General features: G+C 30.9%; 2 protein-coding genes and 1 long non-coding RNA gene across 5 annotated transcripts; all 3 read right to left on the bottom strand.

Annotated features, from left to right (window-relative positions):
- Positions 1-11,432: 11,432 nt before the first annotated feature.
- On the bottom strand, positions 11,433-13,103 carry LOC123202499. Its single transcript, XR_006498977.1, has 3 exons — positions 12,644-13,103; positions 12,469-12,561; positions 11,433-12,371 (listed from the first exon to the last, which is right to left on the bottom strand). It is a non-coding gene; the product is annotated as an uncharacterized LOC123202499 (long non-coding RNA).
- Positions 13,104-13,537: 434 nt separating this feature from the next.
- Positions 13,538-29,349, bottom strand: LOC123202193 (protein RRNAD1). Of its 3 annotated transcripts, XM_044618022.1 has the most exons (13): positions 29,255-29,347; positions 23,064-23,353; positions 22,880-22,963; positions 21,972-22,046; positions 21,675-21,755; positions 20,574-20,713; positions 19,831-20,076; positions 18,282-18,456; positions 16,821-16,904; positions 15,778-15,973; positions 14,954-15,159; positions 14,571-14,790; positions 13,538-13,889 (listed from the first exon to the last, which is right to left on the bottom strand). In XM_044618022.1, exons 2-12 carry the CDS (start codon positions 23,289-23,291, stop codon positions 14,608-14,610), a joined length of 1,698 nt encoding a protein of 565 aa, XP_044473957.1. In that variant the 5' UTR covers positions 23,292-23,353; positions 29,255-29,347; the 3' UTR covers positions 13,538-13,889; positions 14,571-14,607. The 3 variants fall into 3 exon arrangements, with proteins under 3 accessions (XP_044473957.1, XP_044473958.1, XP_044473959.1); XM_044618023.1 differs by lacking the exon at positions 21,675-21,755; XM_044618024.1 differs by lacking the exons at positions 13,538-13,889; positions 14,571-14,790; positions 14,954-15,159 and having other exon boundaries at positions 15,795-15,962; positions 29,255-29,349.
- Positions 24,704-25,778, bottom strand: LOC123201666 (uncharacterized protein At2g29880-like). The gene is made up of 2 exons (XM_044617255.1): positions 25,404-25,778; positions 24,704-25,315 (listed from the first exon to the last, which is right to left on the bottom strand). The coding sequence occupies exons 1-2, from the start codon at positions 25,776-25,778 to the stop codon at positions 24,704-24,706; spliced, it is 987 nt and encodes a 328-aa protein (XP_044473190.1).
- Positions 29,350-57,729: the final 28,380 nt, after the last annotated feature.

Here is a 57,729-nt window from a genome sequence, read left to right as displayed (position 1 = left end):
GATGTCTGTTACAATATGATATAAATAGAAGAGTAAAAAAAAAAAATAATAAGATACAAGTTTTTTAATATGGTTTGGTCTAATGGTCGAAATTTCTAGATCCACAATGATATGCACCTCATATAGGGTGAAAACGATGAGTGATTTTTAAACTAATGCGTCTATAGATAACATTTAGTTTCAAATGTGTTTGTTTATACGTATCTGCTTAGATCTATTTCTCAAAGTGTGTTTCTTCTGGGCAATCCTTTACATTTATAGGACTCATGATGAGAAATTACATCTAAATTAGAATAATCTAAGGATTTTTAATTCAAACATGATTTTAAGGATTTATTTTTATTCTAATTGAACTAAAAAGGAATATATATAATGTTACGATTATTTCAATTGGGAGGATGGAGATAGCTTTTCTTGGTTGATACAAAAAAGAGATAGGAAAATTCCTGTAGAAGATTCTAAATAGATTTCCTGCTAAGCAGAGGTCTTATCATTGTTTTGAGTTAAAATGTCCACCCATATCCCTTGTCATTTATTAAATAGGAATAGCTTATTAAGTGCTAGTATGACATTTGGTTATTGGTCATATTTGTTTAGGTAAGAGCCTTCGAAGACACACTTTTTGGAGAGAAATTTTACGGGCTAGAAAATACCATATAACAATTATCTCCCAATTCTTGAAGTGTGAAGATGACTTCAAGAACTTTGGTTGTTATCCTTCTTGTATGGATTGCAATGACGTGGAGATTACTAAATCTTTATGATAAAAACATGTTAGTCAACATCATAATGACCTTGTACAATTCTAGCCACGTATCAATCTTGATATTCCACTTTCCCATTAAATATGATTTGTCATGCACAATTTGCACCACATGATGGTCAATATGTGTCGAGGGAGTTGCATTTAATGACTAGGATTACATGTTTGCTTTCTTCTTTTGGACATGAAATTATAAAGAGGTTGGCTCAAACCTCTTACAGTTCACAAAATTTTTCTTTGTCATTTTGTAGATCTTTTAAGAGTTTTCCTTTCTCGTTGATCAAAGAAATATCATCACCAACCTATGAGACAATGAGTTACTCAACTGCATGAGTCTTTAATTGTGTATATCCTGATGTGTTCTATTGTCTTTGAGCAGTTAAGAGTTAAGGTGATCTTTTAGGTATGGTGGAAAAAGTTTTGGGTCCTCTTTAGAGGGAGAGAAAGTGATCTATGAGTCTTATTATGACTTTTCAAATCAATCAATAGAAGGTGCATGTGTTCTTGTTGTTATAGCTAAAGTTGGATTCAAAGTGAGTTTGTTTGAACTTGAAACAAACTTTACTTAAACGAGCCTAAAACAAGTCTAAAGGAAATGAACATGAACTCAAACATGAACGGGATTGAAAAACAAAAAATGAATATCAGCCTAAACTCGAATAGAGTCACGTTCTATTGTTTTTGTGCAGGTGAGAGTTAAAGTCTCTTTTAGGTACGGTGAAATAAGTTTTAAGTCCTCTTTGGAGGGAGAGAAAGTGATCTATGAGTTTTATTGTGGCTTTTCAAATCAATCAATAGGAGGCGCACGTGCTCTTGTTGTTCTAACTAAGATTAGATTCGAAGCAAGTTTGTTTGAACACGAAACAAGCTTTACTCAAATAAGCTTAAAACTGATCTAGAGGAAATGAACATTAACTCAAACATAAATGGGATTGAAAAACAAAAAATGAATATGAGTCTGAGTCCGAACCCAAACAAAGTCATGCTCAACGTGCAAGCTGAGCATGCGTTGAACATAACTCACTTAAAAACTATTCATAACTAAACCATATTGCTTATGACACGTTTAGTTAAGACTTAAAAAGTAAATTAAAAGGCGAAGGGAAATCCTTTCTTCCTTGAAAATCCCTCTTTCCTTGGAAATTGTTTTTGTGTTGTTCAATAAAGTTTATTAAACAAACCAATAAATATTGAAATTATTGAACAAACCAATAAACTTGCACCATCTCAAATTTGACTTGCAAACCAATAAAGCAGGTTGTTATCCTTTCTCCCTTGGAAATCCCTATTAAACATTGAACATTATTTTCTCCATTTTTCAACATTGGAAATTATTTATTGAACAAACCAATGAAACATTGAAAATTATTTTCTTCGTTTTTCAATAAACCAATAAACCTACTATTAGAATATGCCCTAAAAACCAATCACTTTGTTAGTTTCAAGGGTCGTATATCTTGCATATACATTATTAATAAAAAAAGAGTTTTGTCATACTTCACATGTTTTTTGCGTCACTTTTATATCTATGTTATAGTTGTCTATTACATTCATATTAGCTACATGCATATGACATGTGAAAGGTTCCGATGAGTTTTAATAAACGTCATCAAATCATTCCTTGCATAGGCAATCTATTTGGGCAATAGTATTGTATAATGGGTGTGTGCTATATCACCACAGTATATCAATGGATGATATTAGACATGGTGGATATACACATAGGTAAACAATATAACCGTTTGATGATTAGAGAATTGATCAAAATTTATTATATTATATTGTTTATCAAATGTGACTGTTGAACGATAATCACATAGGCATTAATATATAGTCAATGATACATCATAAATCATACTAGTGTATATATCCTTTGACTTGAGATATCATAATTATGCTTCGTTTCAGAACGTATGATTTATACGGTGTATACCACGAGGCTAATCATGTCTCGTTCAGAAGCCGTTTTGATCATATGTTGCTTGAGCTAGAGGATAGGTGATGATCATATAGAGATCCGTCAGCTCGACTGCTCTCGAGTTCTTATACAAATATCAAGAAACATGAAAATCTAAGACACTGCCTAATATAGATAAAGACCACATGAAGAGAGTTTCAATGTGGCACGTTATGATGTACTACTTGATATTCGAAAAGATTAAATATTGAATTTTGACATTTCATGAATCTAAATTTAATCAGGATGTAACGACGGAGAGATTTGACTATATGGTAAGTGTGAGTAAAAAAAGTTCATTTTGACATTATGTGAAGCTTGTACTTCATTATGATGAGGGGTCAAGGGACATTGCTAGATAACACCACATGATCAGTGGGAGCTTTGTTTTGTAGCGAAAAACGAAGCATATCGGTTAACGACAAATTTGGGTTATATAGTGATATAATGAAACGTATCGTCTGATATGGGACCCACGACTACGTCACTATAAACCTTGAAGGTTACACCCATATTTAAAGGAAGAAAATGGTGTTATGAAGCTAAAAATTTTTATCCATGGTTGCCTAACACTTTCCGAGGATAAAAATTGTGCTTTTCAAATAAGATTCGAAAAATGGGTGAACTTGTCATTTTGCACCTTTTAAATTGTTTAGAAAGTTGCATGAATAATTTTAGGCACAAATTATTCAACATTTGTCAAATTATGATTTACTCTTAATTATCAACCAATGAGAATTAAACACATGATTTAACTTGATAAATATCAAGTTTTAGTTTAATAAATGAGAGAAAAATGTAGAAAATAATATACATTTTTCTTCTTCTTCTTCTTCTTCTTCTTCTTCTTCTTCTTTTGCTGGGAAAGCTTCCATTTTTCTTCCTTTTTTCTTCCTTGAAGGGTGCAAGTCAAGAGATCACTTATTTTAGTGATTCAAGTTTCCTAACTTTAAATCAAATTATAAGATACAAGGTAGTTTATATGTTTTTTTGTTTTATTTCTTGAAACAACATGTAAATTTTATATTACAATTATTACATATGATGTGAACATAATCTAAAAATTATAATTTTCTTGCCAAAATCCTACACTTACGCCATCTGAAAATTGACCTACAAACCAATAAAGTAGGTTGCAATCCCTTCTTCCATGGAAATCCCTAATAAACATTGGAAGTTATATTCTTCGTTCATTGTAATCTATTTCAATTTCTTCTCTTCAAAAGTCTCCAACGTTTCAAACTTCAGTTCCTCCTCTAGCGTTTCTCTAGCAAGTTTCTTCTCTTTGATACTTTCTAATTTCTCCATTGTAGTTTCTTCTCTTTGAAAGTATCTGTTGTTTCAAACTTCAGTTCCTTCTCTTGTGTTTCTCTAGTAAGTTTCTCTATCATTTCTCCAACAACCTTTAACTGTTCAACAATGTCAACACGAACTTGAGTATTATGCAAGCTGATCACAAACTCTAGAGCCACAAAGTGAGCCAAATACAAACAAGTATTTTTCATGGTTTAGTAAGCCCAAGTCAAGCTAGAAGCTCACCTGTATGTAAACAAGTTAAGCCCTATTCGGGCTCGGTTTGGCTCGTATCCACCCCTAATTGTAACAAATGATATTATGCATCTCTCATATGTGCACAGAGGTGATCTTGTGTCATGATGTATTTCCTAATGTAAGTGCATTGGACGCATTTCCATAAGCTAATTGTATTGATAGGCAAACTTAAAGCTCAAGTCTTGCCTCATGTCATGACTTATACTCTATCCAAAGAGCAGTGTATGATGGAAACTTACATTTTTTGTACCAAAGTTAGGCTAAAGGTGAAGATCTTATTAAGGGGAACTCTCAAGGTATGTCTTAAGAGTTTGACATTCCTTTGCTACCTTTCTTTTTCCAATGGAGGTGATATTACAATATATATATATATATATGCTTATTTTTTTATATAATTGGGGGATTATCTCTTTTATGATTTGGTCTAACCAAATTGTTTGTAGTGGTAGCTTCCAAGCAATGTTTTTACCATTAGATGAAAAGAGGATTCAATGCTTGTAAGTAGGTCATGGATTTGTAGTCAAAACTAATGATCATAGGAAAAAAGGCTTGTATGAGCGAGGTTAGAGTTGCTACATATGGAAATCCATTTTGGTTGGCCTAAAAAGGGTTTCAAATAGAATCTTGAGACGTTAAAAGCGTGAGCTCATGAAGTCTTGCCTTATTGACTTGGTAGAGGGATCTTGGGTTTGAGATTAAAATATGGCTCGAAAATTAAGGAAAAGTGTAAGAACAAATGAATTCTACTTGATCCTTACTTCATGGCATATCAGCTTTTTACTAAGAGAAACAACACATGATTTGACGAAGATGATTGCTACTTTGTACTTCATTTATATTTGTACACTAAATGAATGAAGGAACTTTTTTAATCTTACTTGAATGCATTGTGTTTTGTAATTGGAAATGAATACAATTAAACAAAATAATGTCGTTATTATTTTAATTGCATCTTTGTCTTATTGTCTCCACACTTATAAGGATCTTCATATACACTCTTATGCAATAAACTAACAAATACAAGAGAGATAAATGTTATATTAGGTTCTCTAAAGCCAAAAAATTGAGTCAATATATTGGTAATTGTATCATGTTTGTATGAATAAAACTAAAATTTATTCATCAATTTTTTTTTTTAACTTTACATAATTATATGAATGCCTTTGAGATGATAAAATTGTGACAAAAAGATCAACTCATATCGCTAATTGTAGGAACCCTATGATTCACATTTCGTAGTAATTTTAGAAATATTCATAGTACTAGTACTACTCTAACCTTGGACACATATAATAAAGTTGGAATATCATAGTGTTAAATGATTCTACCAAAATGCAATGTCACATATAATTCAATTATGACTATTATAATGTTGAATTTCCTTAAGCTCAGTGAGCTCAAGCCGAAGGTTGAGCTCGACTAGCAAAAATAAAGTTGAATCCAAGCTATACCATGTTCAAGCTTGGTTCAACTCGAATCCATCCTAATAAATAGGAGTGTCAATCACACATATTTTATTTTTAGGGTAAATTGTAAATTTTTATAATTTTTAGGGATGATAATGAAAACTTTTAGGGGTTTTTTTGGAAATAATTAAAAAAGTTTGGGGTGTTTTTAAAATTTTCAAATTTTAATATGCTCTTTAATAGTTTAAAAAATTATAATTATACCTCCAAAGAAATAAATAGAATGCAAGAAATTAAAAACGTAAATGTCACATTAAAGTTATTAAGATTATAAATATATTTTGATAATGTATAAAGTGAATATGATAATTTTCTAAACATGATAGAGGAAATCAACGTTTTAAGAATCAAATTAGAACATGAACTATTTTGTGAGCCAATTCTGGCCAAACTGGTCAAGTCATTTTGACCGGATGGTCCAATCGAATTTTTAGACTTCATGTATAAATTACATATGATATTATAAATAGTCTGAAATAAGCTGTCAAAACACATAATAAAAGTATTATGATTTGTCTTTATTTCAATAAAAATATTTATGTTTTTTCAATAATGTTAAAACTTAAAAGATTAGTAATGTCTTTATTGAATAAACTATATAAAACTGTTTATTACATTGTTACACATAATATGTAAATCATTACACATAAAAATAAAATCATACATAAGAAAGTCTAGAAAAGTTGTGGTGGAGTTTTCAGCATAGAAAATCATTACACATAATATGCAAATCATTACATAATGTGATTTGTTGTCAGACTTTTCATGGGAAGTCACAACTGTAGTGAAGTTTTCAGTCAAAGAAGTCAATTACTGAGTGCAAAAGATCATAACTTCGATAGAAGAAGTCAAACATTCTTAACTCACCGTCGTTGACTCACTTTCGTCAAAGTCTAGGGATTATGGTGGTTAGGGTGTTGCTACATTTGTTAGGGTTAGGATAGGGTAGAGAAATGAACAAAGGATTTTGGGGATTTTTTTTTAAATTTTGATTTATATGAACTAGGCATTAGGTGAACTGAAAGAAACCGTGAACTGGCTATGAAATGTCGGTCCACCTGTAATCCAATTCTATGAATTAACCATCTAACTACCGATTCACGGTTTAGTCAATTGGTTTGGTTTGGTTATGCATACCATGGAGGAAATGTCTATTGCCCCTAATAAGTTTTTAAAAATAATAGTTCCACCCCCACTTATACTCCATGTTATAATATTTAGATAAAATGACATAAATATCCTTTGATTGTTAAAATTAATAATTGACTTTCATAAATGGTGGTAAATTTATTTTTCAAACTTAAAGGATGAAAATAGATTATTTCATTGAACCTTGGGTGGGAAATCGTCATTTGGCATTAAGATAATGATATAAAATGGAATCTTTTGAAAAGCTCCTTGAATCTTCTATGTTCATCTATCAAAGTGGGACTGGTTCAACTTTCAAGTTAATTTAATCAACAGACAATTCAAACTTAACATAAATAGTATATGAAAGTGAAAGGGTTCATATCTAAACAACATAAATTGAAGTTTTTGTAATTTTGTTATTTCAACTTACACAAGTTTAAATGATCTTTCTTTTCTATGAAAGCAATATATGTCCAATTAAATTATCTAAAACAAGAACAAATATGACTAAAATATAACAACTGGTTCAACGATGAACACTTGTCACATGTTTTTGGGGTTGCCTCAATGATAAAATTCTTGCCTAGGCAACCTAGGGTTTCCAGTTCCAACACTTCTCTGAATCTAATTGACATACATTAAGAATTATCATAAAAATCTCATTAATAAGCATGCTAAAATCAAGAAAGAACTCGAATTTATTAAAAATGAAAAAAAATTAGCATCAAATGGGTTAAAAAAGCTTAGAAGTGAAAACGATGTATTACTTGAAAAAGTGACTAACTCAAATAAAATTTTTAAAAAATTCAAGATAGGCACAAGAAGATTAGATGAAATGTTTGCATATCAAAGATATGTATTAAATAAGAAAGGTCTAGGGTATAATGAAAATAATCCTTTTATAAAATCATATATGTCATTAAAGAATGATAATTCATTACATTTAAAATACAAATTTTGTGCTTTTATTGGTCATAATATTGGAAAGTGTCCAATTAAAAATGACAAACTATTCAAGATAAAAAATGTTTGGATTTCTAAAGGAATATTAAAAACTAACCTTGATAGACCCAAAACTATTTAGGTATCAAAGAAAACTTAAATTTCTTTGTAGGTGTATCTTATAACATTGGAATCAAATATTGCAAAATAAATAGCTATGCAAGACACATTTTCAAGTAATGAAGATAAGAGCACCAAGGTATTTTGAAAATTATAATTTCTTCAAGATGAGAGCTTAGGATGTCAAGTTATTATATAAACTTTTCCCTTAATTCGATAACCTATGAGTTTGATTGTTGGTTGGGTAGTTGTTTGAATATATATTCTTTAATATATTTTTGGTTGAATGCTCATTTATATGATGATAATAATATTTGAATGATACATTTGAATTGATTGAGTGAATTCATGTGTATCTTGATAAATATGTGATGATATAGATATATTTTTCAATTAATATCTATGTAACATTTGATATAAGTTTGAGCATTTAAATGTGTTTAATGCTTGTTACAAAATCGAGTTAAATCAATGCAAACTTGTGTTCAAAATTATTTATGACTTGTTTACATAAAATCTCCTTGAAGTGATAAAGATATCCAAGATTTATATCTTGAAGTGTTTTGATTTGATGTATGATTATTTCTCTCACTGCATAATTTTAACTTCAAAATTCTTGAAAAATTATGTGTTTTTTTACATAAATGTCTATTCATTATTTTTTATTTTTGTCAGTTATTTTATGTAAAATGCTAATAGTTTCTCAAATTTAAGTTTTTATACATTATGACTCTTTGAGGAACATGTTTTTTTTATAGTACTCAAACTTATTCTTATGTTGGTTATCATGTTTAGTTAAGTACCATATTTAAATTTATTGATAATGATTGATTAAATAGTTTTTGTAATCATAATTTTAAACATTGAGTTGTGATGAATTGATTATAGATATATTTTTGGATATGTGTCATTTGAATATTGCATGTTTGATGAATAGATATAAGGGTAGATGAATAATATCTCCTCTTGATTCCTTCTTGATCAATTGATTTTAATGCCTTTTGTTCATGTTGGTTATCTTGAAATCAAATTAGTGAACTTGATGTGATATTTGTGGATTGAAATTGAGGTGAATGCTTGAGATTAAATTGATGGTGCTTGGAAAGAGGTTTGGTTGATTGAATGAATTATATTAGAGTGTATTTTTTTTTTTTTTTAAAAAAAGGGATTTATCAAAAATATAGGGAACAATATGCCAAAATTATTTCAAAATCTTACCAAATGAACTTGCTTTAACACCAAAACTTGGTAATTATGTTTGTTAAGATGTATTATAGTAAGGGGAACATATAGTCATTAACTAAGGGGGAGAGATTGGTTTGTTTTAAATGATAATGAATTATTGTTAAGTTAAAAATAAGTTTGTTTTTTTATGAAATGAGTTTGGATTTTGAATTTTTTTTTTTTAAAATGGTTTATGAAATGAAATGGTTAATGGAATGGTTTTATGATTTTCTTTTTCTCTAAATGGTTAATGAAAAGGGTAAATGAAATGGATTAATTGTGATTCATTTTCTTAAATTTGGAATTCAAATGAATCTTGATTTTAAACTTATTATTACTTTTTGATTAATACCAAAAAGGGGGAGAAGTGGTTTGAATATTTGCATTTTTCAAGCTTAAGCAATATGTGCAAATTTATGATTATGTTAGAGAGAGTATTTTTAATAGCATTTTTTTATTCAAACTTGGTTTTTGTCATCAATTAAAAAGGGGGAGATTGTTAAATCCCTAGGCGTTTTGATGATACTAAAAACACAAGTTTGAATATCTAATATTGTTTAAGGAATGTGTGAAAAACATTATCAAGTGGACACAAATTAAAAAATGCATAAACAGAACATACACACCCGTGTGTCATGACTACACGCCTGTGTATTAAGCCAAAACACAAGGAAAAGTGGTTGTGTATCCTTCCTGTGCAGTTTTGGGCAAAGTCAACATGGTCAAACAAAATATATGCCCATGTGCCTTAAAACACATGCCCGTGTACTAAGGATGCTTGTCACTCTGTCTGTTTCTTGCCCATCCTTTCATGTTTGAAATACTTTGCAATTTTGAAGCTCTAAGAAAAGAGGCTTGTCTTGGAAATAAGGACACTCGTCCCTCAAACGGCTCATTTAAAAAATTTGACCGTTGGGAGCTTTGACTGAAGATTGACAAAATTGGAAAATTGAAGGACAAATGCCCTATGTGTCTTGCAAACTTTTGTAGAAATTGTTGATTTTGATGTTCAATGGATCTATTCTCCCAACTAGCGGTCATATGAACTATTTCAGCTATCTCAGACTATAAATTGAAGACTTTTTAATGGGAAATAGGTTAGAGATCACACATGTAAAATTCTATACTCATTTTCTTCTCTAATTTCTCTTCAAAGGTTACAACTCATTTATTTGAGAGAAACATTTGTACTCATTCTCTGGTATCAACCTTGTAAAAACATTCACAAATATTATTTTTTATATTCAAAAACTTGGGTGAAATCTTGAATAACTATTGTAGTGGGCAAAATCATACATAACTATTGAGTTGGGCGTAATTTCAAATCAACTAGTTTACATAAGTGAAATCCCAAATAACTATTGTAAAGAGGGGATTCTTTACTAGTAGAACTTCAAACGGGTTGTTTGAAGAAGTGGACGTAGGAAGCTTAGAAAAAAAACTTTGAACTACTATAAATTTTGAGTATTATTTTTCCCTATTTTTTTTACTTTATGTTTTATGTCTGTGTTATATGTTTTGACAATTGGTTGAATATTGTTGATGTTTAATTACTTGAGTTTGTTGGTTGTTGGATTTGTTTAAATATCTTGTTAAATTTATTTGTTTGATTGTGATTGATTATAAATATGCTTAAAAGATTTTATTTGGCTAAAAGTTTTTAGATAATCCTATTCAACCTCCTCTAGAATTATTAGTCATTTAAGGTTTTTCAATAGTGTTGAATGATTATGATAAAAGGTAGTGTCACATATAATACAGTTAGGACTACCATAATGTTAAATTCCCACGAGCTCAGTGAGCTCAAGCCGAAGTTTGAGCTCGCCTAGTAAAAATCAAGTTGAATCCAAGCCGTATCATATTCAAGCTTGGTTCGGTTTGAATCCAATTCTAATAGATAGAAGTGTCAATCACACATATCTTATTTTTAGGATAAATTGAAAATTTTTATAATTTTAGGGATGATAATAAAAAATTTAGGGGATGACAATAAAAAATTTAGGGGTTTTTTAGAAATTATAAAAAAAGTTTTGGATGGTTTTAAAATTATGAAATTTTATTAGCTCCTTAATAGTTTCAAAAATTATATTATGCCCTCTAAAGAAAAGAATAGAATGTAACAAATTAACAATGTAAATGCTATATTAAAATTTTTAGGATTATAATATATTTTGATAATATATAGGGTGAATATAATAATTTTCTAAACATGATAGAGGAAATCTCTACTGTCCCTAATAAGTTTTGAAAAATGATACTTACACCTCCACTAACACTCCATGTTTTGAAATTATGACAAAATAACATAAATATCCTTTAATCATTCAAACTAATAATTGACCTTCACATACAGTGGAAAATTGATTTTCAAACTCAAAGGGTGAGAATATATTATTCCATTAAACTTTGGATGCGAAATAGTCATGTTGCCTTTAGATAATGATATAATATGGAATTTTTTTAAAAGCTCTTTGAATCTCCTATTTTCATCTATCAAAGTGGGATTGATTCAACTTTCAAGTTAATTTAATCAATAGGCAATTCAAACTTAACATAAACAGTATATGAAAGTGAAAGAGTTCATATCTAAACAATATAAATTGAAGTTTTTGTAATTTTATTATCTCAAAATGACTTTCTTTTTTTCTGAAAGCGATATGTGTCCAGTTAAATGATTTGAAACAAAAGCAAATATGACTAAACAATCACGATTGGTTCAAAGATAGACACTTGTCACATGTTTCTGGGGTTGCCTCAATTATGAAATTCTTGCCAACGCAGCCTAGGGTTTTCAATTCCAACACTTCTCTGAATCTAATCTGACCATTGCTAAAAACAAGCAAACCCCATATTTTTTTAAAGAAATGTAAACTAATTCAACCATTGAAATTCTTAATCATTCTACTTTACCGCATAAATTAGTAATCTAAAAATAACTGAATAACACAAAGAAAGAAAACTTATATGTCCTTCTCACTCCAGCGTGCGCATACAGACTTCATACAGAGACCGTTTGGTGAGACATGCATATTGCAGAAGAACAAACAGTCAAAGGAGTCATTCAGGAACCCTAATTGGAGCTATCAAATAATTCCCACCACTTAAATTAGCAAATATCAAATCTGAGGCTATTCAAGGTGTTACACATCAACAAATAGGAAGATTCCTTCGTCTTTGTGTGAATATCTCGTTTAGCATGGCATAGTTTAATTCTTATCTAAAAGATTATCAAAGGAAAAAGATTAGATTATGAATGCAGCCAAACAAACCATTGTACATGTATTCTTTTTGCTGTCCATGGTGAAAAGACTCACCTCAAACTTCAGCACCTGAACTTAAAATAGCTTGGCCATGTGCAAAAAAAGTAAGGTTGTCGAATAGCAAGCCGTCTGTTAGCTGTAAATAGACTACAACAATCATAAAAAAACACTTTGTATTATTTTCTACATATTTCTCAGTATTGTTTTGACAACAAGGAGACGACAGCACCTCTTCAAGACATCAGAATCCGTATAGCTTGTCTATCATAAGGGGACTGATAACTTTGAAGCCATGGATACTCAGCTCATGCCCAGAAAAAAATAAAACAAAATTATATGAACGTCACTCTAAGTGCCAGCATTGAAGCTGTAACGATCAAATTATCTCCCGCAGTAAATCTTCCATAGAAACCATTGTTCAATCACATTAACAATACAAAGATATACAGAATTCATGGATATAGACATTAATCAGAACAAAATGAAAAATAAAACAGTACTACGAGCAGGTTGAGCCAGTACATTTTGGAGGCAGTGTTATATTGAATTTTGTTTTAAAGCCAGTGAAAAATTATAGGATGTTTGATTAAAAGTGCCTCTTTTACTTAATAGTTTTATTATTTCCTTTTCTTGTTTTTGCTTTCTACATGAACAGATTTCCTGTCGTTTCAATCTGTTTTATAAATTCTTCCTCTTAATAATAATATTGTGGATGAAACCTTTGTTTTAGATTTAGGGGCTAAACCATGTATAGAAAATACATTGTAGGGACTTTGTTCCACAGATTATTTTGGAGGAATCTAAAATAGTTCAAACTATAAATTCACATCAGACCGATTAAAATTTTTTGTTTAATTTGGCTTGTGTTGGAAAAATAATAATAATAATAATTTGATTTGAGTTGTAATTTAATCAATTTTCAAACCGAACTAAACGTAGAACCATTTTTTAATATATATATATATATATATATATATATACGTCTACCTTTTTTATTTTTTCCAGGTGAAACATTTATTAAAGATATAAAGGCTGTTCAACAATATGTATTTTTTTTTAAGTTCGACCCATACACGCCCCTATGATGACCATTAACTCATCCTAAAACTTTGAATAGTCCCTGTGACAGAAATATAACTATTTTCTTTCTCATAAAAATGTTCAAGCAAGTTGCTACAGTAAAACATATTACATAATGCAATTACAATAACACTCACTATGTCCATCACTGCTGAACCTGAAAAATCCACAAGATATATTCATAATGTCAAAGAAAAATCCTTTTGATTTGCATTTCATTTGGAGATCTTACAACCGCCCAACAACAAACCCTGTATAGAGCTTACAAATATAAACATTCCTGATTAATATAGTAAGGTTTTCAGGTTTACGGCTAACAATTCTTGCTTGCCAAAAGCAGTTCTATGCATGCGGGATGAATAAAACTCAATTCCCTCATCAGGACATCCTTTGATCTGCAACGATACAACATAAACCACTATTAAATGTAAATCATTGTATTTTTGTTCCCTTCCTGGCTAGGAGAAATTTATGCACTAATCTACTAAGGTTTAGCTCAAAAATTATGAATTCAAACAATTATTTGTATCCTTTCTGTTCTACATGACTCATCCCAAAGCATTAACAATGTCTACCACAATGTACTGCTTTTATCAATGTCCGCAGCGGTGTAGTTGCTCTTATGAAATATAGGAATCGTGTCTATAATTCATATGCAATTACACAGGTAAATAGACAGGTATCAAATATAATTACATCTACGGGATAAGAACACAGATCAGTACCAAAACTTGATCACTATTTTTAGACCTTTTTCTTTGTTTTCCCTCTTGGCTAAGTCCATTTAAACTGATATATTTAGCTTGTCATAACTGTGTGGATGAACTTCCCATATAAACAAATGGTAGACTGAAAAAAAGTTTGTCAGATAAAACATGCAGGAAGAGGAGGATATAAATTTTGTTTAGTGGATTATAACTTTGTAAACATCCAAAAGCAGTGCAATATCTAGCACAAGTATGTTTACAAGTGGTAAACATCTGCATGGAAATATAACACAAACACACACCGATACAAACAGAAAGAGAAACATACACTCAGACACACAAGGAGAAAGAGAGAAAGACAACCATTACCATTTATCAGGCTACATTGTAAGACCCATGCCAACAATTATTTCTTTTTAGCAATTACGGCCACATTCCTTGGAGATAATACAGGATCAAATATAGGTAACATGACTGCTTCCAGATGACTGCCTTGTTCCTGGAGGAACAATAATCTGTCCAACAGAATATATGTTTCTAAAAGAGGCCCCAAAGCAGCTCGTAGAGACCAATAAGGTCCTATAATGTCCTGTACATAGTAGGTTTATCAATCAGGACCTAGCTCATCCGTATAGACATGCAGTGAATGCTTTTGCCTCAAGTCTAGTAAGTTGTATAAAGGAAAAAGAAGTAGAGATAAATCTTGTAAAACACTCTAAATGCAATAGTAAGCAGGATAAAAAATAGCTTACAGCAAAGGGCTCAACTTCATCCCATATCTGACAAAGACTTTGGCTGTCCACAGGTTTGAGACCGAGGCGACATAATCCAGACAAGCAAAATTTCTCAAAGAGTAAATATTTATCAGTACAAACAGCAGTTTCTTGTCTCATACTCTTGTATGAAGAGTTTCCATGAGATACAGCAGCCTTGTCCAAAATTGAGGCTGATTTGTCATCTGCAGAACATCTCTTGTAAGTTAAGTTTTCGTATCTCTATAACATGTTTTGTCATCAAACCGGGAGGAAATTTTGATGATTTGATCCAAAGAATAAACTCCACAAGAAAATAGTTGTAACAGAAGTAAAAAACTTGACTTGTGTGGAATAAATTGAATATCCATTTATTTTAATGAATTATTTGACAATATTATAATTGGAAAATAAAATAATTAGCTTAAACAATATTCTAGGTACACACGGAAGAAAATTCTAAGAAATTGAGGGTTATTCAACCATTGCATGAATAATTAAAATTTAAATTTCAAGTCAAATAAATTATATAGAATTGGGTTAAGCGAAATCAATATACCTTAGTGCTTATTGGTTTTTCTTGCTATGATTTGATTTTCTGAAATTAAATTAATTAGTTTTGTTTTCTTTAGATTTAATTTAAATTATCACATTTTTTAATTGTTTAAACAACAATAAGGTAAACATAATTTTGGTAATTAGTATTAAATCATAGTGGGAAAGATATCTTATTCACTACTTTATTATTTGAACGATTTCGTATAGTTGTGAATTTCCTATCACCAATTTCGACAGCTTTTAAAATGAAATAAGTTCATTGTTACCTGCTTTAGGTTGTCCGATCTCCACAGTTGTGCGTGTGATGTCAAAGTGTTTCTGATTAAAAGATGGACGTGAGCTTTGTTCACATTGTAAGCAGGACTCCAAGATCCTCCTTTGTTGTTGACGGCGCAATGCCTTGCCTTGTCGTCCAACTGAAGGACTTGTTTTAATTACTTCTGTATAAGATCTAGAAAGGACCTTCAGAAGAAAGTTAATCACAATATAGAAGTCAAAATAAATTTAAAAAATATTTCTTCCAAATCTTCAAACTGAATTAGAATTGTACAATCTCCATTAAAATGTGGGAATGCACAAATAGGAGTCAAAAAATTACAGCATAGAACCTCAAATCCTTTGGTTTCATACAATGTTTTTAAACCCAGTCAAAGGGCTTGTCTGCAAGTCAAAATCTGTTGGACCTATGATGTTGGCATAATATAATTAAAATTTTTAAAATGGGTTTTAGCTATGTGACGGATGTCATGCTGATTGTTGGACCGGTCTGACCTAACTATCGAACTAGGGTGTAACACTATTCACCAAGTTCAAGCCTAGGTTAATGTTTTAGTCATAACCCAAACCAGATTTGGAGCTAATTCCTAGTCAGACCAGCCAGGTTTTAAAACAATGGTTTCATACAAATGAAGGTATGTCACAAGCCTTCTAACTACTGAGGTTACTCGTATGAAAAGCTTGGGAAGAATCAAAGTATCAAATAAAAATATAATAAAGATTAAGAGAGCACAGAAATCCCCTAAGTTCCTTTCCTTCGGTCATCCCAGAAGATGAAAAAGAACAATAAAATGACAGAATTGGAAACAAGATTGAATCATCTGACATATCGAAACCATCCAGAAACATGGCACACACTCCATACACAAAGGGTTAAAGGATGCAAAGCAATATTGAGACTAACTTGCAAAGCAAAATCGAGATCAACTTGCAAAGCAATATGGAACTAATAAATATGAAAAAGAACAAATTCAAAGTGTTTCAAAGCTAAATAACAGAGACAATAATAAAACAAGATTGGAACACCACATACCATTTGAAAAGCAGCACGAAAAGCATGCAACTCAAAATTATGAACACCTGCATCTCTATGTAGACTTCCCCATCTCTCTGCACTCTAAACAAAGTAAAGCATGTCACCGAATTCATTCTAACGTCACTAAAACAAAAAAGCCTGTTCAAAGCACATGCAGAAAATTTGTCCAACTAAAGGCTAAAGTATAACAGTCAGACATATCCCAGAGAAAACTATCAACTAGAGATCTCAGGATTTCAAATATGTAAAATAAATCTTTCATATGGATCTACAACGTGACTCAAGCTGATCACATCAATCCTTTGAACAATAGAGATCACCTTTGTCATTGTACAAAGGAAATAAAACACTTTTTTCTTGTTTATAAGAGATTTTCAGTTCATGATCCTATGGAAAAAATTGGCTGACCAAACCACCTAAACATCCCAGCCAGTATGACAATTTTTGCAAGCATTTCTTGTTGTGCCCATGCATATACATTTTCATCCTATTTGCATGGTTTGACAATGCAACTTAAAGCTTCATTTGAAATCTTTATTTATTTCTCAATTATTTATGTTATGGACTTCTTATAACAATAAATTAGAATATTAATATAAAGAGCACAACATATTATGTGTGATTTACATTTCTTCAATCTTGAAGAAATATATAGCAAAATGTTTCTGCAATATGGTGCAGACTCCAAAAAATGCTTGAGATTTTTGTCTCTAGAATGAAGATAAAGAAGCAAATGCATCAAAGTTAGAATCTATTAGAATCTAATATTAGATTATTAATAATAAAATATTAATATGAAAATCATTAAAAGATTTGGACAGGGAGGCATAACAAGGTGCACCAAACTATTTGTTTCTCCTAATGACATATTTAAACATTAAAATAACTTTATACTCATTATCTGTGTGTCATCAGATCAATCGTACTGCCAAAGAGCAACATGTTGGTTCTTTTAACATCTGGGATTCCACATGAGAGTCTTTTATACAGTTATCAAAGAAAAATGAAAAGGCGTGAAGAAGCAATACATGATAAAGAAAGATGTTAAATCCTGTTAATTTCTTTCAGCTATAAAATGTTTAAATGGTAGAAATTGAGAGATCAGAAAGTTAGTAGGATCAACCGTCTTCAGTTTTCCATTTTACCATTACATATGGAGTCAAAAGATTTTAGTCAGGCCAAAAAGTGCCGTTTTATCCCAAGTCTGGGTGTTAGTGCTATAAGCCAAAAATGGTTCTGCAATGATCTGTGGGGAAGCCATAGTGTAGCATGCCCCATGATATTGCAATACCTCATGATAGTTATACCTTGGTGATTATTAGCCAAAGTCAACATGATTTATTTTCTTTGTTATAACCGGTAATGACACAAATCCTAATAAATGAAAAAGCCCAACACATGTTAACTGTCATAATGGCACTTCTGAAATGAAACAAGAAAAGCAAGAGATGCATGTACCTGACAAGCAAGATCACGTGAATTTTTTCCAAGAGGAAAGTTAGCAGATTTAACACCACAACTCATCGGAAAACCACAAAGAGAACCAGCAATGTCAAATCCTTCTTCAGTTAATAAATTGTAACAGCAGCCAATGCTAACCACTGCTTTGACTTCTTTGCACTCCACAAAGGTCCTGGTCCAATAAATAAATATGGCAAATGAAATATAAATTAATTAAAGCCTATTAAACAAGAGATATAATAGTAACAATACATTACCAGAAATTTTTTTATATTAGAATAAAACTGTCTAGCAATAAAAATCCAGAAAGAAAATCTGTTGCACCACAACATAAATTTACTGTCTTACTTGTAAAAGAGCAAGAAGAAACATAGACATGAATAATGCAGAGTGCAACAGCTTACATACCAAAGCAACATGTCCTGTCAGATTGATCATTGAAAGATGGAATTATATGATAAATATTTATTTACCTTGTCACTCTCTTTTTTTTACATTATTAACAATTACTTTTAATTTTCCCTCAACTTTTTTTGCCCCACTAATAGCAATCATTTGAACTCAAGATGTTTATAGATTCACAAGAATTAGATTATTTCAAACAGAAATGTATACGAGAATTTCAAAAGATTGGATTCCTCTATATGGATGCAACTTTAGCTAGTTCCCCTGTTTCACTTTATATCATCACACATGCTGTCACACTACCATAGAGGTGTACTACAGGTACTTCCATCAATTTACTCAACATTATGGTAGACTGACTGTCCTCGTGTACAAACTTGTATGATGATGTTTTACACAGAAAATAAACTAATATGTGATCAAAATTAGGTGTAAATCTCTTCAAATCGCAAACCTGGTCTAATTTTATTTCATAACTATGAACAACATTGAAAGATGAAGAAGCAGGGATTATATCCCAAACCTTCAACGTTCACACTATTTGCATTTTCTAATTTCAAACATCTCATACTTGCAGTAAACTTAAGAGGTAGAGAATCTATATTACTTTAATTTTTGTTCATCAAAAGCAAGTTGAGTGCTATGCTTGTTTAAAATTTTACAATTTACAACCACAATTCATACCTCTTCCAAGTAAGTATTGACATTGATATTAATTAAAGTGTCCTTGAAATCTTTCTTCTTCATTTCAGGAATTTCTATTTCATCATACAACAAAAATTACAATGCAATTAATATGAGAATCACTGGCTAATTAGTTTTCAATAACTAGCCAACTTTTCATTTTAATTATCCTGTTTATTTTTATTTATTTATTTTTTAATATACATAAAGCAGACATAAGTTATTACTTTAAAGTCATGAAATCAAAATGCACAAACCTTAAATTTTATATAAAAAGATTGGATTTACTTGTACTCATTTGTAGATTGGAAAGCTCATTAAGTAACAAATTATTAAATTACAGCATACATAGCATATCATGTATAATCATGTGTAAATAAGTGCTAGCTACGGACTTGAAAGGATCTTCATTCCACCCTTAATTTGGAAAAATATAAGCTCCATATAGAACACTCACTTGAGCATTGTTACTGATAGATCTCCACAAGCATGAAGCCCAGCAAGAACCAATGAAGTTTCACTTTCTGTATTGCCTAAAGTTTGTAGTTTTCTTTCATCAAGTTTTTTATTATCTTGCACGGTTAGCTTTGGCTGCTCAACATCATCCTTAGGTAGCGACATGTTGGTTAAAGCTCTCAGCATGTCAATAGACATTACCTGGCATGTAATTGTCTTGGGCATATTCAGACTCCTGTTTTCTGATCTAAGTAAAAAGATAATTACAAATGGTCAATGTGTAAGGCAAGAAATGGAAGTTAAAAAGCAAAATTTGTTTCAATTATGCTAATGCCAAGCGGTTGACAAACCATTTAACTTCTAATAAGATCAAAAGGCGTCACTATGGAATATGAGATGATCAAGCAGTGTCAAAAACTTAATGAGCAAAACCTGGGCAGCCTATTAATATTTTCATGAATGATCAAAACTACTGAGATACATGGTAAAGATGAGGGAAAAAAAAAGGCTTCTATCACGTTTTCTTAGAATATGTATAGCAACCAAATACACCATGTCAAATGATCAAATGAATATAGAAGCAATTATGCAAGTTATCATTGCATACATTTTCAAATAGAACCTATCAAATAAAACTACAGCTACAAAACATGAGAAAGATGCTCAGACATTATGTTAGTGATATCAAGGTATTAAAGGTTTATGTATAAGAACCAAAAGGGAAAATTTTGATCCCATAAGTACCCAAACTTCCGTATCTGAGCTGAATAATGCTTTTTTATTCGTTCTGCACGTGCATTTGTAACCTTTCCATGATGAGAACAGGCATCTATTGCAACTACAGAATGTTGGAACTGAAAAGATAGAACTTGTGCAAGATAGCCCTACAAATCCAATTCAATCATAAGTTAAGAACCGCAAAAGAAACAAAAAAGAAAAAAAAAAAACTATCATGTTCCAGACAAAATCTATGGTATAAGATATACAATTTTGGGAAGTGGATTTCATTATCAAACTTACAGTTCCTAAATTGAATAAACAAACATCTAACTTCGGTAAATAACATAAACAAAATTGATGAATTTGAGTTTTAAAAAGTTGGATTTCCTAGCTGCACAAACTTTGTTGGAGGGGTTAACAAATCTTTCCTAAGACTAATAGTGCGGGCAAAATTTAAGAATTTCTATATTTTATTAACAGAATATGACAAGTGTCCACCGTCCAGTATGAAAATAAGCCCAACCATCTATTGTCATTTACACCTAAAAAAGAGAACTTTGACAAAGATTGGACAACGTAGACTGAGGACTTCCATCAAAAGTATTTGTTTATATCACAGGGTATAACACTCTTGATAAAGTGGTAGCTCTAACAGAAATAGTGGAACAACTTAAGGATCATGACCAGATATAGTAAGCGTCACTGAAAGAGAATTCTAGCAATGCTAGGAAAATGAAAATAAATCAAAAGCTGAGACCCCGTTATACCAGTAATAATGCTTATTTTTTAGGCACTAGATAGGGAGTAAATATTAGTCAGAAGTGTGGCAAGTCTTGTATTTTGCATCATTATTCTAGTAATTAGCCCCCTTCTTCTCTCTCTCTAGAGAACTCAACTTTTTTGTTGACAAGGGTGGTTCACCACATCACAAAAGTACTGACACCCCATTTTTTCTCCAAATAATTAACACTACAATAAAAAAAATAATAATAAATGACTCCCAGCAACCAATAGCTGTCACAGACTCACAGCTACATTCAAAATTTATCAGATATTCAGTCAAGCAATCTCAATTTTCCAATCGCTTACATAGAAATAAAAGAGCAGAAAACAAAGAGGGCACACCTGGCCAGCACCAACATCAACTATAGTATTGGCACTAATGCTATTTGCTACCAAATTAACCACAGCAGAAAGAACTTCCACCTGATCCCATCATTTACAAATTACAATTCAGACATTAAAGCTAGTGAAAACCAAAAACACAATAGAAAACCGGGACACTCCAAGAGAAACATATATCATCTTATAACAGTGTGGCAAACATCAACATGGATTAATCACTGTTTACAGGCAGAGGAGAAAAGAAATGACATAAAACAATAAAGAATATAAACCACGGATTGAATTTGCATGACATACTTCATGTTTTTTCTTCAGATTCATGCCTTGTGCAAGAACACTGCTAAGTGAAGTCACTTGCCATCCCGGTAATACCTGCAACAAGCCAAGTTGTTGATACGCTGAGAGGTCAAAAGGGATCAGACAAGAAGATTGAATTCAGCTCCAGCTGGAAAGTTGTAAATCAAAGAAGCTTCAACTGTGTCATTTCCCAATGACGTTTCAATAAAATTAAGAATAGATCAACAAATCATTAGGAAGGCTAAAACCATGGTAATGATCAGGTAACGCTACTAAGGTAGTTGCCAAAACAAGAATAACAACATTTACACACCACACATTGCAGGCAATCATAGGACATTGTTCAATAATTCTTATTTTGTTATCAAATTGACTTTGAACACTACACATCACAAACATAACATATTTATCACTAAAAACTCCTCTCCTCCTAGTAATGTTACAAATCTAGCATTTCATGTACCATAGTAATCTCCTATTAACAAATATAGGATTCAGACTATTTCTATACAACAGCAGTTCTAACCTTACACCACGAACTTCTCACACGTATTGCATTACAATTGTATCATTGGGCTCACACTTTTAACATTGAGCATAAATTTAAAAAAAAAGCACACTTCTTAAATTAAATAATGAAACTTGCTGTATAATCGTAAATTCCATAGCTTCTGAAAAAAATGATGTAAGAAAATTTAAGAAAACGCCTTGCATCGAAATAATTTTGAAAACAGCTCTGTGCATAGAAGTCCAAGAACCAGTGTAAAATCAGAAAAATAAAAAATTGTTTCTTCTTTTATCATAGTTTTTTATCTCCGAAAACAGTTTTTACATATTATATCAAACACATTCTCGAATATTTAAATTGAGACATAAATCAAAAATCAAACGGAGCAAAAAATTCATACCTTGTATAAGTCCGCTTGCTCTCTAGGAAGCAAGAGAGACTTCAAAGTAAGAACAAACTCTTTAAGTGAATCAGGCCAGTGGTCCTATAAATTAGACATAATTAAAATAATTTAAACTCAAAACAAAACGCAAATACAAAGCAATGAGAATTGAGATGGCTAATTGTGTGAGGAGAAAACAAACTTGGACGACCCCGGAGGGAATGAGAAGAAGATTTTCGATAGGTTCATTGCGAAGACTGTCAATCCAATCTTTATCAACGGCTTCCCAGAGTTTGTCGGTGAAGAAATTGACGACGTGAGCGCTTATTAAGAAGGTGAAAGGTTTTAAGAAATCCACAATCGCTTTGATCCATTGGAAAGTCTCGGCAGCAGTCTCGCAGGAGTACTTGCACTGCCCAGCCATTTGCATGATAAGCTTTGAAGCTCTGTTCGTTTACAAATTTGCTACTATAATTCTCTTCAAGCCTTTTAAGGCTTTGGTTTTGACAATGTTTTATTATTAAAAAAGAAATATTACTATTAAGATAAATTATTTAAAAAATTATTGGATATAAATTATGATTATGTTTAATTATAATATTATTTATAAATTATTATTATGTTTGGTTAATAGTAATAAATGAATACCAAATATATAATTGACCTAAATACCCTTAAAAAGATTACTGCGTATAAACTGTGTTTGGTTAGATTAACTTTTGTAATGTTTAAAAATATTTTTTTTGGTGTATATACTCAAACATTTCTCATATTAATACATATATTTTTTTTTAATTAAATTAAATCTCACAGGTCTCCAAATATTATACAAAATAAATAACTGCATTTTGTAACTGCATCACAACCTGCATATCACAATTATATATAACTGAAATTCTAAATAATAAGAATTTTTCTTGCGTTTTATAAATAGATTTTCAAATAATATATATAACGACATATCACAATTAAAATCACAATTATATAATGAAATCTTAAGATAAACTTGAAATTTGAATGAATTATGAAACCTTGCTAACAAAACCAGACATCACAAAATTGAAATTGAAGCAACAATTTATATAATAAAATCTTATGGTAAACACAAACTGAAATTTTATGAAACACAAAGTTTACAAATTTGTAATGTGTCCAAACTGAAATCTATCCATCCTATATAATAAATCTATTCATCCAAGAAATACATGAAACCACCATGTAATGTGTTCCAAACTGAAATCTTACTAACAATATGAAAACCAAAAGAATTAGACATTTTTCATATAGATGTCTTACTTACCAATAAAACCACTAATCACAAATTGAAATTATATTAAACACAAAGTTTACAATGATCCAAAACCAAGAACATATAAATTAGTTTACAAGTCACTCCCTAACAAACATTACTAACTAACATCAACACAATAAAAGAAAGTATTACAATTAACAAATAAAAAATTAGCAATGTAAGGAAATTTCATGCATTAAACCATATCCCATTAAGCTATAAATATAGATATCTTTCATACATACCATTCCAGAAATTACAAATATCATGTAATTCCTTGGAGGAGGGCTAGAAACATTGCAAAATACACATATCATGTAATTCCTTAAAGGAAGAGCTAGAAATTTTACTGTCATTACTAATACATTACATAAGGCATACTAGCCCTCCTAATATAGATATAAAGTGGAATTACATATCCTAAACCCATTTTGCCTTAATCAAAAAGCACAGCAAAAGATCATGGGTATTACCTAACCTTACACAACACAGTTTTAGCTATTTATATGTCAAAAACTATCATGATATTTGTCTCCTTAGAGATGATTGTTTTATGGATCAAAAGAAGGACAATACACATTACATTCAGCTAGTTGCTTAATGACATAATCCTTCCTGAAATCCATAGGCAGTTCAAAGAAAAAATCAATCTTGTGCTCCTTCTTAATAATATGCTCTCCAACATTAAGCAACTCTTGCCTACTAAAACCATCCAATTCTAACAAAGCATTAAATAAATTCATTCTTCTATTTTTTCCTTCAACCTCTTTTTTGAAATAAGTGGTAATTTCATGTATTTCTTGTTGGATAGTTTTATATGATTTCCCAAACTTACTAATTTCTTCAACCAATCTTGAGAAGCCTTCATCATTTCTTTTCCTCTTCTTGCTATTTGCAGTTTTCTGATTTATTCCCTCATTCACTGTTTGCTTTTTTGATCCAGTTGCATCTTCTTTGTCTTGATCATTATAATCACTATCAAGGCCAATATCAACTTCTATTATATCCTCATTGTTATCCAAATTCTCAGTATCAAGTTCTTCCACAGCATCAGTTGCTGTTTCAGCCCTTGCACCAGCTGCCCTATCTTTTCCCAACACTATGACTAACGAGTCATAGTGTGGGAAAGGTTTGTGCCTTAAACCCTTTGCATTAGGATGACTCTACAAAAAATTAAACAACCAAAATTTAAAATTAGTCATAATAGAAATATGAAAATATATATTTCAAATAAAAAATATTCAGTCTTACCCTAACCCAATCATCAAACACATCTTTTGAAGCGGTAACACATTTCTCTTCATCATTCCATCCAAAGCCACTTCCATTCTTAATCATCTCATTTATGGCATTGTATTGTCTTTTCAATAATTTAACTCTAGATTCAATGTGAGGTGTAACTTTCAATCCACTAGATGGAAGTCTTTCCCCCATCATCTTCTCCAATTGTACTAGATACCCAACTCTGAAAGTCTCATTGTCTGCCTTCCAATGTGGGCTCTCTTTCAAAATGATGAGACATTCAATTAATATTGCATCCTCTTGCTTAGTCCACTGCCTTTTAAGCCCAACACCTTTACTTTTTTCCCTCCCTCTTGTCCTTTTCTTTGGATCATACAAGGTCATACTTCTTTCCTTATTGCTAGGTTATGTTGCTGACAAATCCATTTTCTAATACATTTTGAAAGCCAATAAATTATGCAAAAACATAATTATCAACAAATTATGTAGACATGATGGTATGAAATATAAAAAATAGAATAATCCCCAATTACAATTCTACATAAAAAACATCCATAATTAAAAGAAAAAAATTCATGAATAAAGACATCCAATAAAATATATTCATTCTCTAATACACTTTGAAAGTCAATAAGTTATGTAAAAAGTATAATCATCAACAAATTATATAAGCATGATAGTATGAAATATAAAAAATTGAAATTAAAGACCTATATAAAAATATTCATAATTAAAAGTCAAATAATTCATTAATAGAGACATCCAACAAAACATATCTATAAAAGGAACATTTTGTTAAGAATGATTTATAATATATAAACATCATAGTTAACTATGAAATTTTCATTGATAAATTTTTATGCATGTCGCGCTCTCATCCATTCGTTGAACATTTCTTGAGCAAGATTATCTCTCCATGCATTCCAATGATCACTTGGTTCCACATGTCTGATTACTTCAACTTCATCACTGTCTTCCTCTCGATTATTGACCATGTCACCAAGCTCACTTTCAATAGGGTCGATAGGCATCTCAATCCTAATCTAATTATACAGAAGACAACAAGTAGAAATGATTCGACATTGTATTTTCACTGGGTAAAAAGATTGTTCCCTCAAAATAGCCCATCTAGCTTTTAGTATTCCGAAACATCTCTCAATGCAATTTCTTGCTTGAGAGTGTTTCATATTAAAAAACTCCTCTGGTGTATTGGGTTGGTAACTTTGCCTTCAATCATTCAAATGGTATCTTTGCCCTCTATATGGTGTCAAAAAACCTTCCCCATTGGTGTATCCCGCATCACACAAATAGTAAAATCCTATAATAAAAATTAAAATATCAATTCAAAATATTTATCTAATATGTTACCCTAATATAACATCTAATAACTCGATCATGGGGTTTTTACCTTAGGGGACCCTTAAGCCATCTCTCTTATTAATGGCATCTCTGAGAACTTTACCGTTTGCAGTTGAACCTTCCCACCCTAGTAAGACATAAATGAATTGCATGTTGGATGTGCAAACACCGAGGACATTGGTTGCAATTTCATTTTTCCTTGTACGATACCTAGGTTTATCGACTGAGTCAACATGCACTTTTATATATGTTCCATCTAATGCACCCAAACAATTCTAGCAATAAGGGAAAAATAAATACTAAATAAGTACTCTAAATGATATAGTAACCTAAAAAAATGTACTTTTGTGTTTTATGTAATAAATATGTACCTTGAACCATTTCCATCTTTCATCTGTTGAATTCTCTATTATTGGCTCAGGCTTTTTAAGTAAAATGGCATGTAGTCTCAACACAGCATGCAATACTGCATGAAATTTTCTACTTATTGTCTCACCAGACCTAACTATTTGTCGTTTAAGCACTCTATTTTTGATATGGTGTGAAATGATATGCAAAAAACTACAGACCATTTCTTCTACAGAAGTATGTCTAGTTGATTGTAACCCTCCATGATTTTTAAGTAACTCACATAACTTAAAAAATTATCTCCTCTCTATTCTACAATTCTGAACACATTGTATATCAATATCAAAAATCATTTTCTGTAAATTTAGTGTCCTGATGTTATGTCTGTGACATGATTCACCAACATATGATATGGAACGCCTAGTTATATTCCTATGTTCAGCTAGCATGGCCACAACAACAAACACAAGCTTAATGAACATGGATTCCATCATATGCAATTGCAAAAGCAAAATAGTGACCAAACGTTGCCTATGTCGGAGAGGTAAACGAGCTATAACTGTTAAACATAAGCAATAAAAAAACAGCTATTCAATTAGTCATTTAACACATGAAAATGGAAATTGAGAATAAACACAATAATGCAAATAAAAAAAACAAAGACAATAAAAATGAGAAGTCCTCAACAATAAATAAACAATTATCATTAGTGCATGTCCACAATTACAAAAATTATTAATTGATTTACTCTAATACATTAATAACATAATCAAATGCATAATTTGATGATGGGGCAGAGCAATAAACATATTATTAACCAATTTTGTCATTAAATTATATAAACTTTCAATTTGTTAATTCCTAATGAAATTAGAAAAAGAAAAGAAAAGAAAAGAAGAAGCCAAAAAAGGTTGCTCTCTTCTAAAAAAATGGAAGGAAAACCAAAGGCACAAAGGAAATCTATTAATAATCATGCATGAAAATCAACACTGTTATCATTGCAATATCATATTTTTATTTTCCAAGTAAAGTATATTAAAAAGAAAAAAAGACCAATAAATTTGAAGGCACCAATTCTGGAACATTTATAATCATGCATGAAAATCATCACCAAAAGGCACCAATTTTTTTTCTAAAAGGCTGGACATTTTGCAGCTGAAAGGGGCAAGGACAACAAGGCAACAAGGTTGGAACCATTTCCAGCAGGAAGAAAAATCAGAAAGCACCAATTTTGGAACTTTTATATAGTGACAGCTACACAATAGGCTGAACACGGCTTTATATGGCACCAAAATGTAGAAGGCAGAGGAGCAATTGCAATTCCCAAGCTCCAAAGCATAGTAGTTTCTGGGCAGGGGCATTCTATTGGGACAAATTTGTTGAAATCTAGTAGCAAATCTTTACATATGCCTATTCTTAATTTTGACAATATATTTTCAGGTTCTTGGGATGATGTTTTCAAGGTTCAGGTGAGAAAATATTGGAATAAATTCTAAGGATTTTTTTATCCTCAACAAGTGGCAACTTAAAGGAGTTCGGAAAATCTTCTTAAAGCAAGAGATCAAGGGTTTCTATACGAAAGCACAAAAGTTCAAATTCAAAAGCAAAGAAAAAGGAGATTAAAAACAAATTTACAATACATTAAAGAAGATGATAAGAGAGAGGAATTACCAAAATTGTTGCTACAACTTGAAGGGAGATGATTTGTTGAGTAGAAATCCTAGCTATGGAGAAGGCAAACACCACTAGTTGTCAAACACAATGAAACGGACTTGCATTAGGGTTTGTGAGGCTTTATATAAAGGTAGTTTAGTGTAAATTGAAGGGTAATTTTGTCCCAAATAAAAAAGTTTTCAGGTCAAATTTGGTACTTGACATATATGTAATTTTAATTGATAAGAAGGGCATTTATGTCCTAAAATTATTATAAGTGAGGGTAAAATGGTAAGAAAAAATATATTACCTTGATAATCTTAAAATACCTAAGGTTGAGATGATAATCAAATTATCGCTTATATTACCTACCACGTTAGCTTAGTAATAAAACATTACTGGAATCTTTTATTACCTTCGTAACCAAACAAAGTAATCTGAAAAAATAAAAGATAGATTACTAAAGTAATGTTTGATTCCGGTAACCAAACGCCCCCTTAGGGTTTTAACGTTCTCTGCTCAAAGTGAGAAATTAACAACACCCAAGTACTTTGTAAGCGACAAATTATGCAGTATGTGACCAATTCAGATATAAATGATAAGGCAAAAGACTATTTCTCACCCAATGATTGAGGTAAACCGAACTTTTTTTTTAAAAATTAATTATCAAAAATTTAAATATTTATTTATTTATTAAATTTTATTGTTATTATCAAAAATAAAATTATCGATTAAAAATTTTATTTAAACTCATATTTTAAATTACCCTAAAGTTTTAAAATGTGTATTTTTACCTCTTACCTTCATATTTTCCTGATTTACAAACTGACATTTTCCTCCCCAAGTCTAATTTTAAACTCTTATTTTTCTCTCATTACAACCGCCCCAATTTTCTAAAACATTTCAGTTTCATCGCTTCTTTGTCCCTCAGTTTACAGATTTGATCTCTGACGACCATCTGTCATCTCCAATCGTTGGCTCTCTCCTTCTTCCTTTCAGCCACTCATCTCGCCCCTCTAGTCATCTTCGTTGGAGATAAAGACGACTGGTCTTCCTCTAACAAAGAGTCATCCAACAAGTCTTCATCTTTGTCAAAACAACCGAAATGAGAAGAGAGAGCAATTGGCAAGGAAGGAGATAGGAAGACTGGGGTGTAACTGATGACTGGTGGTAGTGAATTTTCGTCAAAGGGAAGGAGAAAGGAAGACTGGGGTGTAACAAAAATTTTTTAAAAATCTGGGAGGACGGTTGTAATGGGAAAAAAAGATAAGAGCTTAAATTCCTAGATTTGGTGGAAAAGTCTGTTTTTAAACTTGGAAAATATGAGGTTAGAGGGCAAAAATAAACATCTTAAAACTTTAAGATAATCCTAAAATATGAGTTTAAATAAAAATTTTAAATAAGTATTTTACTTATAACAATAACAGTAAAATTTAACAGATAGATGGATATTTAAATTTTTGATAATTAGTGGATAAGAAGTTGGGTTTGCATCAAACCTTGGATAGGAAATGTCATTTGGCCAAATGATAATTTTAACTATGTGTTAAAGATTTTGAATAAATATGCATTACCATTGTTATCTAAATATTCATGCACATAATAATACTTTATTAAAAGGCTAAAGGACTTGTTCCCACCTAAGTTTTGATATTTTTCTAAATTCCCACTATTTAACTATTAAAAACTTAAAAGCCCACTCATCAAGGGTTGATTTTAACATTTCCTGATAGTTTTTAGTTGAAATAACTATTGTACCTTGTATCCGATGAAATGAATAAAATACATCCAAAGAAATGACTTTATTATTTTCCTTAAGAATTGTTAATTGATGGTTATATTGTCAGATGTCAATCAAGCATCTGTATTTTATCAAACACTTTGTGGGCAACCAAAAAAAAAAAGAAAAAACCTAACTCAATCTCTTCCTTGTTACAACTTAAAACCAAACAAACAAGAGAGCTTAAACAAATCCAACCAAAGCTTTTTCTTTGTTATATTTCAAAACCATAAGCCCAAAACCATCAAAGGATTGATGAAAAGCATATGTGCACAACAATTATCACAAGCCAAGTTATGCAGAATCCCCCTAGAATTAAGTATGAGAATCTTTTTGAGGTTTTGGCACAAAAACTCCTTTGGAATTGATTCAAAGAATCTTATCAAGGATTTCGATTTGGGTAGTTGCCCACGAAGCATATAATTTGTACTAGCAAATTATGTCATGAAAATCAACTGAAGAGGAAAGAACATTATGTGGGTAGACAAAAAGGAGAGTATTATATCCTTTTGTTCTTATAATTAAGAATACCTTCTACCACATGTCAGTTTTACATGGTAGTAACATTAAAAATTCCTTTCACACAGATTCAAAACATAAAGATTAATACAATTCATGACATGAGAAACAATGGGAGAGGATTTGTGACATCCCCTTCTAGAAGTACTACCCACAAAGGAGAAATGTAACGAATTAATATCCGGAGCATTTATATATATTTTTTTAAATACTTTAACATAGATGCATCACTAAAAATGTTTAGAAATTATTCTAAGAAAACTGAAAATCTGGAAGCGAACAAAAGATGTATATACTCATATGAAAACTCATCTGAAAGCATCTGAGAACGTGGAGTAATCATTTACAACTGTACCATAATCTCAAAAAGTCAAAAATCAACGAGAACATGTGTCTATATGCATGTAATATAAGCCAAAGATAACATGCTCCAATCGGATCTACCTACGCTGACCTGACTTTGCCTCGCAGCTACCTCGATCACCTGCACCTGCAATCATGACAGAAAAGGAAGTGAGAGATAAGAACACTTAGCAAGGGGAAAGAATCAAGTAAACTATTCCTTTTCCTGTTCTAACTCACTTTCGGGACTCAACCTCACATCCTAACCTCTATAAGAGATGGAGGGGGTAATCTAGTTCATTCTTTACTATTTGGGTTATGTTTTATCCCATCTGGTATCTATTTGATATTTTATGGAAGCTAACTATAGGGATTTGGTACTTTTTTAAGCCCAAGCTCTCTTTCTTTCTTTCATTACACCATTTATGAATCTAAATTGAGCTCTACTACGAGCGGACCCTACTAGGGGTCTATGTCCTACTATGGACGTGTCCTACTGCGGACGTGCCCTACTGCGGACATGCCCTACTATAGATGTGCCCTACTATGGGCGGTGTAATGTAAAGTGCCCCTTCATAGTTTATAGCATGCATACGGGTCTTATATCTTACTAATTTTGCTTCTATCTAAATTTATTCATAACTCACCAGACATTACTCTTGAGACGATCCCTGAATCTTAAGCCCTAAATTCATTTTCTTGCTTTTCTTTCTTTTTCTTTTCTTATTTTCTTTTTCTCTCCTGTCTTTCCTTTCCTTTCCTTTCTTTTCCTTTCCAAAACTGTGAAATATTGTTCACAACCCTGTTCATTTGACAGGGTAGCCTTCTTTTTCATACAATTTCATAATCTGAACGATTTCTCATTCATACACGTTGTATATTGTTGAAAAGAGTATTCAAAAAGCTTTCCAACAAGCTATAATAGTACTCATAATTCATTAGATAAGGTAGTCAAAAAGTGAGATAAAATCAGTGGCAAAAACTGCCTCCTCTGTTTATTTGGTAAAGCAGTCTTTGTGGTTCATATAATATTTAACTGTCCAAATGATCCCCAATTCATACAAGTTATATATCACTGAAACGATAATTCAAAGATCTTTCCAACAAGATATAATAGCACTCATAAATCCTTAGATAAGACAGTCAAAACGTGAGATGAAATAAGTGGCAAAACTGCCTCCTCTGTTTATTTGGTAAAGCAGTCTTTTTGGTTCATACAATATTTAACAGTCCAAATGATCTCTAATTCATACAAGTTATATATTATTGAAAAGAGTATTCAAAGAGCTTTCCAACAAGATATAATATCACTCATAATTCATCAAGTAAGGCAGCCAAAACGAGAGACGAATTCAGTGGCAAAACTGTAAATATTATGCAACTTTCTGCCATGAACAAAATCACACACATAAACATCCCAAATGGCAAAACAATATTTCTCAACTTCAAAATCAGCATGTATAACATAGATCCCAGGAACCAAAAGCTTAAATCATGCAACATATCAAAGATGATACCTCTTACCTTGTTTCAAGTCAAATCTTTGCAAGTTGGCTTCCTTCTCTTTGTTTTACTTCTTTTATTACCAAAATCACCTTAAATCAACACCAAAACATACTAACATATTCATATAACATACATCCAATATATATATACATAGGTAAAGAGAAAAGGAAGAGATATTTTGGTTACCAAAGCTCCCAAAATGTTTCTTCTAATTTTCCTTCCTTATTAATCTTCCAAAAGCCTTCCAAATCACCAACTTTTCTTCAGAAAAACCAGCAAAAGCAAGAGGAAAGCTGCCTCCTTATGGAAGAGACGGGAGAATGATGGAAAAAAGGGTATGAGTTGCCTTTTTTGACTTTTCTCTCTATATATCTAAGTTTTATCTCATTTTTTTGTTTTCTTTCTTTCTTTTTTTTTTTTTTGTATATATATATATATATATATATATATATATATATCTAAAAAAACACACATACATGTTAATATATATATCTATATTTAAAATTGGAAATATCTACAAACAAGGTCAAAAGATGTAATTACCCCTGGAACATACCTGAGGGTATTACAACTCTTCCCCCCGCACAAGAATTTCGTCCTCGGAATTCATAAAAACAACCCTGGATACTTCTCCTTCATGGTTTGCTCCATTTCCCAAGTAGCCTCCTCTATCTTCTAGTTTCTCCATAAGACTTTTACTAAAGGAATCTATCGATTCCTTAGTTGCTTAATTCTTCTGTCAAGTATCTGAATCAGTCTTTCTTCATAACTAAGGTCTTCTGAGAACTTAATATCATCTATATTCATGACTTGGGAATGATCACTAAGGCATTTCCTCAACGATGAGACACGAAATACATCATAAATCTAGTCCATACTCGCTGGTAAGGCCAATCTATAAGCCACTTTACCAACTCTCTCAATTATCTCATATGGGCCAATAAATCTGGGAGCTAGCTTTCCCTTCTTTCCGAATCTCATCAAATGCTTGAATGGAGCAACCTTTACAAATACAAATTCATCTACATTAAATTCCAAGTCTCGACACCAATGATCTACATAGCTTTTCTGTCGATCCTAGGCTTGTTTTATTCTCTGTCTGATCAGTTGGACATCATCAATCATTTTCTAGGTCAATTCGGGCCCAAGGGATCTGGATAACACATCTTTCTCTCTTATCTCATCCCAGTGAAGAGGAGAATGACACCTCCTAACATATAAGGCCTCATAAAGTGTCATCAAAATAGTCGTCTGGTAGTTATTATTATAAGCAAACTCCACTAAAGGTAACATTTCTACCCATGTAGCTTTATGATCCAGGCAATAAGCTCTCAACATGTCCTCTAAAATTTGATTAACCCTCTCCGTCTGTCTATCTATCTGAGGATGATAGGTTGTACTAAATGCCAAATTAGTACCCAAAGATCTTTGGAGACTCTTCCAAAAAGTTGATACAAATCTTGTATCACGATCAGATACTATGGTCCTAGGTACACCATGTAATCTAATAATCTCCCCAACATATAATCTCCCCAGCTGATCTGTGGTAGTAAAATCTTTGATGGGCAGGAAATGAGCTGACTTGGTTAATCTATCGACAATCACCCAGATAGCATTGCATCCATTCTGAACTCTAGGGAGTCCACTGATGAAGTCCATGGAGATATGTTCCCATTTCCATTCTGGAATAGGCAGAGGCTGAAGCAACCCTGAAGTTATCTGGTGTTCGGCCTTAATTTGCTGACACGTGAGACATCTAGTAACAAACTCACCTATATCCCTTTTCATGCCTGACCACCAAAAATATCTTTTTAAATCCTGATACATCTTTACACCCTCAAAGTGGGCAGTGTAAAGAGAACTATGAGCCTCTGTAAGAATTCTCTGTCTCAATTCTATTATCTGGGGAACATACACTCGATCTCTAAATCTGAGAACTTTATTTGATACCTGAAACTCTATCTCGAGACCCTCTTGCACTTTCTGAATTTTCTGTTGACACCACTCATCTCTTGTCTGAGCTTCTCGAATCTCATTTATGAGAGGGTTGAATCTCTAACCTGACGAGGGCCCCAATCATAAGCTCAATCTGCTCTCGGTTCATCTCTCTCTGAATTTCTCTCTAGACTGTCAATTGTGATATCATCACGTTTCTACTGAGGGCGTCTGTAACCACATTAGCCTTACTTGGATGGTATTTAATATCATAGTCATAGTCTTTTACTAACTCGAGTCATCGCCTCTGTCTCATATTTAACTCTTTATGAGTGAAGAAATATCTGAGGCTCTTATGATCAGTATAAATAGGGAGAAGGACTATTTCCCACCCAACTTTAGATGCGTTTTCAAAATGCCACCCATGACAGATAAAAATCCACTTTTCCCACCCATGGCCAAACTGCCGTCCAATTTTTCAGTTAGGGACAGGGGCAAAATCGTCATTTACTATTTAAAACTTTAAAACTTTAAAATTTTACCGTTTCCCCCCTTCAGGTTTTAAAAACTAATAACTAACCCATCTTCAAAGTTTGAAAAATTTAGATTTCACCCCTAGGGTTTGCTTCCTTCATCGGTCACCACCGACGGTCGACGTAAGCGACTGATCTCATGTCTCTGACTACAAAGGATGACGAAGGATGACCCTTCGTCACCCAGATCTGGATCACGAAGCATCATCCAGATCTGGAAGAACAAACGAAGGATGACGCTTCATCATCCTTTGTCGTAGCCTCTAGACCACGTAACGAGCGATGAAGGACTGCGAAGAGTCATCCTTCGTCGTCTGGGTGGAGCGACGAAGAGAGACCTCTTCGTCGCACGATGGTGCGACGAAAAGATCTCTGTCTCTTCGTCGCACCGTGCGACAAGGAGATGAAAATCTCTTCATCGCACCACCGTCATCGCACTAGGAGAAGAAGGAGGTCGATGACGACACCGGAGATGACTTCAAGAGATGAAGTTGAAGAATGGGAGTGAAACTGCTAGTTTTGAAAGTTATGGGGGGCGACTACATTTTGAAAAATATGGAAACCCTAGGTTTGGGGGTGAAAATGTTAGTTCTCAAAATTTAAAAACTTTAGGTAAGGTGAAATGTTAGTTTCTAAAACCTAAGAGGGGTGAATGGTAAAGCCCTTATATCAATTTTGGGATGAATTTTATAGACTAAATTCAGAGGTATTTTTGTCATTTCATCTAACAAGGGTAAAATGGATGGATATTTTACCCTTATGCAAATAGAAAACATCCATATTAACAGCTCATGGGTGGGAAAAGTGGATTTTCATCTGTCGTGGGTGGTATTTTGAAAACGCATCTAAAGTTGGGTGGGAAATAGTCCTTCTCCCATATAAATATTACATCTTACCCCATACAAATAGTGTCTCCAGATTTTCAAAGCAAAAACCACCGCTGCTAACTCTAAATCATGAGTAAGGTATTGGGTTTTGAATTCTTTCAACTGTCTTGAGGCATATGTTATCACCTTGCCTCGCTGAATCAATACTGCTCCTAAACCACCGTGTGAGGCATCAATGTATAAATCATACTCAACTCCCTCTTCTGGAAGTGTTAACACCAAAGCAATAGTCAATCTTCTTTTCAATTCTTGGAAGCTTGTCTCACAAGCATCTAACCACTGAAATGGCGTTGCTTTCTTTATGAAGGTTGTAAGAGGTCTAGTTAATCTGGCAAATCCCTCTACAAACCCGGTAATACCTCGCCAAACCCAAGAAACTACAAACCTCTTTAACTGTCTTTAGTCTCTGCCACTCGACTATAGCCTCAATCTTACTGGGATCCACGGATATACCCTCTGCTGAAATCACATGCCCCAAAAAGGTAACTTTATCTAGCCAAAATTCACATTTCAAGAATTTGGCATATAATTGTTTCTCTCTCAACCTTTGGAGGGTAAATCTTAAGTGTTGTTCATGCTCCTCTCGACTACAAGAATACACTAAGATATCATCAATGAACACCACAATAAATTTATCTAGACAGTCGTGGAATACCCTGTTCATCAAATCCATAAATACCGCAGAGGCATTTGTCAATCCGAACGATATCACTATAAACTCAAAATGAACATACCTCATTCGAAAAGTTATCTTGGGTATATCCTTCTCTGCCACTCTCTTCTGGTGATAACTAGATCTCAAATCTATCTTGGAGAAGACCACAGATCCCTTCAACTGATCAAATAAACCATCAATCTTGGGTAATGGGTACTTATTCTTAATTGTGACTTTATTTAACTCTCTGTAATCAATGCACATCCTCATGGACCCATCTTTCTTTTTCACAAATAGGATGGGAGCTCTCCAAGGAGAATGGCTCGGTCTGATAAAACCATGATCTGATAAAACCATGATCTAATAACTCTTAAAGTTGTTTCTTCAATTCTTGTAACTCGACAGGGCCCATTCGATAGGGTGCTCTTGAAATAGGTATTGTGTTAGGTGCCAACTCTATACTAAACTCAATCTCTCGCTCGAGAGCTAATCCCGATAGCTTACTTGGAAACATATCTGGAAACTTACATACCACTGGCGTCTTATCAATAGTTGGGTCTGACTCAACCTGACTCACTACATAAGCTAAATATTTTGTACACCCCTTTTTCAATATTTTACTAGCTTTTAACATACTGATCATCAAACTCTGGATATGATCCTCACCGAACTCGAATTGATCTCTAGAGTCTAGGTTAAATCTCACTTTCTTCTTTTTACAATAAATCTCAACTCTGTATCTCCCCAAAAAGTCATCCCTAAAATCATGTCAAAATCTGGCATTTCGAACACAATCAGGTCCATCAGTAACTGTCGACCCTAAATCATAATACTCTGTCCTAGCAGCATCATCTCACTAATGACTGACCCCCTATCAGGTAACTCAATCATAATTCTCTAGGCTATTCTAACGGGTTACAACTTTAACCTCTCAAGCAAACTCTTGGCTACAAAACAATCAGTAGCCCCACAATCAACTAAAACATAAATAGGAGTATCAAGATAGAGAATCTGACCCGTGACTACTGATAGGTTAGCCTCTGCTAGTTTCTGGGTGATCGTATAAACTCTAGTTGTGGCCCCTCCTATAGGTTGCTACTGCTCTACTCTCACTGGGGCAACTATACAAAAACGAGCAATATGTCCAAGCTGACGACATCTGAAACAAACTACCTGGCCTGTCAAACACTCTCATCTACGTTGCTTCCTACATTTATGGCAAGCTGATATCTCAAGTCCTTTTTGTTTCTTTCCACTCTTCCAGTTCTTTTTCATACCTCTGAACTGGAGAGGTCGTTTACCCTTCCTGTCTCGGTCTGGATGAGGGTCTCTTTGTGTTGAAACTAAACCACTACTCATCAGAGGAACTGGCATGACAGTAGGAGGTGTAACCTTTTTTGCCCTGTAGTCTGACCAAACCCTCTTCTCACAAAAACCTCTGCCCTCAAAGCTCTATCAAGGACCTTTGCATAAGTCCTGGGTGGTTGTGCCCCTATCATAACATCTTGGGCTATCTCTGGATCTAACCCATACACGAACTTCTGCATATGCCCTATTTCTGTGTTAGCTATCTCGGGGGCGTACTGGGATAATTGATTAAACTTCGTGTAATATTCTTTTATAGAATCTGTCTCTTGCACTAAATTAATAAACGTTTAGGCCCTAATACAAGTAACATCAGCGCCCTTGTACTCTGCCTCAAATCGACGCCTAAACTTGGACCATGTCATCTCTGAGACATTAACCGTCTCCCTGACTAAGTTCCACCACATTCTTACCCCTGACTTGAAAAGATAGGTGGCATATCTCACTCTCTCTTGATCGGTCATGTCAAACAGGGTCATTGCACTCTCTACTGATTCCAACCACTCTTCAGCTGCTATTGGGTCTTTTGCACCATCAATTTTTTTAGGCTGATGCATACTAGGGAGGTTGAAAATAGGATACAACTGAGTCGTCACTAGGGCTGCTGTAGATGCTGAAGTAACCTCTCTCATATCATGTCCCTGGGTTGGTGGCATATGCGCCGTCTCACTTCCCTGTGTAGGAGCACCTCTATGCTCTCTCATAATCTCTTTGAAAATCTCTCGCACATCATGTGCACTGAGTGCCCCCTGGGGTACCTGAGGGGCTGCTCTTTCACTCTGGCTCCTCTGAGAGGGATCTACTGGTGTTTGACTCATAGGTCCTGAAAATGAACACATTAGTTTCATCTTTGTGTTACTTTGGATTACTCTATTTTGTTTTAGAAAACAACTTTTGGGATCCCAAAATCATGCTCTGATACCAACTTGTGACATCCCCCTCTAGAAGTACTACCCACCAAAGGAGAAATGTAACGAATTAATATTCGAAGCGTCTATATTTTTTTTTAAATACTTTAACATAGATGCATCACTAAAAGTGTTTAGAAATTATTCTAAGAAAACTGAAAATCTGGAAGTGAACAAAAGATGTATATACTCATATGAAAACTCATCTGAAAGCATTTGAGAACGTGGAGTAATCATATACAACTGTACCATAATCTCAAAAAGTCAAAAATCAACGAGAACATGCGCCTATATGCATGTAATATAAACCAAAGATAACCTGCTCCAACCGGATCTGCCTACGCTGACTTGACCCTGTCTTGTAGCTATCTCGATCACTTGTACCTACAATCATGACAGAAAATGAAGTGAGAGATAAGAACACTCAGTAAGGGGAAAGAATCAAGTAAACTATTCCCTTTCCTGTTCTAACTCACTCTCGGGACTTAACATCACATCCTAACCTCTATAAGAGATGGAGGGGGTAATCTAATTCATTATTTACTATTTAAGTCATACTTTGTCCTATCTGATGTCTATTTGATACTTTTTGGAGGTTAACTATAGGGATTTGGCACTTTTCTAAGCCTGAGCTCTCTTTCTTTCTTTCATTACACCATTTCTGAATTTGAATTGAGCTCTACTACGAGTAGACCCTACTAGGGGTCTATGTCCCATTATAAACGTGTTCTACTGTGGACGTGCCCTATTGTGGCCGGTGTAGTGTAAAGTGCCCCCTCATAGTTTATAGCATGCATGCGGATCTTATATCTTACTAATTTTGCTTCTATCTAAATTTATTCATAACTCACTAGACATTACTCTTAGGACGACCCCTGAATCTTAAGCCCCAAATTCTTTTTCTTACTTTTCTTTCTTTTTCTTTTCTTCTTTTCTTTTTCTCTCCTTTCTTTCCTTTCCTTTCCTTTCCTTTCTTTTCTTTCTTTTCCTTTCCAAAACTGTGAAATATTGTTCACATCCCTATTCATTTGACAGGGCAGCCTTCTTTTTCATACAAATTCACAGTCCAAATAGTTTCTAATTCATACAAGTTATATATCATTGAAAAGAGTATTCAAAGAGCTTTCCAAAAAGCTATAATAGCACTCATAATTCATTAGATAAGGCAGTCAAAAAGTGAGATAAAATCAGTGGCAAAAATTGCCTCCTCTGTTTATTTAGTAAAGCAGTCCTTATGGTTCATACAATATTTACCTATCCAAATGATTCTCAATTCATACAAGCTATATAGCACTGAAAAGAGAATTCAAAGAGTTTTCCAACAAGATATAATAGCACTCATAAATCCTTAGATAAGATAGTCAAAATGTGAGATGAAATCAATGGCAAAACTGTCTCCTCTGTTTATTTGGTAAAGCAATCCTTTTGGTTCATATAATATTTAACAGTCCAAATGATCTCTAACTCATACAAGCTATATATTATTAAAATAGGATTCAAAGAGCTTTCCAATAAGATATAATAGTACTCATAATTCATCAGGTAAGGCAGCTAAAACGAGGGACGAATTCAGTGGCAAAACTGTAAATATTATGCAACTTTCTACCATGAACAAAATCACACACATAGACGTCCCAAATGGCAAAACAACATTTCTCAACTTCAAAATCAGCATGTATAACATAGATCCAAGGAATCAAAAGCCTAAATCATGCAACATATCAAAGATGATACCCCTTACCTTGTTTCAAGCCAAATCTTTAGAAGTTGACTTCCTTCTCTTTGTTTTACTTCTTTTATCACCAAAATCACCTTAAATCAACACCAAAACATACTAACATATTCATATAACATGCATCCAATATATATATACATAGGTAAATGGAAAAGGAAGAGATATTTTGGTTACCAAAGCTCCCAAAGTGTTTCCTCTTATTTTCCTTCCTTATTAATCTTCCAAAAGCCTTCCAAATCACCAACTTTTCTTCAAAAAAACCAGTAAAAGCAAGAGGAAAGCTACCTCCTTATGGAAGAGATAGGAGAATGATGGAAAAAATGGTACGAGTTGCTTTTTTTGACTTTTCTCTATATATATCTAAGTTTTATCTCATTTTTTTGTTTTCTTTCTTTCTTTCTTTCTTTCTTTCTTTTTTTCTTTATATATATATATATATATATATATATATATATATATATACATATATCTAAAAACACACACATACATGTTAATATATATATCTATATTTAAAAATTGGAAATATCTCCAAACAAGGTCAAAAGATGTAATTACCCCTGGAACATACCTGAGGATATTACAGGATTAAGCTTTTAGGATCTACAATACATCTTTCTAAAATATGTAATTGACTGTTTGTTATAAGATCTAGAGAGAAAGAGAGAAGAAGCATTCAATAACAGATTTTACTAAAATACCCTTTTTATTAACTGAAAAGGTTAAAGTTAACCATTAATGAGTGGATTTTGGGTTTTTAATAGTTCAAGGTTGAGAATTTGGGAAAACATCAAAGCTTGGGTGGGAATAGGTCCTTTGGCCTTATTAAGACAGTGTGATTTATACCTATGGTACAAAGTATGGCATAACAATATTAACCATCTAAGTTGGGTAGACCCCGAGGGGGTCAAGGACGGTCACTTGACCCACCTTAGATTTAAAAAATATGAATTACCTCTCATAGGTATAAAAATAATATTTAATACTCTTTTAGACTTAAAATATTACTAGTTTATTATATTTAAAATATCAAAATAATCTCTAAAATTTTTATTAACCCTTTTTAGTTTTAACCCGTATATTTTAATTTACATTCAATTTTGACCCTCTATATTATATCTTTGGGTTCACCACTACACCCAAGGATTTTCATTTTGACACTTTCTCACCCTTTAAATTTTAAAATAATATTTTCTCATTTGTTAGATTTTAAAATGATATTTGCTTATTCTTTTAAGTTTTGAAACAACATTTTCGCGATATTGAACTAATTATATTAATAAAAATGGTCAACTGATTAACTTTAATGATTAGATCATTTAAAAGATAAGATGACCATAATAGGAAAGTTGAATAATTAATTTCCTTGAATTACATACTACAAATCAAACAACTCAAAAAAAAAAAAATCACTCTAAGTCAATCCAAGTACGTTGATTATCTTCTTAAATGATTCAAAATGCATGAGACAAAGGCACAACCTACTGTAATAGGCATTTCACTAAAATTAAATGTAAATGAGAGAGCTAAAAGAGTATATACTAAGCATGATAGAAGCATCATTGTATTTGAGAAAATATAGACCGAACATTATGTTTAGTGTTTGTATTTATTCATGTTTTCCATCAAATCCAAATGAATCACATCTAAATGCAGTAAAAAGAATTTTAAACTTCAACCATAGGTTTATGGTATCTTGAAGGTTCATCTCTTAGTCTCATAAATGTATTATTAATAATAAAACACACTAATGGTACATATCAATTTCTAGGAAATAAGTTAGTATTATGGTTTTTGAATAAACAAAACTTAATCACAATATCTACTATAAAAGTTGAATATATTTTTATATTTAATTATTATGCACAATTTTTATAAATAAAATAAGAACTTGAAGACTAAGGTTTTTAAAAATGAATAACATTCCAATTTATTATGATAATACTAGTTAAATTCAATTGTCGAAGACTCTTGTGCTTCACTTTTGGACAAAACATATAGATATTCGACATCATTTCCTATGTGATCACGTTAGCAAAAATGATGTTATCTATGAATTGTTAATACAAATCATCAACTTGTTGACATTTTTATCAAGCCTCTTGATAAAAATAAATTTTATCAACTAGTGGATATTGTTACATATGAGATGACTTTCCACCAAATGTGAAAGTAATAGATAATGGGACGTTTGTGATTAAATGTGTTGATTTATTAGACACAAATTTATTTCATTAGAAACAAAATCAATTAATGTGTTGTGTGAACACATTTAAGGTAATTGGGAGTTGGTCATTTTTTTGGGCTATAATGGTGGCGTAAAAATGTTATACAAACCCCCTCCGTTATTTGTATTTTGGATATTATTCTCATAACATTCTCTCGTTCAATTAAACCATTATCATTCTTCTAATTACTTTTCCAGATTTTTGTTTTTGTTTCTTTAATCCTCCTTCCTTTTATTTTGGTTTCTATATCTTTAATTCTCTTCTTCTATTTGCAATTATCATTATTATTAATTACATTTATCACACATGATCAGTACAATCAACTCAAGTATATTTTAATATTAATTATCTTTCAATTATGTTGTTGTTTTGTTTATAATTGCAAATACGGATATTTTAGTTATGATATTGTCATATTTACAAAATACAAACTATAGATGTTTTAATTTATGTTATTCTTTTATTTAATTTTTCATTTATATCTAAAGTTTGCAAAATCATGAATCTGGACCCGAAGTCCTGAATATCATTTGTAACATGAAGTTACAAAATCATAAATATGAATATAAACTCCTAAATATCATTGGAATATCCATTTATATTATAATAATGATATCCAATTTGTAACCTGAAGTTTATAAAATTATGAGAATATATATACGGGACTAAAGTCCAAAGTTTCATTAAAATATTTATTATAACTATATCTCATTTGCAACCTAAAGTTTTCATAGGTGATAAAAAGAATTAAATTGAAGTCTGAAATATTATTTAAGTTTTACATATTATAAGATTATGAATATTAATCATAAAATCAGAAGTTTTGTGAATATGAGATAAATATGAACTTGAAGTTCTATCATAATTTTTCTTAATCATATCACTAATTTTTATTACTTTCATCAACCTGCAGTTGGTCAAAATAAAAAACCTCATAAAACTTCAATATGTAGCCCTTTGATTAGATAGAGAAAATTAGACCGAATGAGCCCTAGACATAGTTCTCTATTTAGAATCTATGAGCCTTGGAGAAACAATAAAGAAGAAAATAATGCATCCAACAAGATAAATCCAAGGCTATTATTTTCCTTCGTCATCACATTCACGAAGGGTTACGAGTAGAGTACATGGATATTATGGATTCACTAAAGTTATGGAGAAACCTAAAAGAAAGATTCGATCATCATATATCAATAACATTGTCAATAGCCCAATATGAATGAACTCATTTACGCTTACAAAATTTTAAGTCTGTAAGTGAATATAACTCTATCATGTTCAGAATAGTTTCCCAAATGAGATTATGTGAGAAAAAAATAACCGAAGAAAATATGTTAGAGAAAATTTTCTCCACATTTCATCCCTCAAATATGTTCTTACAACAGCAATATAGGGAAAGAAATTTTAAAAAATATTCTGAATTAACATTTTGCTTGTTAACGGTTGAGCAAAACAATGAATTGTTATTGAGAACCATCAGACACGCCTCACCAGTACTGTGTTATTTCCTTAAGTGAATGCAACAACCAATAGTAGTTATCGTAGGCACAGACAAGGTCCTAAATGAAATAAGTTTCAATCCAAAGGTGGTCATAATAAAAAATCTTTCCACCATAAGTAGACCAGAGATAAAGTAAAACAAGACAGAGGAAAGATGATCCAGAGTAAACCACAAAATCCTGAAAGTAAATGTTATAGATATGGTTTCAAAGGCCACTGGTTGCATACCTGTCGTATGCCTATACATCTGGTGGATTTATATCAAACATTTATCAAAAATATAGACAAGAATATCGAATCAAATTGTGTTGATAATCCAGATCTTGTTGATCTAAAGAACTTTGATATTTTAGAATTTCTTTAAGATTAAGAAATTGTGTATATTATGTTCTGTAATTAGTACTATGTATTTCTTCCTTTCAAATTTTGTAATAACTAATGTCAATTTTAAAATGAAAGAAAATGGATTTCAAAATTGAAGCATTAACTTCAAAAGCTAGTGATAGAAAAATGTATCTGGTGGATGATGCAACAACACACACAATAATAAAGAAAATAAATTTTTCTTAACCTTATCACTAATTGAGGCTAAAGTAAATACTATATCAGGATTAATAAATTTAATTGAAGACTCCAAAAGAGCCATAATTTTGCTAAAAAATATGACCAAATTAAGCATCAACGATGCATTATATTCAAGTAAATCCATAAAAAAAAATCTACTTAGTTTTAAATATATAAGAAATAATGATTATTATATTGAAACCATGCGTGAAAATAATACAGAATTTATCTGTATAACTAGTAATACCTCTGAAAGAAAGTTTATACTAGAAAAATTGTCTATTTTATTATCTAGATTGTATTATACAATCATAAAGGGAATTGAAATCTACACAGTGTCGAACTAGAAGTTCTCTTATTAAAAAGTTTTTATGCTTTGATATAATAGTCTAGATCACCTAGGATCTACAATGATACGTAGAATTGTTGAAAATTTACATAAACATGTATTAAAGAATCATAAATTTAATTGAAGACTCCAAAAGAGTCATAATGTTGCTAAAAAATATGATCAAATTAAGCATCAACGATGCATTATATTCAAGTAAATCCAGAAAAAAAATCTACTTAGTTTTAAATATATAAGAAATAATGGTTATTATATTGAAACCATAAGTGAAAATAATACAAAATTTATCTGTCTAACAGTAATACCTCTGAAAGAAAGCTTATACTAGAAAAATTGTCTGTTTTATTATCTGGATTGTATTATACAATCATAAAAGGAGTTGAAATCTACACAATATCAAACTAGAAGTTCTCTTATTAAAAAGTTTTTATGTTTTGACATAATAGTCTAGGTCACCTAGGATCTACAATGATACATAGAATTGTTGAAAATTTACACAAACTTGTATTAAAGAATTATAAGATTTTATTGTCTAGTAAAAAATTTTGTACCATTTCTACATAAGGCAAATTGATAATCAGACTATCTCCTTTTAAAATTGGAGTTGAATCTTTATTATTCCTACAAAGGATTCAAAGGGATGTATGTAGGCCCATTCATCCACCAAGTAGGTTATTTTGTTATTTTATGGTCCTAATTGATGCATCTACACGATAGTCTCATGTTTGTTTATTGTTAATTCGAAATATTGTATTTACTAAACTGTTAACACAAATTATCAAATTAAAGACATATTTTGTAGATTATTCGATCAAGTCAATACAACTAGATTATGTTGATGAATTTACATCCAAGACATTTGATGATTATTGCATGTCTACAGAAATTGAAGTTGAACATCCAATCTCATATGTCCATACTCAAAATGGATTAGTTAAGTGTCTTATCAAACAATTTCAGATAATTGCACGAACTTCATTACTAAGAACTCAATTATCAATTTCTATGTGGGGACATGTTACATTACATGCTGCATGGTTAATTCGCTTATAACTTTTCTCTTATCATCAGTATTTGCCCTTACAATTGGTTCTTGTTCTAACCTAGTATATCTCACTTGAGAATATTTGGTTGTATAGTATATATTCCTATTGCGTCTTTTCAATGCACAAAAATGGGACCCTAATATCATTTGAGAATTTATGTTAGATATAATTCACCATTTATTATCAGATATCTAGAATCATTAACTGGTGATCTTTCTATTACATGATTTTCAAATAGTCACTTTGATTAGACAACATTCTTACCTTTAAGGGAAAAAGAAAACACCTCTTAAAGTTAGGCACGAACTTACTTGGTACGCATTTATCATGTCTTATCTAAATTCTCGCACATCCTAAAATGAAACTAAAGTGCAGATGATAGTATATTTACAAATTATTGCCAACCAAATATTTGATACATTTGTAGGTATGGCAAAATTAATAAGATCACATGTATCAGCTACTAATGCACCAATAAGAATTAATGTGGCTATTGAATAATCCATTAATCTATTGGATCGAATGACACTGTTCCTCAAAAAAGAAATGTAAATAATCAATCAAGATAATCCTAAAATGAATAAAAAATTCACACTCTCTAACTTTTCTCCAGAAGAGGTTATAGTCTCTGAAAAAACTCAAGCCCCTAAAGTGGTACAAAATTCTGAAAAGGTAAAAAATCTTAAAAAATAAAAAAATGAGAATACTAAAATATCTTTAAATTATACTTATATACGAGAGATGTGAAACCATGAAACGATTAACATTAATGATATATTCTCATTTATAGTAGCTACTGAAATTATGAATAAAGATGATGTTGAATCTATATTGTGGTTGAGTGCAAACAAAGACATAATTGGCCTAAATAGGATGAAGCAATTCGAACAAAATTAGCTTCTCTAGCAAAACGTCAAGTTCCAACACCTAAGGACGTACAACCCGTTAGATATAAATGGGTATTTGTAAGAAAGAAAAATAAGAAAAATGAGATTGCTAAATATAAAGTAAGGCTTGTAGCCCAAGATTTTTCCCAAAGGCCATATACAGATTGTGATTAAACATATACACTTGTCATGGATATAATCACATTAAAATATTTAATCAGCCTAACAGTCTCTAAAGAACTAGATATATGTCTAATGAACGTAGTTACTGCTTATTTATATAAAAATTTGGATACTGAAATTTATATGAAACTCTTTAAAGGATTTAAATTGTTTGAAGCAAAAAGGTCAATTTAAGAGATATGTACTCAATTAAATTATAAAGATCATTGTATAGATTAAAACAATCTGAAAAAATGTAATACAATCGTCTTAGTGAATATTTGAAAAAAAAATAGTTATGTAAATGACACTATATGCCCATATGTCTTTATCAAAATACCAGAATTGGAATTTGCTATTATAGCAATTTATATTAATAACATGAATTCAATCGGGACTCCTAAAAAACTCTCAAAAACTGTTGAATATCTAAAAAAGCAATCTAAGATAAAGGATTTGGGAAAAATAAAATATTGTTTTAATGTGTACATCGAGTACAATTCAAATGGAATACTTATCCATCAATTAGCACATACTGAAAAATTATTAAAATGCTTTAATATAGATAAGGTTTATCCTTTTAGCACCTCAATGGTTGTTTGGTCTCTCAATCCAAAAAATGACCCATTTTGTCCTAAAGAAAAAGATGAAAAAATACTTAGTCTTGAAATACCGTATCTTAATGTCATTGGAGCTCTATTATATTTAGTCCAATGTATTAGATCAGATATATTATTCACAGTCAATTTATTGGCCTAATTTAGCTATCAATTCATCGCTACTGGAATATAATCAAACATATACTTCATTAACTATGTGGGACTAGAGATTTGGAATTATTCTATTTTGTTAAATCTCCTAAAAATCTTAGTTTTGTTAGATATGCAGATGCTGATTATCTTTCTAAACCTCATAAGGCTTGTTCACAAATGAGATATGTTTTTACTTATAATGACACAACGATATCCTAGCACTCCAAATAGACTTTGGTTGCAATGTTCTTAAATCATTTAGAGATTCTAACTCTCTATAAAGTCAGTCGAGCATGCATATGATCATGGTCTGTCATCCATCATATCTATAATGCATGCAGTCTTCCTTCTGCAATAAACATTTCTTTCATATTATATAAAGATAATGTTGCATGTATTACCCAAATTAGAGGTAGATACATTAAAAGAGATAGAACCAAATATATCTTGTCGAAGTTCTTTTACACTCATGAGCTTTAGCAAAGTCAAAAGATTGATGTCAAACAAATACAATCTAGTGAGAATCTTACAGATTTGTTTATCAAGACATTACTAACATCAACATTTGAAAAGTTAGTGTATAATATTGGTATGCAGTGGCTCAACAAGCAACTAAATTAATCCTATTACAAAGAATGGGAGCATTCATCAAATGGAGTATTCATCAGGGGGAGTAGATTTTTTAAGTTTGTCACATATTAGACAAAATATGTATTATACTTTTTTTTCCTTTACTATGTTTTCCTAATAAGGTTTTTAATGAGGCAATTTAAGCACGTCTAACACCACTCTACAGAACATTAAAAATTGCATTCATCTGTTTTGGTTTTTATCCTATTAGGTTTTTCCTTATCAAGATTAATGTAATTATTGGTAAGTGACAGAAATCTAAGGGGAAGTGTTACATATAAAATGGTTTTCCACCAAATGTGAAAGCAATAAGTGATAGGAGGCTTGTGATTAAATATGTTGATTTATTAGGCATAAATTCATTCCATTAGAAACAAAATCAATTAACGTGTTGTGTGAATACATTTAAGGTAATTGGAAGTTTGTCAATTTTTTGGGCTATAATGGTGGCATAAAAGTGTTATATAAACCCTCTCCATCACTTATATTTTGGATAAAATTCTCATAAAATTCTCTCCTTCAATTAAAGCATTATCACTTTTCCAATAACTTTTCCGGATTTTCGTTTCTGTTTCTTTAATCCTCCTTCCTTTTACTTCAATTTCTGTCTCTTTAATTCTCTTCCTCTATTTCCAGTTATCATTATTATTAATTACATTTATCATAGATATGTATTTATGTTAGAAGGAGAAGCAACATCTTTGGGATCTGAGAAACAAATGACTATCCTGATGAGTACCATGAGATTTGAACTTATAGCTTAGGATACTACTTGTAAATAAGTCGAGTAGGTTATGAGTCTTTTTATGGAGATGCCTTTAGTGGATAAACATTAAACTAACATGCATATACAATATGATTATAAGGTAGATATAGATTTAGTATAACATTCTCATACCAACAAGTAAATGAACAAACATATTCAAGTGAATGAAAATTGTTTTAACTAATGATGTAATGACTCCAAAGTTTATGAAGTCTGAATTGAATATTGTTCATTGATTAACTAAAGGACTTTTGAGGAAATTTATCTTTCAATCATCAGGATGAATGAGTCTAAACCCATGAGGGAGTCACTCAGGGAAGTAACCTGATTTATGTGATTAGAGATCCCACAAAGAAAGTTCAATGGGTAGAAACAATGTATATTGTGAGACTCATTAAGCATTGTTGCTAATATAGACATATCCAAGAAGGATTTGTTTGCTCATCCCTATGGCAAAAGTGTTTGTTATGTGATGTAAAGAAAAAAACATTTTGTCTTGAATGAGTTCAACATAAAAATATTTTTATGAGGTATAAATCACATATACCCTTGGAGAACTCACCAAATTAAGATTTTTTGTGAAGTCGCAACTATGAGATTTCGACTATTCTTTACAAACTCTTATTAGAATCAAGATATAACACAAGTTTATTCACAGGTTAACCCAACAAAAACCTAGTCTTGTCAATAATGTGTGTGGTAGCTTGAAAGTTGGTCAAGGAATAAAATTCAAGAAATAGTTCATTCATGTACCTTAAATGGATGTTATGTATAGATTCAAGCTTGAAAGGCTCTTGCACCAATTGCTCAATAAAAGGACCGTAAGAATATTAATAATATTTTATAACATTAATAATCAAAGAGTTTCAAACCTTTGCGAGGGATTGTTAGAATTTTTAGAAAGATTTGAAAACCTTGAAATTATTTTAGGAGTTAGCATTTGAAATTATCATAATGGTTACAAAATTAAATTAAAATATAAAATATAAAACCATGAGAAAATATATAAATATATATATGGGCTCAAAGGCTCAAATTTCATTAAAATATTTATTTGTTTAATAATAATTATATTTTATTTACAACTTGAAGTTTACATAAATTGTGAAAAAGATGGAATTGAAGTCTGAAATATCATTAGAATTGAAGTTTTGTGACTATAGATAATATTTTAACCTAAAGTTTCGAAACTTGTAGCCTAAGGTTTTTTCCAAAGGCCAGGTATTGACTTTGATAAAACATATGTATCTGTAGTGAATATAATTACATTTAAATAGTTGATCAACTTAATAGTCTTTGAATAACTGGATATATGTCTAATGGATATAGTTACTATTTATTTATATGAAAATTTGGATACTGAAATTTATATAAAACTTCTTAAAGGATTTAAATTGTCTGAAGCAAAAAGGGTCAATCTATGAGGTGTGTACTCAATTAAATTACAAAGATTATTATACGAATTAAAACAATCCAAAGAATGTGGTGCAATCACCTAAGTGAATATTTGAAAAAAAAAAAAAAGCTATGTGAATGACCATATATCTCCATGTGTATTTATTAAAAGTCAGAATCAAGATTTGTCATTGTAATAATTTATGTTAATGACATAAATTTAATTAGGACTCCTAAAGAGCTCTAAAAAATTGTTGAATATCTAAAAAAGGAATTTAAAATGAAAGATTTTGGAAAAACAAAATATTATCTTAGCCTGTAGATCAAACACAATTCAAATTGAATATTTATCCATCAATCAGTGTATATTGAAAAATTGTTAAAACACTTTAATATGGATAAAGGTTATCCTTTGAACACTCCAATGGTTGTTCAGTCTTTTGATCCAAAAAAGAACTCATTTTTGCTTAAAAAAGAAGAAACGATACTCAGTCCTGAACTACCATATATTAATGTCATTGAAGTCTTATTATATTTGGCTCAATGCACTAGATCAGATATATCCTTCACAGTAAATTTATTGACCTAATTTAGCTTTGCACCTATTCATCGCTACTAGAATGAAATCAAACATATATTTTGTGATCTATGTGGAACTAAAAATTGAGGTTATTCTACTCTGTCAAATCCTCTAGAAATTTTAGTTTAGTTGAATATACATATACCGGTTATCTTTCTTATCCTTATAAGGTCAGCTCACAAATGAGATATGTTTTTACTTATAATGACACAAAAATATCATAGCATTCTATCAAACAAATTTTAGTTGTAGCATCTTCAAATCATTTAGAAATTATAGTCTCCATAAAGCCAGTTAAGAATACATATGGTTACGGTCTAGAATATGTGCAGTCTAGAATATGTGCAGTCTTTCTTCCACAATAGGCACTCATTCCATATTATATGAAGACAATGCAACATGTATTATTCAAATTAGAGATGGATACATTAAAGGAGATATAACCAAGTATATCTCACCGAAGTTCTTTTACACCCATAACTCCAACAGAGCCACAAATTTGATGTCAAGGAACTATGATCTAGTGACAATCTTGCAGATTTATTCACTAAGACACTACCGACATTAACATTTGAAAAGTTAGTATATAACATTGGTATGCAAAGACTTAATCCCACTATAAATAGGGGAAGCAAATTTTTGGAGTTTGTCACATATTAGACAAAATATGTACTGCACTTTTTTAACCTTTCACTAAGTTTTGTCCTATTGAGTTTTCTTAGTAAGGTTTTTAATAAGATAATTAAGGCACATCAAACCTCACTTTACAAAACATTAAATAATTAGGTTTTTCTACTTTGAGTTTTATCCCTTTGGATTTTTCTTTAGCAAAGTTAATATAATCTGTAAGTGATAAAAATCTAAGAGGAAGTGTTATATACGTGGTGTCTTTCATCCATGTAAAATCAATAAATGTTGAGTTGGCTAGTTGTGGAAAAAGAGATTGGATGGATGGTTAGCTGTGGAAAAATTACTTCAAAGAATTAATAAAGGTATAATGGTGGACTCCCACCAAATGTAGAAAAATATACAGTGTCTTAACATTAGAAATACCTCATTCCCTTCGCTTTAGAGATATCTCTAATTTTTACTCTTCCAAGCATATTATATCTTCCAAGCATATTATACCCCATTCTAATTTTTGGTCTTTTAAATTAAGGTCGTAACTACTCTTAACTTCCCACAACTACCATAGACAATAATGTAAATGCACCTTCAATGACCATGTGGAATATTATAAATTAATATCATATTGGGCATAAGTCGAGCCAATCCATCATGAGTGGACCAAGCCCAATATTATTGTTTATAAATATGCGTTGGGCTGAAATTCTAATTGATACTGTTTTCTGCTTCTATTTGTAGTTGAAATTTAAAGCTTAAAGACATCAAAGGTTGATAGAATTTTCATTATATTGATTTACTTTGTAAGTTTCAGTGACCTGGACTTGGGCTAATTATCTCTGGGCTTTTCTCTATCCCACAACATCGCCTATCAGTATTTTGAAAATTATTCTTAACGGAGATTTTTCAACTCAATAATTAATAATAATAATAATAATAATAAGTTTATATATTTTATGATAAAAAAAATTTATATGTATAATTTTATATATAAATAATGATATATCACTTTTAACATGTAATGAAGTATTATTTAATATTTAATTCAAAATTATTCGATATTATTAAGAAAAAATAAAGAGAAAAAATTTAAAAAATAATATTATATATATAATTTTTTATAATTTTATATATAAATAATTATATAATTAAAAATAAAATAATATTTAATTATATAATATATTATTATTATTATTATTATTATTATTTATATATAAACTTACAAAAATTATACACATAGATTGATGGACTTAAAAATCAAGAAGAAGAAATGGCATATTTGGCAACATAAATAGTCACGTGAAGGATCAGATATACCCGACAAAAACCTAAAACAAACAAGAAATCACATCAAATAATATTATGAGCCACATTTTGTCTCCATTCTATTACAAAACGACAATTTCTCCCCTTTTTCTTGCGAAAACACCTTTCTGAACTTTGACTGCCAAAATTCCAGTTACACCCATGATTAAAATTCATTAATTTCTCAATATATTTATAATTTGTTCAATTTTGTATCAATTATTGTTTTCCATAATTTTATATTTTTAAAATTTTTAAAATATCTAATACTGTTATTGTAATAAAGATAAGGTATAGCTAGAATTTTGTGAATAAATAATAATGACCAACTTTGGGGGCAATATGGGTTTTTCTCAAATTAAGGGGTAAACAGTTATTCTGCAGTATCCCCCAGAATAATTATATTGGCTGCCCCGCTTACTGTCTCGCCACACTAATGGCCAAGAGGTCTGGGAACTGACCCCTGACCCCTGACCCCTGACCCCTGACCCCTCAGGCCCCCCTGAGCCAGTTAACATTGAACTCCACCCGACTCTTCCTTTCGTTTTTTTTTTTTTTTTTTACACACTTTAGATAGCGCTGATTGGAAATAGAGATTAGACTAAATATCCATAACAAAGGTTTTTTATTGTCTTTCCATAGAAAAAAAATTTTTTCTTGCATATTTTCAACACACTATAAACATTTTAAATAACAGAACTAATTAAAGTTAAACTAATCAATTATTTTAAATACCATAAATAACATATATTAATTATTTTAATATATATAATAAAAACATAAATAATATAAAATTATAAAGATGTATTAGTAATTTATTAAAGATATTAATATAAAATAGTAAAAACAAAGATAAAGGTAAGACGAGACGAGGGAGACACATGTATCCCTGTCTCCTGCCTGTCTTTCATTGTATGAATCTTTTTATTTTCGTCCACACCTTTTTTCCTATTTCTAACGAGAAATGTGCTCTCTATTAAAATCAAAAACTCTAAATTTGAATCAAAATTATCATTATAAGTGTTTATTATATTCAATGGTTAGTTAATATTTTACTTTTGTTAATTTTATTTTAGTGATGGAGTTTATTTGAATTTCCTCATTGGCGAAGAATAAGATAACAAATTCAACTTTAGGCATATGAAGTTATCTCTTAAAATTATTTATGCATTTGCTATTTATGTCATCTTATTAACACATTTTACACTAGATTCATAATTCAATGTACTGATGATAGAAGGTAAAAGTCTTTTATGGCGCTTGCTCTTATAAACTAACAATAACACTTCATTAATCCAAAATAATTATTTATTATTTACAATAATAAACTTTTTCCTCTTTAGAATATTGAATTTCACTTGTTTGATTCACACCCACAATACCCTGTATATTGGTCAACATTTTTCTATGGATTAACCTGTTTCAAGTCAGTTTGACTTAAATGAGTCAATATTGAGTTAATTTTTCAATTTAGTTCATTTGTCTATCTAATAATACTATTTATTCTGTCAATGATACTGTTCATCATTTTGATGATATTATATATCAATTTGAATAAGTTTGAACTACGCATATTATGGATTCGATATGAGTTCAAGTTAATCCTAGACTTAATTCGAATAGGATGAAATCCAACCTTACATTTTTCCTCTCAGGTTTAGCTTAAAAATAGTTTTCCAACCTAGCTGATTGCATAAATCATTGTTTTCTTGTCAAAACTTAACTTTGTTAATGGGAAATGACCCTCGTATTGTGCTAGAGAAAGTTAGATTTCTATTATACCTTTAACAATTTTCTAGTAAAAACATTACCATATGTCTTTAGGGTGGTTTTAGTCGAAAGTGATTAAAAATTATTCTAATAATTTATTTTTATTACTTATAGTACTTTATTTGATTTATAAGTAATAAAAGATTCTGGTAATCTTTTATTACCAATGATAATGTGACAGGTAATATAAGAAATAATTTTGATTTTATTATAATATAAAATTTATTTATTAACTTTTTAGGGTAAAAATAATCATATTTTCAATTAATATAACAAATAACATAAAAAAAAATTATAGAATAATTATATATATAAAGGTATTTAAGTAAAATAATATATTAATATATTAATAATTTTTTAATATTTAATATAAAAATAATAATCAAATTATTCTTTATATTATCTATTATTAATAATATAAGGATATTTAAAATTTTTTATTATTTATAAATTAAATAAAATAATAAAAAAATAAAGTTTTATATTTTACACAGTAAAGATGGTACGGTGGGGCTTAGTTACTGTACTCCATTCCCCTGAAATATGTATTTTATTCATCATATCATATCATATGCCAATCTTTTCTTGCAGTACAATTATTTTGTCACATACGATATCTCATATTTTAGTACCATAATGTATACAAAAAGTGAAACATAATTGATTGCCGCAAGGAAATTTTATTTTAAAATAAAAATATCTGTTGAATGAATACAATGAGTTTTGTCAAAATACAAACAGAATCATCATACATAAAATTATAAATTTATGGATAATTTTAATTCTTAATTAATACTTAAATATTGTAACTAATTATTTATTATGATCTTAATTTATGCATAGGAAAGGGAGTTCAAACATCTTGATATCAAACGAAAATCAATTGGTCTTCATCTCAACCAAAGTGGGAACGAAGAGAGACCAAGAGAGATAAATAAGGCGAGAGAAAGGGCAACCGATGATCAGAGAAGATGAATCATCATCGAAGAAAAAAGAAAAAAACTTTTGAAAAAAAATTGTCACTTTTCAAATTTTAAATGAAAGAAAATTATGATATTTTTAAACTTAAAGAGGAAAATATGATAAAATTTTAATTTTTAAAATTTTTGATAAATAATAATTTTACCTCTAATTCTAATTGGGAGTTTCAACAAAAATTAGCTAATGGATAGATATTTAGGTTTTTAAAAATTAAAAAATAAAACTCTGAGATTTTACTATACCTTATGTGGGAGGAAGTCCTTTGGCCCCTTTAGTATAAGAAATGTAGAGTCACATTTTCTAGTTGGGTATGAATCAAAAATATCCCTATGGAAATATAAAAAACTTTGTTATAAATTACTACTTAAATCTTGTGACTCCTTTGCACATAGGGTGGTGAGGTGTTCAAAAGGCCCAACAAAAAAAGCTAAACTAATTTATTATGTTCTTGGTCACCTACTAAAGTAATACCATAAGAAAGTTGGAGATAAGTGTTTTGTTTCTTTGTCACCTCATCTCATCTACTTGTATATTATTGCATTTTATTGGATTGATGGCTAAACTTTTGCTAAGACTATACATTTATATTTGAATTGTAAGTTTAATGAAATGAATTCAATAGTAATTAGGAATGACTCTAGCCAAGTTTATACTAAAAAAATAAAATTATGTATACAAATAAATTTATTAGTATAAATTGATATGGTAATTGTGATTAAGTGATGTAGTTGTTTATTTTTTCTTTTATTTCAAGATTCCCTTATCAAATATTGTCACATTAAGATATAAAAATAAGCTTGTATACGTAATATTACTCATATTATAAAAACGTTCAATTGAAAAAATTAAATCAAATAAATGATTTCAACAGTGTTTAAGTGTAATCCTTACATTAATTATGGAAAAAGGATTTTACTAGGGAATTATTATACTAATAAAAAAATTATAAATATAAACATATTACACAAATTTATTTAAACAAATAAATATGATAATTTATAATTAAATGATATAATTATTTATTTTTTTCACACTTCAAAATCACCTAATTAAAGGTTTATTATTTTAGTTTATATATATATATATATATATTAGTTTTTAATATTTACTTTATATTACACTTTAAAAAAAGAACTTATCTACATTACCTCTTATTGATATCTCATCCATAGTAATTGAATCACACATTAAATTGTATATCAAAAATTTAATTTTTTGTATTATATATTAAGTATCATATTATATGATATTATTTTTAAATAATAAAATATCTA

The sequence above is a fragment of the Mangifera indica genome, chromosome 18 (assembly GCF_011075055.1).
Source record: "Mangifera indica cultivar Alphonso chromosome 18, CATAS_Mindica_2.1, whole genome shotgun sequence".
Classification (NCBI taxonomy): domain Eukaryota; kingdom Viridiplantae; phylum Streptophyta; class Magnoliopsida; order Sapindales; family Anacardiaceae; genus Mangifera; species Mangifera indica.
The sequence above is the reverse complement of the archived record's forward strand: the minus strand, read 5'-3'. Positions and strand labels throughout refer to the sequence as shown.

What these genes read in the sequence shown, in the direction of transcription:
- LOC123202193 (XM_044618022.1), bottom strand. Translation starts at nt 23,291, where the DNA reads ATGCAAATGGCTGGGCAGTGCAAGTACTCCTGCGAGACTGCTGCCGAG. An exon ending in TTCCCTCCGGGGTCGTCCAA is followed by an intron (nt 22,964 to 23,063) that starts GTTTGTTTTCTC and finishes TCTAATTTATAG; the next exon opens with GACCACTGGCCTGATTCACT. An exon ending in ATCTGAAGAAAAAACATGAA is followed by an intron (nt 21,756 to 21,971) that starts GTATGTCATGCA and finishes TGATGGGATCAG; the next exon opens with GTGGAAGTTCTTTCTGCTGT.
- LOC123201666 (XM_044617255.1), bottom strand. Translation starts at nt 25,778, where the DNA reads ATGACCTTGTATGATCCAAAGAAAAGGACAAGAGGGAGGGAAAAAAGT. An exon ending in TGTTTGATGATTGGGTTAGG is followed by an intron (nt 25,316 to 25,403) that starts GTAAGACTGAAT and finishes AATTTTTTGTAG; the next exon opens with AGTCATCCTAATGCAAAGGG.